This window comes from Triturus cristatus, chromosome 5_1, assembly GCF_964204655.1.
Source record: "Triturus cristatus chromosome 5_1, aTriCri1.1, whole genome shotgun sequence".
Classification (NCBI taxonomy): domain Eukaryota; kingdom Metazoa; phylum Chordata; class Amphibia; order Caudata; family Salamandridae; genus Triturus; species Triturus cristatus.
The window spans coordinates 86,477,498-86,549,586 of record NC_140587.1 but is presented as its reverse complement, the minus strand read 5'-3'; positions in this window follow the sequence as shown (position 1 = coordinate 86,549,586).

The window sequence follows — 72,089 nt, the reverse complement described above, 5'->3', positions numbered from 1 at the left end:
TGGAAAGTGAGAGGATGCGTTGCATGTCGTCTGCATATGATATGATGCTTAGTCCATGTGATCTGATGATGGGGGCTAGAGGGGCCATGTAGACGTTGAACAGTGTAGGGCTGATGGAGAATCCTTGCGGGACTCCTGGTGGTTAGCATGGGCTCCAAGATGAAAGGAGGGAAGTCTGACCCACTGTGTTCTGTCGGAGAGTAATGAGCAGATCCAATTGAGGGTTTTGTTTCGGATTCCTGCATGCAGTCTGCGGACTGGGGTGCGGTACAGGACTGTGTCAAAGCCGCCAGAGAGGTGCAGGAGGATGAGGGCCAGACTCTCACCTTTGTCGAGGAGGGAGTGGATGTCATCAGTTGCGGCAATAAGGGCGGTTTCTGTGCTGTGGTTTTTGCAGAAGCCTGATTTCGAGGGGTCGAGGATGTTGTTTTCATCGATGAATGATGTTTTTTAGCTTGGGGCCATGATGTCTGTTGCTCTGCGGTAGATGTGGTAGGGCAGGGGTATGACAGGGCCACTGAGTGGGTGATCCTCATGGTATTTCAGGTGTCTTCGATGCTGAGGGTGGTCCAGCTGTCCAGCGTCAGCTGAGTGGTGCTAAAGGCGGTGATTTTGGTTCCTCATGGAGGTTGTTGTTGTCGAAGTTGTCATAGATGGTCTTGATTTTGTGATGGAATAAGGTGCTGAGTTTGTCGCAGAGGTTCTGGGAAGGATGTATGTCAGTTGATTCGCTGTTGGGTTGGGCAAACTCTTGGTGCTGAAGAGTTCCTTTCTGTTGTGTTTGTGGGTGGAGACTCTGTCCTGGAGTGTCTTCTTCCTTGAATGTCTGATGAGTTTGTGGTGGGCAGTGGTGGCTGTTTTATAGTTGTCGAGGTCCGCAAGGTTTTTGGAGTTCCTCCATATATTTTGAGACGTCTGCAGGTTTGTCTGGATTCCCGGAGTTCTGTGGAGAACCAGATGGCCCTCTTGGCACAAGGGTTGGAGGATTTCTTGAGGGGGTACGGTAGTTGCACAGTCGGTGATCCATTTGTGTAGGGTGCGGGTGGCAGTTGTGGGGTCATTGTCTGAGGCGGTGGGCATGGAGTCGTTGAGGGTGGTGGTCAGTTGCTCGTCGGAGATTTTGCTCCAGTTTCTGCATTGGAGCTGGGTGGGCATCTGCGGGGGATCTTTGCTTTGTAGGTGGAGTGTATGCAGCGGTGGTTTGTCCAGGGGAGTTTGGAGGTGTGGCTGAAGGGGATGGAGTGTCTTGCTGAGAAGATAGGGTAGAGGGTGTGTCCTGCTGAGTGCGTAGGTTTTGGTACGTTCTGGTTGAGTCCGATGACGTGAAGGTTGTTCAAGAGGGAGATGGAGTTTAGGTCTTGGCGGTTGTCAAGGTGGAAGTTGAGGTCTCCCAGCAGTGTGTAGTCTGTGGAGGTGATGGCATGTGGTGTGATTAAGTCGGTGATAGGGTCAGAGAAGGATGCGTGGGGTCAGGGAGGGTGGTAGATGAGGGTGCCTCGTAGGGTGGTGGTCGAGTTGACCTGTATTTTGAAGTGGAGATGTTCCATAAGGTCCATGGGCCATCGGGTGAATGTGTTCAGGCGGAGATGGGCCTAGTGGGCGATGGCACCTCGGGGGCTAATGTAATTAGTACATGTATTTACATGGCGCTTATGACTCCTGATGAGGCATTGAAGCACTTTTTGCAGCGAGTATCACACTACTCCACAAAGCCAAGGCTAGTATTCCAAGAGTCTTATACTCTGTGCACTCCCCCATGCCCTATTGTGAGGGAGAAAATGAACCTTATACATGGACACATGACAGCCCACCCTGATGATCTCCCTCATCTTCTGTGCTCCCTCTCATCCTATCCCATGGGAGAAAAGGAATCACATAGATGAACACATGCCAGCCCCATCCCTTGACCTTCTTCCTCTTCCACTATTGATCCTCTTCTGATCCTATAGGAGAAAAGGAATCCTCAAACTGGAGATGTGTCAGCCTACCCCTTTGAACCTCATCCTCTCCCACACACCCTATCATCGAATCCTATGAGAAAAATTCTAATCAAATACATGGGTATATAAAATGCTATACCCCTGCCCCGCCTCCCACATTCCCCACCTCTTCTCACATTCCCGCCTCAGATATTACCCTGTCAACAAGTAGGAACATTTTAACATTTTATGTTCATTATGCCCCCTTTACAACACTATTCTGTATCTGAGTTAGAGAATTCATTGTGAATTAGTAGTGTGAATGTAGCACATATGGACATGCAACTCCAATGTAATAGCTCATTAGCAAGAAACCTAATGTAATAAAATGTGAACTATAACCAATAAAATCAATAATAATTAATTGGGGTGTCATTAGTTCTAGGATATAATTTGTGCCTATTAATTTGCATTTGTTGGAAAATAGCAATTTCAGTGGTGCTAGAGGCGAGGGAAATACCCTAGTCCCTCTAATATTCTGACCCAGATTTTATTTTAGCAAAATGATTCTTATCCCCTGCACTCGCACATGTCTATTATACAATTGACATGCGTATGTTTATACAACAGAAAACATAAATCTTTAAGATCTTTTCTTTGTCTTTAGTTCGAAACGCCAATTGGAATTAATGTTCCTTTAACAATAATTAGCATGTTCACCGCATGCAATAAAGTTGGGTTTAAGATGCTGTCCATAATTCTTTTTCTATACTGAAAGCGACTATGCAATGCCAAAATTAGTGGAGTTCACACTGTGTTCCAAATTGTGAACCGGAAGCCACGATTTGGCAACTGAACCTTCCATTTCCATCATTACAACACATATTGAAGAAAGCAGCCATAAAGCACTCATTAATGGAGGGTAAAACAGGATTGAGAAAGCAACTCCATGTGTGGATGGTCTTACAATCGTATACCAAACTGCAACTGGACACATACTTGGGACAGACGTACCCCTCATATTTGGAAACATAGTTCAATACCATCAAACGTAGACCAACCAAGCTCGCGATACAAAGGCCCAATGGTATGTAGTCTTTGTGGTGCACCAAAGCAGGACTTCATCATTTGATATGCATCTGCCCAATTTTAAAGCCACACCGTCTCCTACTACTGAAAATATTCAATGCAAGGGGCATTCGTACCTGTAGATCAGCAATACTAAAATGTCTCGATCTGAATGATCCACAGCTCAACTGCAACCTAGTAAAATTTTTTATTCTGTATGAAAAACAACTAAAGCACAGCCTGAGGGAAGGCATACAATAGCACTTTAGACATCAAGTATCACAAAATGGACCATTTATCGCTTTGCTTTGATTTTATTGTGTCACAGCAACTTTTACTAATTACAAGTACCTGAGGGGAAAGTACAATAGCCCCTTCTGAGACTGTTTCTTACTTTTAATATGTATTAATGAACTGCGTAACAATTGCACTGTTGAAAATCAAAATGTTTACTGTGTACATTTTTAAACCAAACACAACTACTTTTATGAGTACATTGTTATGGTTGTAACTAACTAAAACAATAAAGAATATTTTGATTGATTGATTAATTCACTAGCCACCAGGGAGTAATTGATTTTGCCATGTTTGGGAGAGGCCCCTTGGGCAAGGGTCACTCCCCTTTATTAGGAGACATGAATTTTGGCACTTTATGCCCCCCTTGGGGACAAAACCGCCATATTTTTAGGCCGATCTGTCCCCAATGGGGGCAGAAGCCACTACCCACCAGGAGTAATTGATTCAGCCATGTTGGAGAGCAGCCCCTTGGGCATGGGTCACTCCCCTTTATAGTGGGGCATGTAGTTTGGCCGTTTCTGCCCCTGTTCGGGTCTGATCGGCTATATATTTAGGCCCATAGGCAGAAAGCCGATGGTTACCAGAGACTTTATTTATTTAATTATCGGGGTGACCACTTTGGCAAGCGTCGCTCCCGTTTTTTTCGGAATGTATTTTAGCCTTTTTTGCCCCCCTTAGGGGCAGATCGGCCATATTTGTATGCCCATCTCAGAAAACCACTAGACAATAGGGAATGTTTCTCTGTGTGTGTTAACTGGAGTTCAGCTGATGGTCTGCGTGTACTTTGCTGGCAGTGTTTGTAGATTGGCACTTTCCTGGCAGTGTGTGTTGACTAGTGCTTGGCAGGCAATGCGTGTGGACTGGTGCTTGGATGGTTGTGTGTGTGGACTGGTGATTGGCTGGCTGTGTGCTTGGAGTGGCACTTGGCTGGTGTTGTGCATGGATTGGCGCTTGGGTGGTGGTGAGCATGTACTGGCACTTGGCTGGCAGTGTTTGTGAGCTGATGCTGGCTAGCAGTGTTTGTAGCTGGCGTTTGGCTGACCGTGCTTGGCTAGCTTTTGAATGGTAATCGGCAGACTTCATAGTGCTTTATAATGTTAAATCTGTTCTATTTCATGTCACAATTTGTGATTGTAATATTTTATTTCTCCTTTTTATTATAGTGCAAAGCTTTTGTTTTCTTTTGCTGCGACTCCTGCTTGCATTTTCAGCACGGGTAGATCTGCAGTTTGTGCAGTTGCATGTGTTTGGTAAGAAAACAATTTTTTGTACTGTATACTCCATATGAACATCATTGCCCTGCATTAATGCATTTTTTGTAAATACTGTAATGATAGCAGCATATTTAGCTTCTGTATGATTGTGTGTGAACTTCTCCTTGGATTTTTCTTCAATATGTATTTTGTTGTCTTGTGTGTAATTTTCTTTTGTTTTTCCTTTCTAGTAGGATATCATTGGTGCTTGCTGTGTCTGTGCAGAGTAGGTGCTAGTGAGTCTAGCTGTCTCTAGCAAGAGAGTGGTATCATTTTACAGTGTATAGGTCTTTGTGAGTTTTGTATTGATTGAATTTACGTAGCAATTGCTATAGGCCAGTAGTTTTACTTTTTGTTTGATAAATCCACTCTTTGGTTGTTACTTAGTTTACTAAGTGTTGGTTATTGTTGAGTTATTTGTCAAGTTACTTTTGTGAGTATGGATTATGACTAACCCCAGTATTAACAATCAACAGGTCGTTAGTATGCTTTTCAATTCTTCCTCTGACCATGATTCTGAGACTGAGTCTGCATCTGAGGCAGAGGAGGAAGTCCAGGATTCTGGCATGTGAATTTTTTGTCTGAAAGGAATCATCTGATGATGAATCCACTCTCAGTGTGGAGAGAGTGCCTCTTTTAGAGGAGGACACTGATGTGCTGATAGTGCAGCAAGAGGCATCTGGATTGCAGTCTGGGGCTGAAAGGTTTTCCATTGGAAGAGACGAACTCTGGGTTGCCCCAAACATGGTGCAGTCAGTGTTGCCTGCCTTTACTGGCGTCACAGGGTGTAGAGTGAATACTGAACACGTTTTGCCTATACATTTGTTTCATTTGTATGTGGATGAGGTATTTTTGGATGAGATTGTTGACCAGACACATTTATGTGCAGAACAGTGTTTGAGAGACAACTGTGCCAAGCTTAAGCCCCACTCTAGTGCTACCCGGTGGCCTACCATAAATCTGGATGAGTTGAAGACTTTTTTGGGTTTCACTTTTTTGATGGGTATGATAAGAAAGCCTTTGCTGTCTTTATATTCGTCTACTAGTCCCTTGATGGCAACAGCTATATGTCCTGCCACCATGAGTCATGATCAGTATTTGCTTTTTCTTCAGATTCTGCATTTTGCTGATAATGCTTCAGTATTGCCACAAGATCACCTTGATTGTGAATGTGGTTTTAAGATTTTGCCTATCCTTGATCTCCATGACGAAGCAGGTCAACGCCATCTCCTCCTCCTGCTTCAACACCCTCTGCATGCTTTGCAGGATCTTCAAGTGGATCCCCACCGAAACGAGAAGGACCAGCACCGAAAACACCCCACCCTCCGCCGAACACCTGCACTTCCAGATCCACACCGACCCGAAGACCACCCTCAGAGGCACCCTGATCTACCGACCTCCGGGACCACGCACTCAATTCAGCGAGGACATCGCCGACTTCGTCAGCCCGCACGCCCTCCCCTCCGCTGACTACATCCTCCTGGGGGACTTCAACTTCCAGACTGCCTCAGCACGCCTGATCCTCAACGTCCCTCGCCACATCACACCCCACCTGAACGACCTGCACTGGCTCCCTGTCAACAAGAGGATAACCTTCAAACTCCTCACCTACACACACAAGGCACTCCACAACACCGGACCAACGTACCTCAGCCTCTACACCCCCACCCGCCAGCTCCACTCCGCAGACCACGCCCTCGCCACCGTCCCCCGCATCTGAAGAGTGACCGCTGGCGGCATATCATTCTCCCACCTCGCCGCCAAGACATGGAACACCCTCCCCATCCACCTACGGCAGACCGAAGACCTTCTGACCTTCAGAAGACTTCTCAAGACCTGGCTCTTCGAACAGTAGCCGCCCCCCCCCCCCCAGTGCCTTGAGACCCTCACGGGTAAGTAGTGCGCTTTACAAATGCTATGATTGATTGATTTGTGGATCGATTTTCAGACATCTATGTCCCAGGGAAAAGAAAAAGCTCTGGGTGAGTCTTTGGTCCTGTTCAAGGGCTGCTTGGTTTTTAAGCAGCACATTCCTACAAAAAGGGCATGTTATGGAATTAAGATGTATGTGCTGTCTGAGAATATATGTTTTGAATGCCAGGTTATACAAAGGTAGGGATTCCGCCATTGACCCCCCTGTTTGTCCATCCAATTTCTGAGTTAATGATAAAATTGTGTGGGTACTTGGCAGAGGACGTTTTTTAAAAAAGGGCACCATTTATACATAGATAACTTCTACACTAGTGTGCAATTGTTCAGGGAATTGTTGAATGTGGACATGGTTGCTTGTGACACAATTCGGTCCAACCATAAATGTTACCCCAAACAGCTTGTCTTTAAAAATCTTCAGAGGGGACAGTTCAGTGCCTCGCAAAGTGATGAACTTATAGCTGTGAAATTTTCAGACAAGAGAGATGTATACATGTGGTCACCATTCATGATGAAATTACTTCACCTATGACTGTTTATTTTCAGGTTGCTGAAGAGCGTACACCTGTGTTCATTTTAGACTACAATAAGCACATGGATGTTGTAGACGGAGCAGACCAGAGGTTAGAACCTTATACTGCTATTCGTAAGGCTTACATTTGGTATTATAAGTCAAAGATGACATTTGTTCAGTTTCAGCAGTCTGTGATTTGCAGCCTTGTTGTAGTGGAACAGGCAAGTATTCCTGGAGTTGGAGTGGTGGAGGATGTGGCTAGATTGAAAGATCGCCACTTTCCTGATCACCTTTCTCCCATGTCAAACAAAGACTTTCCCAGTAGGAGATGTAGAGTCTGTATTCTAAGAGGTGTGCCAAGGGAGTGTTGTATGTACTAGCCTGAGTATCCTTCTAAACCTGGGTGTTTATGTGCCCACGTGTTTTAAATTTTACCACATGAATCAGAGATATTGAAAGCAACTGTGAGCATAAGAGTAAACAAACTAGTTTTTTTGTTATATATTTTTTGATCAGATTTCACGGTTGTCATTATTGTGAAGTATTTGTTACAGCTTGTGTGTTTGTAATTATAGTTTTGTATCTACTTGCAATTGGTTTGTGTTTCCCTTTTGTTTTTTTTTGAGGACTGGCACTTGGCTGGTGGTGTGCATGGACTGGAGTTTGGCTGGCAGGTGGGTAGATTGGCACTTGGCTGGCACTGTGCTTAGACTGGCGCTTGGATGGCGGTGTGTGTGAGCTGGCGCTCGGTTGGCAGTGTGCATAGACTAGCATTTTGACTGGCAGTGTAAGTGGACTGGAGTTTGACTGGCGGTGTGCGTGAACTGGTGCTTGGCTGGCAGTGTGTGTGTGATGGCATTTGGCCTGTGGTGTTTAAGTAGTGACTCGCTGTTAGTCACTACACACACTGCTAGCTAAACATCAGTCTACACACTCTATTTGACACCAACAGGTGTAATTGCTGTGTCAGTCATCTGGGCATATGAAAGTGTTGGGCTCTTGAATTGCGCTGTCTGTTGATGCAGTGTGCTGGGCCCATTGCTGGCGGTGTGAATGGCCATATGTGTCAAGGATGAATGGTGTGTGAATAGCCTGTCAAATGGTTGGTGCCTTGACATGGCTTTACAGCTCACAGTCTGTGAGCCGTTGGTTTAGGTTTTTGACCTTTTAATTATTAACAATGTATTTCATTTGTGTGGAATCTCTTGGTATTAAAATTTACATTTTGAACCTTTCATTCACCCTTGTGCCAAATCCAACCAGTATGTGTGTGTAATTGTGGAATATATGGTTGTGAAGTAATATTTGTATTTTCTGTCTTTCAATGCCAGGGTGTACATTGACCATAGCAAACATCCACCAGCTCTAGCTATTTCTATAAACTAGAAGCCCATCAAGTTTCTTATGAACAGAGCCCTGAAATCCTCAAACTGTGACTAAAATCACACATTTTCCTTGAATTTCTGTGCCATAGTCTTCCACAATCAGAATGAAACCACAAATTCCTACCATCCAGCATTGCCCCTGGTCTACAGATAAAAATACTACTCAGTTGGCATCTAGGGAAACCTATCAAAGCCAGACCATTCTGAAAACCAGATACCCGTGGAAGTCCAGGGTTGTGTGGCTTGTGTGGATCCCCCCAATGTTTTACCTGCAAACCTTAAATTTAGCTAAACAAATCACATTTTCCTCACATTTCTGTGTGGGATCACCATGCCGGCACACAATTTCCTACCACATAGAGTCTACTGATAAAAATGATACCTCACTTGTGTGGGTGGGCCAAGTGCCTACGACAGGGAAGGGCCAGAAACATGTAGAGAATGAGGGAAATCAAAGCAGGTTGAGTAGGACTGAATTTTTTTAATAAGGTTTTAGACTGACTCTGCTTTGGGCACCCACACAAGTGAGGTATCATTGTTATTGGTAGACTGAGGTAAACGATGGGTGGAAGTCAGGCCACCACATTGTTGTTGGGAGGTCTCCTGACCGCTGCAATAGCATTCAGCGGTCTGACCTACCCCTATTGTAAACAGGGCCATTGACACAAATGGCTGTTTTGTCAACTCAATTATATTTATTTTTAATTTCAACTTTCTATAGGAAAACCTGGTCTGCCTCAGTTCTGCTTCATGGCTGGAAAAAAGCAGGTGCAAGTCCTGCATTAGCTTACCATGAGAGAATGTCACCCATCCCTACCCATAGAGAAGAGTGGTTTGGAGAGGAGTCAGTAAATGAAGTTTGAATTGTAAGTGGTGAGATCAAAAAACAAACAAAGCAGAACATTGTGTTTTGCATTATTTAAAAAAAAATGTATTCAATTCCCAGAATTATTTTAATTGCTTTTGATCTGAGGTTAATGCTGTTGAAATATTTAATATGTGTGGTCATCAGAAAATACTGGGAGCCTGATTCACAAAGATAAACGTACACTTTTGTGTAAGTTTACTTTTTATTTGATATTCATAAACTTTGAAATAATAGTAGGTTGTGACTGCAGAGAACCCACAGTCAGGGCAGAGAACTTCACAAATAAAAAAGATAGGACATGCATACCTATGCATATATACATTTAGAAATATCGCAATACATTTTTTAACTGCATTTAATTTTAAATATTAAAGTAAAGTGAAACCTATATATACCCAACAGTAAATTTAAAAAATAATAAACACATATATAAAAAAACACCATAACATTTATTATTAACAAGAAAACAACAATAATAATAATAATAATAGTAAAAATTTGTATTTTAAAATTATAATTGTAAACATAATTTAAAGTAATATAATAAATTTAGAAAATAGATAACAAATATAGGACAATATTAAAAATTATATAAATCCACTCTAAACAATATCAGGGAAACTGTTGAAGTTTGGAGGGGTTTGATTTACTAACCCTACTCCAATTTAAGCAACAGTAGGGACGGTGTTGGACTTTGGCAGGGTTCGGTTTAGTATTACCACTCTACCCTAAGCAACAGTAGGAAAGCTCTAAGACATCAGAGGAGTTGGATTTACTATTCCCACTCCAAACTAAGCAGCGATAGGAGAAAGTGTTGGAGTTTAGATGGGTTACTTTATGATTTCTACTTCAGCCTAAGCAACAGTGGGGAAAATGCTGGACTTTGGAGGGGTTCAATTCACAATTCCCATCCCAGTCTAAGCAAAAGTATGGAAAGTGTTGAGCTTTGGAGGTCTTAGATTTACTTTTCCCAATGCAGTCTACGCAACAGTATCAAAAGGGTTGGACTTCAGAGGTGTTGAATTTAGTATTAACACTTAAAATTAAGCAACAATAGGGAAAGTGTTGGACGTCTGATGGGTTACTTTAGTATTTCCACCCCACCCTAAGCAACAGTGAAAAAACTGTTAAACTTTGCAGGGGTTCAATTAATTGTTCCCACTCCAGTTTAAGCAACAATATGGAAAGTGCTGGGCTTCGGAGGGGCTAGATTTCCTATCCTGACTCCAGTCTAAGCAACAGTAGGGAAAGTGTAGGACTTCAGAGGAGTTACATTTACTAGTTCTACTCTGGTCTAAACAACAGTGGGGAAAGCATTGGACTTCTGAGGGGCATGATTTTCTATTCTCACCTCAGTCAAACAGTATGGAAAGTGCTGGACTTCAGGAAGGTTTCATTTGCTATTCCCACTCCAATGTATGCAAACGTGGCATAGTATTGAACTTTGTGAGGATTGCATTTACCATCCAAACAGACATACAATATAATTATAAAAAATTACAAAATATTAAAAACGTGCATTCGAATTTATGACAGTGGAAATTTTAAGACCATTCTGGATGGAATATCTATTAGGAAATAGGTTACGTTTCAAAATCATAAAGGATTTGCCAAAAATCCATTTTCAATTTGCAACCACTTTTTGCGAATCAATCTCATCATTTATGTGAGCTACTCTTTAATATTTATCACAATATGTGCTGAAGAACACAGAAAGGTGAGTGATGTGGAGTCACTTTGTAATACTAAAGCAGACTTTTGTTGCTGGTGCCTTCCACACTGTTACGAGAGTGGAACAATTACACTCAATAAAAGTAATTCAATACCGTCATATTTTGATATATTGAATTAACAACAAAGAGTACAGATTGCATATGTTCAGAAAGCTACAATGGGCTCTCATTTGCTGTGGTCCTAATTTGATCTGATTGCAGGGATTGCCTGTGTAAGTGGAGGTAAGTCTTTTATATTTGACAACCAGAAAAGCAGACGAGAAAGGAGTGAGCAATTCCTTTGAGCAAGGAGTTCAGACTGTAATTGGCGATAAGGGTTGGGATGCTGCATCTCCAGTTTGAAAGCATAATTTTCCATTTTCTAATAGCTTGTCAATTTTGGCATGGATTAGTGGGCCATTAGAACCTCAAGAGAATCTTCTCACTCTACTTTCTAGGCAATTGCATTTTAGTTTAGATTCCTTTTTTACCATATGCATTTACTTCTACCTTCTTGAGTTGGGTGTTATAAAGTTAATGGCTGTGTATCTCTAAATCTGGTATCTCATATAGGTACTTTAAAGAAGAACTTCATGCCATTTTGTTTGTAAATAAAAACATCTTCAAAGTTTACTGTCTGGTGAATATAAGCACCAAGATGGGCTCTTAGAGCCTAGACAGACCCTTAACTCAGTGTTCCCTGTTAATTTATTGACTCGCCCACCTCTGCCACAGTACTGAGTTTAACAGTTAGTCGAGTTACCCCTCTCTGAAGAGAGCATGTGCTCAGCTCATCCATTCAGTGTACGTGTAAAGATTCCTTTGCAGTACCCCTGCAGGTATGTCAGTAGATTCTGCTGCTCAAAGTCTGAGACCTGCAACTGAGGGAATCGAATGGAGCTCATAGCAAGCTCACAGTGCTGTGGCCTTAGTAGGCTGTAGTGCTGGAAGTAGTTTCAGACTGGTGATGCTGCCATCAATAGTACATCACTGAATTCATAGAGCTTTTAAAAAAAGCAACCACCACACAACGAGCAATTGTCACAAATGAGCCATGCCCATTCTGCAGGAGAGTGGCAAGGATGTAGTATGTAGCTGATGTTGCATTTAGGAGCCCACTGTCACAAATATATTATTGAAGCCTGGTGTGATGTCATAGCACACTGACTTTTACAGGCAACTCATTTCCATTGAAATGATGATAAACTTGCACAGAGATACAATTTTACTGATAAAACTATATAGCGCACAAACAATGTATCGAAAATCGTTTTCAGTGAATATTGCCAGTTATGCATCAGCAAGTAAAGTGTCTTGTTTTTTTGGACCCTATTTGTCCCGTACGCACGTCCGCTTCACTCCACACATTTGACCGTGAAGTATCTGATGCCCATTGAAAGTCTATTATAAGCTAAGGGATCTAGCATGAATTCCTCCATGGATTGATAGGGCAACAATGCTTGTGAATTAGATCCTTATTTTGAGTTTGGCGGTCTCCCTATGGCACCTCCGCTGCAGTGGTCCCAGAAAGTTCACCAAGCTTGCGGTAAACTTGCCAGATTCTGATATAAATCCAGGGCTGGCATTGTGGCAGCGCTGGTAGTGCAACAAAGGGAATGTTTGGCTCATTGGAGAGCCTAAAAAGTATACAGCACCTCCAGACAATCCGGACAAGGTGTGGCATGCACCATGTCATCATGCAACACAGTGTACTCATGACCATGCACTTTGGGGGTGCACCTCATGTGCCCCCCATATGCACCATCTTAGGCAGATTTGCCGGGGGCCTGGTTGGCAGTCCCTTTAAATGCCTTTCCGCCAAGCATTTCATGGTGGGGTCCCTGTAATAAAATGCTTGGTGGAAAGGCAGGTTTCAATCTGCTCGGCTGTGCCTACATTTCCTTCACTGCAATTCCTGCCTGCTTTCCTCACCACTGTGGTATCCTGGATCCTGGCAGTGGTGGCAGTTTTGTGGCAGTCCTACCACCATCATAATTGGGTGGGAGGTTGGACCACCATCCAAGGAGCGCCGTACGTGTAATTAGGTACTAAATATGTATATAAGTCTGTGTGCATTAAAAATGAAAAAGCCAGACAAAAGCTTATCTCATTCGACTATGCAGCATGGTAGATAACTAAAATATAAATGTGAAAGGGGTTAAAATACAAGCAGCTGTCTACAAACAGCGATAAAAGTAAAATGTAGCAGATATTGGTCAATTTCCTTAAATTTTACTGACCTCTATTTTTATTCTGAAACTTCTAGACACTTTTAAATCTGCAGCATTTAAGAGAGGATCCAGATGCAATGACATTTGACTTGCATTGTAGGAAGCTGGAGATGTCTGAACTAATGGCACTGATATTGGTACCTCCCAACTGTTGATGATGGTGATAACCAGATGCAACTAAAGTTTGAAGCATCAAAGGCAGATTTGGAGATGTAGTTGCAATGTTAGGATTGATTTCAGTAATTACACCTGAGATGGGAGTATGATGAGATTGACAGGCCTAAAAATTACCTTGCAACACCTGCCTCCTTCATCTCATCCGACCATAATTTGTCAACAAATCAAAGCTCTGAGGTTGGAACAAATGACAGGAAAATAGAGAACCGGTGCATTATTGCATTTAATCCTCCTTCCATGAAGCATGCAGCAATGCCACCAGCCTTTTGTCAATATCTAAGTTGAATGTGATTACTGAGAGACCACCATCAGTAACCTTATTTGATCAGTTAGATGTTTACACTGAGTTGCATGAGTTCTCTAAATGAAATATGGTTCTCATGTTCCCTTGTCTGACAAAAGTTTGAGTACTTGGAGGGCCTTCAGTGTGTAGTTTGTGTGATGCAAGGAAATGTAGTAATTCATATTAACCTCCTGTGAAGATTCTGAATCCTAGAACAAAATTCCATACCCCAGATTTACCACAAAGTATTTTGCATTGCAGTGCTACACTGAATGATGGCTTTGGCTTGTGCTGGAGATATATGTTCTCTTTCAATACTGATGCAACAATCCTGCTGCATTGGGGCATTCATTGCACAGCAAATCATTTGTATGCCAATTTCAAAGGCAGTACGATTGTGGACCGCTACCTTCACTTGACTCCACTACAACCCAACCTTGCCTCAAAATCATTCCATTTATAGCCCCAGGATCCAACTTGTTGTCCATCTCCCACTTCCAAATGCTGATTGCTTTCCAACTTCTTTCAGTACTTGTCTTCCTCCCTGAGGAACCCTCATGATCCAGGTATATATATGAAAGCTCCCATGTGTGACTGCAAACCTGACAGCCTCTTTACATACTTCTTGTGCTAAGACCAGACCATTATGGAGAACTGTGCCCTTTGCCACTGTTTCAAAACATGTTGTAGCAAACCGAAACATCTACTCAGTTGCACCCAGACCAAAATGCCACACAGGAAGATACTATGAAAAGTGCCCAGCTTCTGGTGAAGTGCCCATGCAGAGCATCAAGAGAAGGATGCATGCACTCTCTGAACCTCCTCCTTTAGAGCTGTAGTGATCATGGCTACATTGAGCGCTCTTTGACACTACGTTGGCCATGAACAGAGGGTAGACACAGAAAAGTCCTCATAACAACCATCACTGTGGTCGACTGAGAGTCAATGACTCTTTTCGGAACAAGAGAAAACTAAAGCAGCTAAACCTCAAGAGAAGAAGAGCTGGTAACGTTTTTTTGGCATTATAGAGAGACAGAGGGACCTAAAGAGTGAGAGAAACTTACCTGGAGTTCAGGACAAGAAGCTTGTGAGGAAAGTGAGGCAGCAGAGCTTCTATTTAGTGCTCTGTGTCCTTTTGGTTCATTTTTGTTATCAGATCCTGCACACATTGAACCACATTTGCAAACACAGACACCCAAACGCTAGTCATCATGTCCGGGTTGTGCTCATTGGCAAAACCCAAGACGCCCTCTTGGCTCGTGGCGTGGCACACCACTTGACAAATTACTTAAACTCAATTATTCTGATAAAACAAAATAGCATCACACAGTTGTAAAAAGTGTACAGACCCATTTCTGTACAAATATCAAGCACTTAACTTTCTACTGTACATAATGATGCATAACATCAGGAACATCAGGAATGCTTCCAGACAGTGTGCACTCCAATAAATAAAAAAAATCCAAAAAGAGCAATAGACTTGCCAAGTGTTAATATGTATTTCTCAAAGCACAGCGTTACACCTTCCAACGGGCCCTACTGCTTACAGACCCCAACTTTCCCACCAAATAATTTTCAACAGAGCAGGGAGAGCTACCAAAATTACAATAGGGGACTTGCCTAATTCAATTGTTTAATCATAAAATATCAAACAGGTCATCAAAATGGATTGCTCTACATTGAATCCATAGACATACGAGAGCCGTAATGTAGACCCTTCAACAGATTTTTATTCTTCAAATGCAACATTCAGCACAGTCAATGCATTTTGTCCGTCAAATAGGACTTCATCAGGGCTGCGAAATAGATATATAAAAAGCCAAATTATAAAAAAACACATAACATACATAAAACCAAATACAATTCTCAAGGCTCCCACCCTTCTCATATCATTACACTATGTTAACTACTTTCATAAATAGACTAGGCTTTGGGAATAACCACATTTGTTTCCAGTGTAATACAGGAGAACCTATGTATAAACCTCACTTTGTAGTATGTTTAAGAGTACTAAAATAATAGAACTCACATAGCAGTAAATGCTATTCACTAAGCTTTGTGATGAGACCTCGGCCTTTCCCACAATTCTATGTGGAGATATCCACCCCAATTACAGAGGTCTCCACAAAGATACGCCTACATTTTAGAAGTACCTGCGATCGGGATAGGGGTCATGGGAAAATGGGGAATACTTACTATAAAATAAGAGGTTGTTGGCTAGAGGTAAGGAGGGTTTGATGAGGGGTTTAGAGACGGTTGAAAACAGACCAACAGAAAAGTATACTCATTGCCATTAACAACTGCAATTCTAAAATGATTTCAGCTCTAAACTAAGGAGGCAATCTAGTTGTAAAAGGTACTCTAGTTCAGATTTGGAGAGCTCATCGCTTGGGCCCTAACAGCTCTTCTTCTTCTAGCACAAGGCCTAGGGGCATCATCATTTTCTTCCTGCAGTTAACAGAACTGATGGATGCTCTTTCAGCAGCTAAATAAATCAGAGAATTGCACTGGTGAGTTAAAGTATTATTTCCCAAGATGTCTTCAACACCACAGCTCTTAGAGGCAAACAGCACCTTGCATTTTGCCTGCAACTCTAATCTATGCATGCTATGTATGGTTTATTACATACCCGCTTTTTAAAGGTGATGTATAAAGATAGATACCTGGCAAACTCTGAGATTCTATCTGACAGCATAGATCTGAAGATATGGAACTGGATTCTTCTGTTACATCATCATTTATTGCTCTTTTAACTGCTTACAAAATGTCTAACTATATTTCACGAGTTTCTTCTTTCCTGGTTTTAGGTGATCGCATGGCTATTCATAACCTTTTTTTATTTATATTTTAGACAGGATTGTTATGTAGTCCCTGTTTCTATTTCCACCATATCATACTCCTCATATTGACTGTCTTCCGGGTCCTTTTTGACCTACACATCTATCATTATTGGTAAGTTTGGAGATTGTAATAAAATTATTATGTTGTTTTTTTCTCCTGTGTTTCTACTATTCATTATTCAGCTGTATGTCGCTCACTTTCCTTGTATTTTCTCATGCTTTTTTAAAAATGATCTGTAATTCTGGCAAACATATATAGATATATATAACCTACTGATGTTCACCAGTTGGTAGTTATAAATAGGACCTAGTTTCCGTAGGAAAAGCATTTTTTAATTTGACAAAAGCTTTGGCGCAGTTCGATGTATCTTCGCAAAATTTTCTAAAGTAATGACCTGCTCACATCAACTGCTGTGTTGAAAGTTTCTGGGTGATTTGTCAAGCGGTGACAAGAAAAAAAGGGGAGTCCCAAAAAGTGTTTTCTCCATGTTAATTTCCATAGGAAACTTTACACACGGCTACAGCCCGAACTGCTGAACGGAATGACATCAAATTTGGCAAAAAGGTAGCTCTAGGTGTAAATACGTTCAGTAGTTCCTAAGAAATTTAAATATTTACAGATATCCATATATCCCCGTGAAGGATCCACAAACCTACCCGATCTCAAGCAAGAGATCTGATTGGCTGCCAACACTTCAAACCAGGAAGTGTTGGCAGCCATCTTGTGACTCAGGAGAACGAGTCACAAGAAAAAACTTGAAATAAAAAGAAAAGGGAGCAGCGTAGAAACACCCTGACCCCCTAGGCCTTCTCAGTGGTTCCCACAGGGACCCAGAGGGCCCAAAAAAACATTTTTTTAAAGAAAATTGATGAAATTCCCGTTAGGTGCGCGAATCCCACCAAACTTTTTTTTTTTTTAAACGAAGCTTGGGCCCCCACTCCCTTGGGAACTGCCACCTTCCCAGGACAATATTGATTAAATGTGGAGGCAAGTGGCCCCCTCAACGCCTCAAAGATCTACCACCTCCCTAGGTCTAACTTAAAAAATATGATGTTGGGGTTGGAGCCGCCCCACACTGCACGGTGGACCAACACCTCCCCGGGGCGATACTGATTAAATGGGGGGGCATGTGACCCCCCAACCCCAGGGACCGCCACCTCCCCGGGGCTTTAATTCTTTAAAAAAACTTTGGGGGTCCTACCCCCACACGGGCTCCCAGGGACAGTCACCTACCCAGGGCTACACTCAATAAAAGCGAGGGGCCATGCAGCCTCCCGCAGCCCAGGGGACCGGTAGCTCCCTGGGGCTAACTTAAAAAATATAGTGTGGGGGGTCTCAATCTCCCCACACTGCCCCCGGGACCACCACCTTCCCGCGGCTTTAAAGATGTTGGAGGGGGGCCACACAGCTCCCCTTCAGGAGCCCTCCATGGTCATGGGGACCGCCACCCCCAGCAATGTCCCAGGGTGCCCACCCCCAGGAAATTGCAATTTGCTAGGGGGCAGGACTCCCACCATGCCATAGCAAACTCTGCTTCAGTTATTGGAAGCGAGAGGAGAAAAGAAGCTCTCGCTTCCATGAAGCGAAGCAGAATTGCTTTTGGGAAAAGGGAGCTACATGGTAGCAGCTCCCATTGCCCAAAAGCAATGTCGGCTCCCGCAGGTCCCCAACGTTGTGGCCATGCCCCTGGGGGTGGGGTCCCTATGCCCGAAAATGACCCTGGAGAGGGGCCATTTGACCCCCCTCCCTTTGTTTTATTTTTCTATAAAAGTGGCCAGGCCCCGGATGATGGGGTCCTCGGGACCAAAACTGACCCCGGGAAGGAGGGCCACGGGGCCCTCTTCATTAAAAAAATATAAAATATATTCAAATAATGGCCCAATCCCCAGGGGATGGGGTCGAAGGCCAAACCCCTTTTTACACCACTTTGCAAACGTACCTATTGACACACTGGAGGTGGGGTGATGAGGTACCATTGTGTCCTGAGGACCTCAGGACTAAAGTGCACTTCATCCCCCAAGCAGCAGTGCACCAGGAGGCGCATTTGCAGAGTTGTGTAAAAAGGGGGCATGTCTTATGACTATCTCTCAGCAATCAGGCTTACTGGAGGTAACAGGAGGGCTAGATGGACCCCAGGTACCCTCAAAAGGCGAAGGGCGTCATCCCCCAATCAAGAGCATGCCAGGAGGCGTGTTTGCAGACTGGTGGAAAAAGGGGGCGTGGCCTGCGACCACCTCTCAGCAGTCCCACTGTGTGGGGATTACTGTAGGGAACAAGTAGGTCAGTTGGCCCCTAAGTATCCCCAGCAGTGAAGGGAACTTAATTTCCCAACCCAGAGTGCGCCAGGAAGTGAGCTTGCAGAGTGGTGGGCAAAGGGAGCGTGGCCTGCTATCAGAACTAAGCAATCCTGCTGTTTGGGACATACTGGAGGAAATAGGAGGGGTAGTTGGCCGCTAAGGACGTCCTTGAGGCCAACTACCCCTCCTGTTACCTCTAGTAAGTCCCACACAGTGGGATTGCTAGAGGTCTTCAGAGGCCACACCCCCTTCCTCCACCACTGTGAAAATGCGCCTCCTGGCACACTACTGGTTGTGGGATGAAGTCCACTTTACTCGTGAGGAACTTTGGGGCCCAAGAAGCCCTCCGGGTACCTCCTGCAAGTCCTTCGCAGCAGAATTCCTGAGCACTGGTTGGAGTCTCAGCCCCCTTTCTCCACCACTCTGCAATCGAGACTACTAGTTAAACAAGCATTTGTAATGTAATAGGTCTTGCATTTGCGAGAGTTAACACTATTGGCGTTGTAAATGTAAACATTTTTTACAAATGTTTTTTGAGTGGAGTGCATGTACATTGTGTATAGTGGAAATATGCGGTATGTCGTGCAGTGAAATGATGTGGATAGAAAGTATGTGGTATTTAGTGTATAGGAATTATGTGGAGTGGGATTACATGTTATGGACATTAATTCTGTGGTATGGTAGTCTCTGTTGTGGAGGTGTAACCTCAGATTTAGTCTTCCCAGTTTACATAGAAGCTAAACTACAAACTCAATGAGACAAAAAAAAGAAGCAACCTCAGAGGAGCACTTCTGGACCTAGTCAGAGGTATGAGCAGGGCCACTGGATTTATGCAACTGTTCAGTTGTGCCGATTTTCTCATAATTCTATATTTTCTGCATTTGCCACATAATCCATCATCTGATGCATAATCTGCAGATTTGAACAAAAGAAACCTTGTTTCTAGCTCAAACGGCTCCAACATTACAAAAAAATGCAGCAACCCCTGTTACAGCATGGCAGAAGTCCCTTTGGAAAGCTGGAATGTTCACCTGCTACTTATTGATAAATGTGGGTGTTACATTGGCACTAATGAACAAACCTCTCATGCTTCTTTCTGCCCCTCACTTTCCTCTTTCTGCATCTCTATTGCTTCTTTTTGCACGTTTCTTCCTCTTCCTGCGCTTCTCTTGCCTCTTTCTGTACTACTCTTGCTTCTTTCTGCACCTTCCCTCCTCTTTCTTCAATTCTCTTGCCTCTTTCTGCATTTCTCTTGCTTCTTTCTGCACCTCTCCTGCTTCTTTCTGCACTTGCCTTGCCTCTGTCTGCACATCTCTTGCCTCTTTCTGCACCTCACTTGCTTCTTTCTGCAACTTTCTTGCTTCTTTTTTTACTTCTCTTCCTTCTTTCTGCACTTCTCTTGCTTCTTCCTGCATCTTTCTTCCTATTTCTGTACCTTTCTTCTTCTTATTGCACCTTTCTTCCTCTTTCAGCACCTTTCTTACTCTTTTTACACTTTTCTTGCCTCTTTCTGAACCTTTCTTCCTCTTTCTACACTTCACTCGCCTCCTTCTGTACCTCTCTTGCCTCTTTCTGCACCTCTCTTGCCTCTTTCTGCACCTCTCTTGCTTTTTTTGCACTTTTCTTGCTTCTTTCTCCACCTCTCTTGCTTTTGTTACCTATCTTGCCTCTTTTTGAACATTTATTTTCTAGTTCTGCACCTCTCTTGCCTCTTTCATTACTTCTCTTGCCTCTTTCTACAACTCTCTTGCTCCTCTCTGTACCTCTTTTGCTTCTTTTTGCCCCTCTCTATCTTCTTTCTGTACCTCTCTTGCTTCTTTCTCCACCTCTCTTACCTCTTTCTGTACCTCTCTTGCCTCTTTCTGCACCTCCCTTTCCTCTTTCTGTACCTCTTCTTTCTGAACATCTACTTCCACTATCTGCACCTTTCTTCCTCTTTCTGCACCACTCTTGCATCATTCTGCACCTCTCTTGCTTCTTTTCCGCACATCTCTTGCTTCTTTTCCGTACAACTCTTGCCTCTTTCTGTACCTCCCTTCCCACTTTCTGCACCTCATTCTCTTCTTTCTGCACATCTCTTGCTTCTTTCTGCTCCTCTCTTGCTTCTTTTTGCACTTCCCTTGCTTATTTCATCAATTTCCTTCCTCTTTTTGCACCTTTCTTCCTCTTTCTGCACCACTCTTGCATCATTCTGCACCTCTCTTGCTTCTTTTTTGCACCTCTCTTGCCTCTTTCTGCACATCACTCACTTCTTTCGGTACCTCTCTTGCCTTTTTCATCACTTCTTTTGCTTCTATTTGCACCCCTCTTGCTTCTTTCTGTACCCTTCTTCTTTTTTCTGCAATTCTCTTGCCTCTTTCTGCATTTCTCTTACTTCTTTCTGCACCTTTCTTCACTCTTTCTACACCTCTATTGCCTCTTTCTGCACCTCAATCTATTCTTCTTACACCACTCTTGCTTCTTTTTACATACATATTGCCTCATTCTGCACCTCTCTTGCTTCTTGCTGCACTTCTTTCTCTTCTTCCTGCACCTCTCTTGCTTCTTTCTGCACTTCTCGTGCTTCTTTCTGTATCTTCCTTCTTCATTCTGCACCTTTCTTCCTCTTTCAGCACCTTTCTTCCTCTTTCTGTACCCCACTCTCTTTTTTCTGCATATCTCTCGCTGCTTTTTGTACTTCTGTTGCCTCTTTCTGTACTTCCCTTGCTTCTTTCTTCACCTTTTTTCCTCTTTCTGCACCTTTCTTTCTCTTACTGCACCACTCTTGCTTTATTCTGTACCTCTCTTGCTTCTTTTCTGCACCTCTCTTGCCTCTTTCTGCACCCCAATTGCCTATTTCTGCATCTCACTCACTTTTTGTACCTTTCCTCCCTATTTCATCACTTGCTTCTATTTGCACTCCTCTTGCTTCTTTCTGTACCCTTCTTCTTTTTTTGCACTTCTCTTGCCTCTACCTGCACCTCTGTTCCTTATTTCTGCACCTCTCTTGCCTCTTTCTGCACCTCAATCTCTACTTCCTGTACCACTCTTGCTTCTTTTTACACTTCTATTGTCTCTTTCTGTAACTCTCTTGCTTCTTGCTGCACTTCCCTCTCCTCTTCCTGCACCTGTCTTGCTTCTTTCTGTGCTTCTCTTACTTCTTTCTGTATCTTCCATCCACTTTGTGCACCTTTCTTACTCTTTGTGTGCCTTTCTTCATCTTTCTGCACTTCTCTTGCCTAATTCTGCACCTTTCTTGCCTCTTTATGTACCTCTCTTTTAAACATATCACTTGCTTCTTTTTGCACCTCTCTTGCTTCATTCTGCACTCTCTTTTTTTCTGTCTGCACTTCTCTTACATCATTCTATACCTCTCTTATCTCATTTTGCACCTCTCTTCTTTCTTTCTGCACTTCTCTTGCTTCTTTCTTTAACTTCCTTCCTCTTTCTGCAAGTTTCTTACTCTTTTAGCACCTTTCTCCCTCTTTTTGCACTTCTCTTGCCTAATTCTGAACCTCTCTTGCCTCTTTCTGTACCTCTCTTGACTCTTTATACACATCTCTTGCTTTTGTCTGCTCCTCTCTATCATCTTTCTCCACCTCTCTTTCTTCTGTCTTGACTTATCTTGCTTCTTTCTGTATCTTCCTTCCTCTTTCAGCACCTTTCTTCCTTTTTCAGCACCTTTTTTCCTCTTTCTGCACTTCTCTTGCCTCTTCCTGTACCTCGCTTGCCTCTTTCTGTACCTCTCTTGCCTCTTTATATACATCTCTTGCTTCTTTCTGTATCTCTCTTGCTTCTTGCTGCACTTCTCTCTCTTCTTCCCGCACCTGTCTTGCTCCTTACTGCACTTCTCTTGCTTCTTTCTGTATCGTCCTTCCTCTTTCTGCACCCTTCTTCCTCTTTCAGCACCTTTCTTCCTCTTTCTGCACCCCACTCTCTTTTTCTGCATATCTCTTACTTCTTTCTTCTCTTATGTTGCCACTTTCTGCACTTCCCTTGCTTCTTTCTTTTCCTTTCTTACTCTTTCTGCACCTTTTTTATTCTTTCGGCACCACTCTTGCTTCAGTCTGTACCTCTCTTGCTTTTTTCCACACCTCTCCTGCCTCTTTCTGTACCTCTCTTGCCTTTTTCATCACTTCTTTTGCTACTTTCTACACCTCTCTTGCTTCTATTTGCACTCCTCTTTCTTCTTTCTGTACCCTTCATCTTTTTTCTGCACTTCTCTTGCCTCTTTCTGCATTTCTCTTGCTTCTTTCTGTACCTCTCTTCCTTCTTTCTGCACATCTCTTGCCTCTTTTTGCACCTCAATCTCTTCTTCCTGTACCACTCTTGCTTCTTTTTATACTTCTGCACCTCTCCTACTTCTTGCTGCACTTCTCTCTCTTCTTCCTGCACCTGTCTTGCTTCTTTCTGTACTTCTCTTGCTTCTTTCGGTATCTCCCGTTCTCTTTCTGGACCTCTCTTACCTCTTTATACACATCTCTTGCTTCTTTCTGCACCTCTCTTGCTTCTTTCTGCACCTCTCTTCCTTCTGTCTGCACTTCTCCTGCTACTTCCCATACCTCTCTTATCTCTTTCTGCACCTCTCTTGTCTCTTTCGGCACTTCTATTGACTCTTTCTGCACCTCACTCTCTTCTTTCTGTACCTCTCCTGCTTATTTCTGCACCTTTCATCCTCTTTTTGTACCTTTCTGTCTCTTTCAGCAGCTTTCTTCCTCTCTCTGGACCTTTCTTCTTCTTTCTACACTCCTCTTGCCTCTCTATACATCTCTCTTACCTCTCTATGCATCCCTCTTGCCTCTTTCTGTACCTCTCTTGCTTATTTCTGTTCCCCTCTTGCTTCTTTAAGCACTTCTCTTACCTCTTTCTGCAACTCTCTTACATCTTTCTGCACCTCACGCTCTGTTTCCTGCACCTCTCCTGCTTCTTTATGTACCTCTCTTGCTTCTTTATGCACTTCTCTTGCTTCTCTTGCTTCTTTCTGCACTTATTTAGCTTTTTTCTGTGCCTTTCTTCCCCTTTCTGCACCTTTCTTCCTGTTAGAAATGGGATTTCTGGTTGGCTAGAGCTTGCGTCTAAGCCAGGCAGAAACCACCACTCTAGTAAGGGCAAGGGAGTTACACACTGAAGGTAACCCCTGCTCACACCCTTGGTAGCTTGGCACGAGCAGTCAGGCAGAGGCAGTCAGAGGCATTGCGTAAAGCGTTTGCGCAACACACACACACACACACTAGCAACACACTAGGCACAGTACTAAAGGAACTCCACACAAGGTTATATAAAAAATAGACTTTGTCTTGTCATAAACACATTCGAAACATAATCACTGAAACAGCAATATTCACAGGGGACTTATATACCGGACCAGGCCAATCAGGCCATGGTCAGAACCATCAGAATGCAAATATAAAACACAACCAGTAACCACTGGTACCATAATGACTTAAGCATTATCATATTAGCATAAACCCACATTAGGCCCAAACCTCATCAGCCTAAACACATTATGCAATAACCTCATACGCATAACCACATTACGCTAATAGGTACTATCCCAAAACATCATAGCATGACATTAGGCATTAGCATAAACACATTATGCAACACTCATGGTGCAGCAATCACATTTGGCAATAATCAGATAAGGCATAAACACATTACGCAATCCTTGTAGCGCATTGTGCCCTATCCACTACCAAAAAAGACCTCAAGCCAACTGGCCTCTCACAGGGGGGTCCCAATGCCCTCTGTCCGCAATGTCAGGGTTTGGCTGCCGATGCAGCAATATCAACAGTGCGCAATGGTGCAGGCCTAAACGCTGCAGCTGCCCACTAATTGCTGGGCAACTGTGAAAGTCTCTTTAGGCATGGGCACTCTGGTGCCCTCTAAACAAATATGCCCAAATATGCCCAATTGTTGCAGCCGCCTGCGCTCTCGAAGGGCAGCTGGGAATAAAAAAAGTAAAGGGGCCCCAAAAACAAAGTTCCTCCTGAAGCCCCTCTCTGGGGCTCTTTAAACGAAATGTGCACAGAGGCCAGCTGCGGCGACGCCACTGAGGAAACTAGCCCCAGCACTGGGGAAGAACTGGTCCCCAACGTTGCAGCTGCCGTCTGTCAAGCGGGGCAGCTGAAGAAAAATGAGCCCTGGCACACATTGCCCTGAGAGCCCCACTCCAGGACTCTAACTTGCCAACTGCCCCCAACAGGAAAAACGGCATTGGGCTCAGGGGGAGGCCCACCCTAGGGCTCTCTCCATAAGGGTAGCCCAACAATGTTGCAGCGGCCCACAACTGCGGCGCCGCTGTGTAGACAAAGGGACACTGGCTCTTCACCACTACGGCCTGGGAGGGATCCACCCCAGAAAATGAGAGGCTCAGCCGAACTCACAGGAGCTGCTTGTGAAGACTCTGTTCCTCTCGGCGCTGGTCCTCAGTGTGCACAGAGGTGGAGTTGGCTCCCGCTCTCCTCTTGGCACCGTCCAGTGCAGTGTGGGCTCCTGCCTGGATTCTCCTCACTCTTCACCCGGGCCCCCTCCTGGGACCCGGGTCTTGGATGTGGAGCCCGTGAGGCTTCGGACTTCTGGTTTCTAGTTGCAGGCTCTGCCCCAGGTCAGGCAGACGTGCCTGACTTCCTGGTCACGCTGCTGCGTCTGCAATCCCCTCTGCGGCCGGTCAATTTGAACTCGGATCGGGCTGTGGCGGTGAAACGCGGGTGGGCTCCCGCTTCAATTATAACTCATTAGAGGGGTGGGTACTCACCAATGACTCCAAACACGGGGTGGGCACCCGCCATCAAAAATCCAAAAAGCGGGGTAGACTCCCACTGGTTAGATGAGAATGCGGGGGAATCCCTATGCCGGGGATTCCCTCCTCCACGGGCAGCTCAGCGCTACGGAGCTCTCGTGCTCCTTCTCTTGGGGAATTTTAAAATATAGCACTCCCCAGGCGCAAGGTGCACTTAAGCCCCTGGAAAATAAAAAAGAACAGAGCTCACAGGGCGCCAGATGCCCTCCAGGGTACAGGGGGCATAGCTGGCCTAGGGAGGCCAGCACACAGGGCCCTCCAGCAGAGAGGTAAGCCCTCCTGGCGGTTCCTCCTGGGCCCCAGCAGCAGCACACCACCAAGCCAGTCAGGAACAGCACAAGCACCCCTTTAATGAGGTCACAGCCCCAATATTTATACTAGCATTTCCTTTGTCTGCCCTGGCACAGGGCTTGGGGGGAACCAGTTCCAACTGGTTCTGGGGGGTATTGAAGCACTTTGCTTACAGTGCTCACACCCTCCTTTTAGAGATGGGTCTCTGCCATCAGACACACCACAGGGGGGCGGAGCCAGCATTGTACAGGCCAGGCACTGCCCTATTCAAAGACCAGGGATTACTCGTCCCACTACTCCCAGCACAGATGTCCCATTAAGCCTAGTGCTGACTCACCCTGTCCCTCCCGGAGCCACACACACCTTCCAGCCCCTGTCACTCACAAGCCAGACATGCAATTCATATCAGGCAGGCAGACACATAGCACACAGAAATGCCAACTTCTAAAAGTGGCATTTCTAAGATAGTTATAATAAATCTGAGCACACCATTGCGTAGCATTTATTATCACTATACCAAACATACCAAACTTGGCCACGCTGCGCCTCTCATATCAGGGATTATCACTGAAACACTTATCAAGGAATCCCCAATGCATTCCGATGGGAGGGCAGCCCCACAGAAGTAAGAAACTAAACCGGCTGTTTGTCACTACCAGGACATGTCACACACTTAAGATGCATGTCCTAACTTTTACCTACAATGCACCCTGCCCATAGGGTTAGCTAGGGCCTACCTTAGGGGTGACTGACATGGAGAAAAAGAGGAGTCACGGATATGGCACACACATTAGGTGCCATGTCACAGCGGCAGTCACACTGCGCACATAGGCCCTGCAATGGTAGAGGACTGAGATAGATTTCAGAGGCTACTTTGGTGGGTGTCGCAATCAGCGCTGCAAGCCCACCAGAAGCATTTAATACACCAGCCCTGGGTATATGGGATACCACTTTACAAGGGGCTGACAGGTAAATTAAATAGACCAAACAGGTGTAGACCAATCTTACCATTTTTACCACAGAGAGCGCACGCACTTTACACTGGACAGCAGTGTTAAAGTGCCCAGAGGCCTAAAACCACCAACACCATGTCAGGAAAAAAAGGCTAGGAAAAAGGCAAAAAGTTTAGGGATGACCCTGCTTCTTTTTGTACTTCTCTTGCCTCTTTTTGCAGCTCTTTTGCTTCTTTCAGCAGTTCCCTTGCCACTTTCTGCACTTCTCTTGTGTCTTTTTTGCACCTATCTTGCTTTTTTCAGCATGTCTTTTTCTTCTTTCTGCATCTCACTCTGTTGTTTCTGTACCGCTCTTCCCTCTTTCTTCACTTCCCCTGCCTCTTTATATATCTCTCTTGCCTCTTTCTGTACCTCTCTCTGCGTTCTGTACCTCCCTGGCTTCTTTCTGCTATTATACCTCTTCTTTTTGTACCTCTCTTGCTTCTTTCTGCACTACTCTTGCCTCTTCATGCACTCCTCTTGCCTCTTTTTGTACCTTTATTGCTTCTTACCTTTATTGCTTCTTTATGCTCCTTTCTTGCTTCTTTTTGCACCTCTCTCTCTTCTTTCGGTATCTCTCTTGCTTCTTTGTGCACCTCTCTTGCTTCTTTCTGTACTTATCAATTTTCTTTCTGCACTTTTGTTCCTCTTTTGGCAACTTTCTTCCTCTTTCTATACCTTTCTTGCCTCTTTCAGCACCTCTCTTGCCTCTCTTTGCACCTCTCTTGCCTCTTTATGTACCTCACTTTCTTCTTTCTGCACATCTCTTGCTTCTTTCTGCACCTCTATTGATTCCTGTTGCACCTCTCTTGCTTCATTCCTCACTGATCAGCATTCTTTCTGTACCTTTCTTCCTCTTTCTGTACCTTTCCTCCTTTTCCAACACCTTTGTTTTTGTTTCAGCCCTTTCTTCCTCTTTCTACACTTCTCTTTCTTCTTTCAGCACCTCTCTTACCTCTTTCTGCACCTCTCTTTCCTCTTTTTGCACCTCTCTTGCTTCTTTCTGCACCTCACTCTCTTTTTTTTGTACCTGTCTTGTTTCTTTCTACACCTCTCTTGCCTCTTTCTGTACCTCTTGCTTCTTTCTGCACCTCACTTGATTCTTTCTGTATCTCTCCTGCTTCTTTCTCTACCTCTCTTGCCTCTTTCTGTACCTTGCTTGCCTCTTTCTGCACATATCTTCCTTCCTTCAAAACCTTTTATCTGTTCTTTAGCTACCTTGTTCACCTATTTATGTACCTCTCTTGCTCTTTCTGCACCGCTCTTGCCTCCTCTGTACCTCACTCTCTTCTTTCTGCACCTCTCTTGCTTGTTTTTGTATCTCCCTTGCTTCTTTTTCCACTTCTCTTGCCTCTTTCTGCACCTTTCTTGCTTCTTTTTGCATTTTTCTTTCACTTTACGCACCTTTCTTCCTCTTTCTGCACCTCTCTTGGCTCTTTCTGCACCTCTCTTGCCTCATTCTACACCTCAGTTGCCTCTTTCTGCACCTCACTCTCTTCTTTCTGCACCTCTCTTGATTCTTTCTGTACCTCGCTTGCTTCTTTCTGCACTTCTCATGCTTCTTTCTGCACCTTTCTCTCGCTTTCTGTACCTTTCTTCCTCTTTCTGTACCATTCTTCTTCTTTCTGCATCTCACTTGCTTATTTCTGCACCTCTCTTGCTTCTTTCTAAACTTGTATTGCTTCTTTCTGCACATGTCTTCCTCTTTCTATACCCTTCTTCCTCTTTCTGCTGTACTCTTGCTTATTTCTGTATGTCATTTGCTTCTTTCTGATATTTTCTTGCTTCTTTCTTTACCTTTCCTCCTCTTTCTGCAGTTCACTTGCCTCTTTCTGCATTTCTCTTGCTTTTTACTGCTCCTCTGTATTCACTTTCTGCATGTCTCTTGCCTCTATCTGCATCTCTTTTGCCTATTTCTGCACCTCTGTTGCTTCTTTCAGCACCTCTCCTGCTTTCTGTACCTCTCTTACCTCTTACTGCACCTCACTCTTCTGAACCTCTCTTGCTTCTTTCTGCACTTCTCTTGTGCCTCTTTCTTCACATTTGTTTCTTCTTTCAGTACTTTTCGTCCTCTTTCTGCACATTTATTCCTCTTTCTGCTCCTCTCTTGCTTCTTTCTGCACCTCTCTTGCTTCTGTCGGCACCTCGCGTGCTTTTTTCTGCAACTCTCTTGCCTTTTTCTGCACCTCACTTGCCTCTTTCATCACTTTTCTTGCTTCTTTCTGCATGTCTCTTGCTTCCTCTTTTTGCACTTCTCTTGCTTCTTTCTGCACCTTTCTTCCTGAAATTCTCGTGGCTCTTTACTGGGACGTTATTGTTAGTAATTAACATTTAAAAAACCTTAGAAATCTACTGAAAAAAAACCTGGTTTCAGGGACGTTATAGTTAGGAATAAGCATTTTAAAAAACCTTGGAAAGTCACTGAAAAGAACACAGGTTTGAGGGACGTTATAGTTAGACATTAACATTTAAAAAAACTTGGATATTAACTGAAAAAAACACAGGTTACAGGAACGTAATAGTTAGGTTGACATTTCACTTGTATATAACCTGAGAAATTCAGGCGTTATAGTTAGTTGAGCTAACTATTACTCGTGCCCCCACAATGCGCTACTGATGACGTTACATATTACATCACTCATGACATGATCAGTGAAATCACTGATGACATCACTGATGACATCTCAAACGACATCACTCATGACATTACTTATGACATCATCTACATAATCTCTGATGCACCTACTCACACCCCAATACAACCTATCATACACCTACTTCAAATTTCAGACTACCATTCTTGAAACCATTGGCACATCAATACCAGTATGTACATACCCACTCACTGATTCAAAGTTCTACAAACACATCTACTCACTCACCCATACTGGCACTCATACAGCCAGTCACTCAAAAATACAGTTGCTGAGATATCCTCTCATAGACACATACAGCAACTCATATACCGTTAGTCACCCATAGACATACACACACTTACTCACTCACCCAAGCACTCAATCACACAGCCACTTACTCACCCTTTGAGAAACACACACTAAATACTCATACAGATACTAACAAATACTTACTCTCCTTATAGTTGCTGACACAAGCACGTACTCACACATACAGCCACTCTCACAATCACTTACTTACCCATTCAGTCACTTGTGTACTCCAACACTTATACTGCCTTTCACATATGCAGTTACTCACTCATATACCACTGCGACATCCATTCACTCACTGACACAGCCATATGCATACTCACTCACTCATACTGTCCCTCACAGACACACTCATGAACCCATACTCCCAGGTATTCATCCACTCATACATCCATGCATGGAGTCACACACACCCTCATCCACCTAATCAGACACTCAGGGACCCACACAGGTACTCATACAGGTACTCATACACCTTGAATACTTGGGGTCCCTGGGGGCCAACTAGCCTACCAGGAACCTCCAGTATGTGCCAGGGGGCTGCATTGCAGAGAGGTGTAATGAGGCCACACCCCTATTACACCTCTCTGCAACGCAGCTCCGTGGCGCTTACTGGAGGTACCTGGTGGGCTAGTTGGCCACCAGGGGACCTCAAGATTCAAGGGGATTTAAAATCCCAACTTAAAACGCACTACGGAGCGTGTTTGCACAGTGGTGAAGGTAGGGGTCGGGGCCTGAGGTGATATGTGTGCAAACACGCCCTGTGGCGCATTTTAAGTTGGGGAATTCATTCCTCTTCAATCCAGAGGTCCCCTAGGGGCCAACTAGCTCACCAGGTACCTCCACTAAGCACCATGGAGCAGCGTTGCTGAGTGTTATAAAAAAGGGCGTGGCCTCTGAACACCTCTCTGTGCAGCCTCCCTCCCAGGCTGGATTAGGCCTAGGGGACTCCATCACCAAGGGCCCAGACTTTTTGTTTATTATTGTGTTTTGTTTTTAAAAAGTAAGATGGGGCAGTGTGGCCCCACTTCTCTGGACCATTTCCGGCCCTTGGGACCTCATCCCCCAGGGCCCCGCCTTTTCACAAAAAAAATTAAAGAGAGGGGGCTGAGTGGTACCCCTCTCGAACCATTTGCGATCTCGGGCCATCCCCATTTATTTCTTTTTTGTTAAAACAACATGGGAGGCCCCCTCCCAGGCCTCTTTCGGCCACGGAGACCCCATCCACCAGGGGCAAGGCACTTGCAGTCCCTGACGGTCCCCCAACTCCTGCGGGAGCCAGCACTAGGTCTCAAAGCAAAGTTTATGTTTCCCTGCTCACTTCACAGAGGGCAGGGATACAGACTCTTGCTCTGATTTCAGCAGGCAAGAGCATTTTGTGCTGACAGCACAGCACTTGTTTGCTATGGCTTGGCAGGGGCACCGCTCCCGCAAAGTCACAGCAACATGTAATGCTCTGAGGGTGGGCAACTTGGGACATTGCTGGAGCCTGCCCTGAAGGGTGGCAGTCCCCATGGCCATGGAGGGCTCCTGGAGGGGGACCGCTCGTTCCCCTTCTTTGTGAATTAATCCCTGGGGAGATGGTGATCTTCGGGGCTGGGGGTTCTCAATGGACCCCCTTAATTATTGTATTTGTGCCCCGGGGAGGTGGCGGTCCCTGGGGCAGTGGGGAGGCTTTAGAGTCCCTCCTTGCATTATTGTGTAACTTTGCCTCAGGTACGACCACATCAATATTTCCACATGCCCTGGGGACCATCCCACCCAGGGGCCTATTTTAAAAAAAACATGGGCTCATTTAAAATAAAAGTGGCAAGAGTTGCAAATCCAAAGCGAGTCCCAATGACTTTTTGGGCACTGGGGATCCATGTGGGACCACATCAAGAGGCCTAAGGGGTCAGGGTGTTTCTACCCTGCCCTCTTTTCTTTTAAAAAAAATGTTTTTCTTGTGACTCAGTTCTGTTGAGTAATAAGATGGCTGCCAACTCTTTCTGATTTGAAGTGTTGGGGGCCAATAAGATCTCAGCACAAGATCAGGAGGGGTCGAGATCCACTGTGTCCCAATCTATACAATTGAGAATATCTTTAAATTTCTCAGCAACTACTGAATGGGTTTACTCCAATTAACATAAAGAGTGCTTTCTGGACCAAGAGCTACCTTTCTGCATTTCAGCAGTTCAGGCTGTAACCATGACTAACTTTTATTGTGGAAATTAACATGGAGAAAAACCGTGTTGGTACCCCCTATTTTTATTGGCCGCTTGACGGATCACCACAACAATTTCAAGATAGCAGCCGAAGTGACTGACGAATGAGTTCTGAAAATTTCAAGAGAATTCGTCAAATGATGCCAAAGTAATTGGCAAATGAAGCATAGAAAAAGAAGGTCTTTCTTCTGACATCTTCATTACATTTTTTGGAATCCAGACCTGATTTCTGGTGTGTCGCTGAAGTAGTATTTTTCTCTGCCAGAAATGACGGAATGTTGGTTCTTGTGACCTTGGTTCTGATGCATCTTATCATAAAGATGATGCAAGTTTGGGGAGTCAATGTAGTTCGATCAGGATTGCAGTGATCTGCTCAACCTTAATCTAGCTTTCTGGGGATGTGCTGCCACAGCTAGAATGCTTTTGAGGGTAACCAATATGGTGAAACTTCACTCCATTAATAAAACAATTGAATAGCCTGGCTCTGTAAACTTGAACACCGTAAGAAAGCTTTCAGGTCAGGAGAAGAGAATCCCCAAAGGTATCAGAGAAGATGTTTTTTGATATCTAAGAAGGCACTGCAGTTGGTGTATGTCATCATGTAGCTTTGGGCATAAATTGGTTGTCTCCTTTTGAGTTGCAGTATTTTGGAGGTATCTAGGGAGCAGTTTTAGGGAATTACACCTTGGACTAGCCATGGTGTAGTGCTGCATTTTTGCTTCTGATTAAAAAGATGACATCAAGGAGCTTTGTACCACATACCAGTTGTAATCAGTGTTTTAGAATTTTTATTATATAGTGCAAACTTAGCCCGGCTTGACATGCGAACCAAACATTCTACTTTTTTGCAGGCATGGGGAGAAAGTGTATCAAGATCAGGTAGAGAGAACAGTCTTTGTGAAGATAAAAGTAGATGGTGGCTCTCAGAACCGCTGAATGGCTGCTTTGTTTATGAACGGGTGGAATGTTTCAGAGTAAGAAACTTGTGCTGGAGGTAATAGGTGAACCCTATATGAGTGATGGAGTTTGGTCAGTGAGAAAGTCATATGTTTGGTGCAAAGGAATAGCCTAGGAATGAATAGAAAATACATATGAACTTGAATCACCCTGGTTTTTTGGGTGATTTGAGAAGTGATTTACCCTTGTAATTATTCATAGTTTTATGGGTTGGGTGTGCGGAGTATATTAAGTTTAATTTATTTTAGTAAAGCTCTATGGCAGAGGCCAATCCCTGCAGGTCAGTATATTGTTTTCAGTGAAGAGGGCCATGCAAGCCAGCACACCACTTCAGGGCAGTTCTATATTGTGTGTTTTTTTAGCTTTAGTCTAGTGGGGTAAGGCAGGCCTGCATGGTAGTTTATGAAATGTTTTACCTACTTGGTGGCTGTTGCACTGGCCCTTATCATTCATAGTTTGTTTACCATGGCAGCATACATAATTCATTATGTCCACCGATACAGAACATATATTGTAGATTCAGAATTTTTGGTGACTGCCCTGGGACAAAGTAGGAAGGGAGTGTGTAGTAAGTAAATACTTGTCTGTACCAATTTCCTTACCTGCTGTGCACCGCCATCTAAATGTGTTTCTAAGTAGGAGTGAAATGTGAGGCTGTGACACATAAATATTGTTGTGTACTCATTTACTTGCCTGGCACATGCTACCCACTTGGCATGTCCTATATCCTGTCAAAATCTGACTCTTAAATACTTGGCCCTTTTCTTATTGACAGACTACAACACATAATTATATTGTGAGTCACACTTGGTAAACAGAAGAGACTGAGATGGAACTGAATGCCTACCAGCAGCAGCCAGGTAAGTAAAACATATTTATTTTAATTTTTAACTGCACTGCTTTATTAATTCCTGTCTTTCCCAAAGATGGTCCATGGCAACAGAATGCATAAATTGCTATTAGAGGTCCTTTCTGGCAGGGCATTTTTTATTTAAACACACAGCGTGAGTTGCTGCTCGCGAAATGGTGAAATAATAACCTGGGAGCCCATATTTCACCTCCCTGACAACTAGCAAACAAAACTGCCTGGGAACATAGCAGTCAGTGCTAATCCAATGTTACATTGTTCACGTATCCTTTCTCCATCACTCCGCGAGACACTGCAGCCCTAAGACATGATAAGAGCTCCTCTCTGCACTCTGATACACTCCAGAATACACTAAAATGCAGTTAAAGAACCTCAGTGCCTTGTAACTGGGTATGAAGCACTATGCAAAAGCAACTATAATGTTGCATAGGCCAAAAAAATGACCGGAAAAAGGTATGATAAATTAATCGTTTCAAGTCCAGTGCACATGGGCACAAGCATCGTTGTACATCACAGACCTACTCCAATTTTCTTCATTTGTGTAAACCAATAACAGTGCTCATCTGAAGTTGTAGGCACCCCTCTCCTGGCATGTGAGAATACACTGGGTAAGTTGAGGCTCTAAACCATGATGCTTACTGAAGATTGACATAATTCAGGGATAGTATATGAAAATTAGGTCACCTTTGTACTTTAAATAAATTTATTGCATACATAAGATAATTTGTAGTGAGAGTCTGTTGGACTGTTTTCAGTGCAAGGTCAAACCTTTTGCTGCCATCCCTCCTATTCTTTGCTGAATTTGTGTTGGCTCTAGGACTCTTTACCACTGCTAATCAGTGCTAAAGTGATTGTGCTCTCTCCTTTAAACATTGTAAAGCTGGCTTACACCTGTCTGGCATATTTAATTCACTTATAAGTCTGTTGTAGAGTGGAATGTCATATACACAGGGCCTGTAAATTAAATGCTATTAGTGGACCTGCAGCACTTATTGTGCTACCTACTTAAACTGAAAATTCAACTTGGCAATTCCACTCTCTTGAAAAGCCTTTAAGTCCCTTTTTATTGCTTTTAAGTCACCCCTAAGGTAGGCCCTTAGTAGTCCATAAGGCAGGGTGCATTGGAATTGAAAGGTTGGTCACAAACTTTTGTCAAAGATCTTTTTATTCAACATGTCAATCAAATAACACAGATTACACAGGAGAGTGGACAGGACCACGTATATATACATGCTGCTAGTATGAGTCCAGTTTCTCATGTTGAGAAGTCCTGTCACCTCCCAATGTCACAAAGCATGCCTGTTTTATTAAATCAAGCACTAGGGGCAACACCCCAAACTATAACAGTAAACAAACCCCCATTCTAGCCCTCCCTCTCCCCTTCCCCGGTGGTGTTGGTGGTATCTCTGAAAACAACTGGCAGGCCCTCAGATGTGTCCTAGAGGAAAGGCAGTGCTAGCTTATCAACTATTCCCCAATGGGGCACTACTGTTTCATGTGAAGCTGTATGGGGTCGCCCTCCAGACCTTTTCAGAACTGAAATAAGTGTGTGGCTCATAGTGAAGGTGGGCAGACCGCCGATGGCAGGCCATGAGACAGAAAGGTTACCAGTGGGCCCATTTATACTCGAAATTCTTGTATTTGTTTCTAAAAAGATCGGCCAACATTTCCATGGTGAGAATTCTCTATAGCCAGGAGTGCCACAGCGATACAACAGATGCATCCTTCTTCTTCCAGGCTGCTGTTATTGTTAGTTTGGCCCCCCCTAAGGATGGCCACATTATAGCCTTATCTGATTTTGTCTAATGTTCAAGATCAGGATCCCTGATGCCCAGAAGATCCCCCTCTATAGTTGTCGGAATGGGGTAACCCAGTATGTCTTTGATATGTGAAAGGATTTCCTCCCAAAAAGCGTATGTGGCAAAAGTCCCATTGCAGCCCGCAGCCTCGCCAACAAAGGTCGGAAGTGTCTGGCAAGATCTTTTTGAGTTTAGTGGGATATAGATTCCACTCAAAAAGTGCCTTATAGTGGGCTTTCAAGGCCACGGAATGGTTGTGCCGGGCTAGGTGCCCCCATATGTGTTTCCCCTCTTCCTCAGCAATATCTCTTCCGATCACTTGTTCCCAGAAAAGCATGTAACGTGCCCGTGGGGCGTGTTGTGTTGATGATAACATGGCGTATAGTGACGAGATTGCCCCTTTCATGGTGCCCCCCTCCGTACCAGCTGCTCTATCGATGTACGTTCTCTAGTGGCGGTGTCTCTCACCTGCGGCATGGATATCCAGTGTTTGATTTAGAGGTAATGGTAGTGCTCACTTTTTGGGACCTGGAACTCCCTTTGACAGCTCTCAAACGTGAGCACGTCCATATTGTGGAACATGTCTGACACCATCAGGCATCCCCCTACTTGCCATCAGTCAAAAGGCCCTTCATGTAGTGCTGGAGGGAAATCAGGGTTGAATTGGATAGGATTTTTCGTGATCTCATCCAAAACATTGAGTGTGGTTTGTGTCGGGGTGCTGAGATATGCATTTGCTGGCATATTATTGTTCCGCTTCCAAAGGACATTCCAGATTGTTCTGCCCACTATCGCCCTGTCCATGTGAAGCCAATGTTTATCGGACTCCCTCATGGACCATTCCACAACCACCCTTAACTATGCTGCCTGGTAATAGAATGCGAAGTCCGGTAAAGCCACCCCCAGTATTTTTTTGAGCGCCCTAGCACGTGAAAGGGAAGTCATGCTCTTCCACCCTGCCACATAAATTTAGTCATGAGAGAGCATAATCTAGGCAATGGATCACAGTCTAAATCAACTGGGAGTGCCTAAAATAGGTAGAGGAATGTTAGTAATACTGTAATTTGGATGGCATTTATCCGTCCCAGCCAGGAGATGTACAAAGGCCTCCACTGCTTAAAGTCTTGTTGGAGTTGCAACACCAATGGGTAATTGGCCGTGTACAGGTTTTCAATTTGTGGGGTGAGTTGGATGCCTGGGTATAACGGGGAACATTTAGCCCTTTTTAGAGAGGTCTGGCCTAGCAGGGGTTCGATACTAAGGGCAAATAGGTAAGGGGAGAGTGGCCATCCCTGTTGCGTACCTCTGCTAAGGGCAAATGGAAGTGAAGGGTATCCATTGACCTGGACATGGGAGTGTGGGTGTGTATATTTGGCCTTGACCATATTAAGGAATCTATCTCCAAAGCCGAACTTCTGCATGGTAAGGAAGAGAAACGAACAATCCACTCTGTCAAAGGCTTTTTCAGCATCAAGAAGTTTAAATTTGAAGACATTTTCAATCAGGTGTATGGTCCTTTGTATTTTATCATGCGTTTGCCTTCCCTTAATGAAGCCTGATTGATCAGGGTGGATTAGTGTGGGCATTAGATCTTCTATGCTAGCGGCCAAGATTGCAGAATAGATTTTTGCATCTAAATTCAGCAGGGCAATGGGCCTATAAGAGGCACAACTTTTTTTTTTTTCCTGGCTTAGGGATAACGTTGAACAGCCCGGTGAGGTGGGGAATCAGCTCTGATGCGTAAATCTTATAAAAGTGCGCTGTCAGGCCATCAGGACCTGGAGCTTTGTGTAGCATAAGGTTTGCGATAGCCTGTCCAACCTCTTCGGCACTGATTGGCCATTTTCAACTGATGGGATGCAGGGAAGATCTAATGAGTCTAAATAGTGCTGTTGCAGGGCTGTATCTGGAGGTGTGCCTGAGTAGAGCTCCCCATAAAACCTACCAAAGATACTGGCTTTTGTTTCATCTGAGTGGGTGATACAACCATCCCCTTCCTTGATAGCCCCTATGTATTAATGCTCTCTTTTTTCCCTCAGCTGCCTCGCTAGATGGGACCCCACTTTGTCTCTTTGGGCATATTATATCTGCCGAAGTTTTGATAGGGTATATTCAGCTCTATTATTGTAAATAGATTTAATTTTACCTTTCAGTGTGCTAAGCTGTAGCTGCAGTAATCGGGATGGTGCTGCCTTGTGGGTTTTTTCCACTTCTCTAGTTCCCCCTCAAGATCTACCCTTTAAGGTCCTTACACCTCTGATTGTTGAGAGCAGCAATAAGTTGAATGCATTTACCACATAGGACTGTTTTAAACACATCCCAGTTGTTCTGGGGGAAGTGGCCTGTGGGTGGTTTAGCTCAAAGTATTCAGAGATGGAGGACCTCAGCTCATCTCGAAGGCTTTTGTCCTGGGTGATCAAGATCAGAAAGTACCATCAGGTGTACGAGGATTAGTACTACCCCATGCTAGGTAATGGTCACTAGGCTATGATCTGATATCAAAATTGGGAGTATCCGAGCCGTCCGTAAGGGCCCCAGCAGTGATTGACTTATGAACATATAATCTATCTTGGAATAGGACTGATGCTTATGTGAAAAGAAGGTGTGATCTTTGGTGGTAGGATGTAGTGTGCGCCATGTATCACGTAGGCCCAGAGTCTGTATTTTCTGTTTAATCCCTTTAGTGAAATTGTTGATAGCCGCCATATGAGAATGAGAACTGTCTAGTTGAGCCTGCCAGGTCAGGTTAAAATCTCCCAGAAGTACTATGGGGCCTTCCATGAACTTGCTAAGTAAGTTCAGCAGGGAGGTCATGAATAACGCTTACCCAGAGTTGGGGGCGTAGATAGAGATAAAAGTGCAGTCTGCCCCTCAGTTTCCCCTTTACCATAATTACTCTCCCATCCCGGTCAGCCTTTATGGCCTCGGGTTGGAACTTTGCCGAACTGCGAAAGAGGAGAGCAACTCTCTTTTGCTTGGTGTTGGCAGACGATCTGTAAATTAAGAGTAAACTTTTGTGGCGGAACCGCAGCTCTTCAGTCTTTTTTCAGATGTGTTTCCTGCAGTGCCACTACCTAAAAATGGTGATCATTAAGGTATTTCCAGATTTTTTGCCACTTGAGCAGCGAGTTTAGACCTGTAACATTTCATGATGCTATGGAAACCATTGGGAAAAATGACCAACCTGCCCGTCTCATCTGTCCCCCCTTCCTGATCTCTGCTCATTCTCTAGAGCCTCCCCTTCTGGGTCCTCCCGTGTCCTGAGCAGTTCCAAAAAAAATGCCTGCGTGCCCCCCTCCACCACCACCAAGATCTCTCCCCCCTTAAAATAATAACCCCAAAACCCCCCTGAAACTCTTCGCTGGAGAGACAACGTGCTCCCAGCACGACTCCTCTTAAAGAATAGTAGTATGATTCCGGGCAGTATGGACAGGGTCCGGGCCACCGACTGCCACTTGCTGTGTGCAAAGAGAACCCTTGGGAAGCACCAAGAATAGTACTAGTCTGGTGCATAAAGCCATTACCCAGGAGTGGGCACTAGCCCTTTCTGCTACATTGTGTCCCTTATAACTAGCATCCCGGAGTAGTGCTGCCCCAAAATCAAACCGAGTGCCTCCTTATGAACAGGTCAATCACTTCATTAGCGTCCTCATTTTTGGATTGCCTTGTCTTTCGAGACTGTGCGTCAGGGCCGGACAGGTCTCTGTGTCACTCCTGGTCCTTTCGGGGAGCCTCAGCCACTTTTGTCCTCAGGGATCAGGAGACCCAGAATGCGAAGGCCCTCAAATCTGATATGTGATGGGATTTATTATTATGTTCGAAAGCGAGTCCAAAGGGGAAAGTCCAATGGTAATGCACAGGGTCTCAGGGTCTCGGCGAAGAGGCCCTCGACAAAGACCTCCAGATCAGGCTCCTTCCTCCAGGTCTCATATCCGAATTTTCACTCTTCAGGACCTATTTTCCAAGTCCTCTGCCTTCAGAAGTACTTGATGGAGTTGTGTCTGGAGAGCCTGCTGCGTCTCCTGTAACTTAGAGGGGCTAGCGTCCAATTCCTGAGCCTGTTCTTCCACTTCCAAAACTCTGGACCTTACGGCATCAACGTCATGCTGCAGTGTTGTCATACGCTCAGTGAGGTAAGCCTTTAATTGGTCTATGGAAGACCGTAAGTCTTGCTAAATTTCCAGGCAAAGTTCTGCTTTAAAGTATCTAAAGGAAGCCACAAGGTCTTCTCTGGTGAGTGCCATCTTGCATGTCTGTTCCCCTTCAACGTGAGATTGGCCCTTCTCTGTTGATGCAAAGTAGCTAGAGACCTTGCTTTCATATTTTTTGGTGGCATAAGGGCAATGAAATGTGTCTTCCTCAGCCAGGCCGCCCCTCTGGATGATGGCCTCTTGGGTGCTGTCATGGTACGTGCGTTATGTGCCGAAATGGAGCCTGGCCTGTACTAGGGATCCTGCTGTGGGGACCATTTTAGGGTCAGGTACCTGGAGTGTTGCTATGTCATCCAGCCTGGGTTGTCGGTGTCCTAGCTCCTATTGTCAGGGTACACGCAGCCAGTAGTGCAGCACTGCCAGAATTGCCCCATCATGCAGCGTTCATCTAAATGCCTGGGTCTGTATAGCCACCTCAGAAAGCCTCCCTTGGTCGGACGCCATCTTAAGGTCAGGCCGGGCTCTCCTTTGCAATCTCATCTAAGGCGCATCTTTACAAGCCTCACCAGAGCAGCTCACTGTATTTGGATTGCTCTCTAGGACCGCCCGCACTCAGTAAGTGTTCACCGCCGCTGGGCCCCCCTCACCTCTGGGTCGAGTCATGGTTGCAGTAATGGTGCACTCTCCCGAATAGCCACGTCTTGGCCTACAGCTCCGATCTGCCACCAGGAGTGGTGTTAAGGCAGCGTTGAGCCTCAGCCGGCTCCTCAGGGGCATAACACAGGCCCCCGCATCCCCCGCAGTGCGGGGGGCCCCCATGCTCCATGGGGCCCCCTCACCACTGCACTTTGGCTGGGGAGCTCCTGATAGAGTCCGGAGGGTGCCCCTCCACGTACCTTGCAGGGGGGCCCCCTCAATTATCGTTACGCTACTGCGGCTCCTCCTGGCCTCCCAGCGGAATCGGACGTGCAGATTCAGATATCTCCGCTCGTGTCCCGAGTCTCACCGTGTTTGCTTTCAGTCAGGGCGCCGTCTCCTTTCCCTAGGCCACGGTCCTCAGCGCCATCTTGGTTCCGCCTCGCGCTCTCAGCGCCACAGCGGTCTTGTCTCTTTACTGCACCAGCCTCATGGAATCGGGGGCTCCTGGGGCTTCTTTCCGGCATGACTCCCAGCTGGACCGGCCCAGGCGTGATATGGTCCTCTACATGCGGTTTTTGCAGCGTGTGGCAGTCTCTGGGCTCCGGAGCTGATGCGGATCACGTCCACTCCTGACACGTACTTTTAAGTTTCACATGTGCTGGTAGTGAAAAGCTCTTAAATAATCCCACCCCCCTTATATAGATCCGAAAAAAAAACTGTTGTCAAAAGATTTTCATATTTGATTTGTGTTTTTGGATCCTTAGAGAAGTAATTTATCTTCGGTAGACATTGCTGGTCCGGGCTGAATTTTTCTGGACGACATTTTTAAAAATGGCAGATATGTTGCAGTGGTGATGTAATATTTCAGGAACCATGAGACCTATATACTTCATTATCAGGTAAAAACATAGGTTTTTGGGGTCAGGTAGTCTTAGAGATAGAAAATAACTCCTAAGAGCACCCCTTCCACCTTTTTGCAAAATGGCAGCTATAATGGAGAACGAAGAGACATATATAGAAATGAAACAAATAATAATGTTTTTTTGATCCCTTTATGTATACACCAAACAATGTTTATGATCTGGATATGAAAAAAATAATTTTTATACTTCACTTCATTTTGTTTTAGCAATCACTCATGGTACATTTGCAGAATGCTGAACATTTGAGAAGAGCATATCGACAGGGACATATTTTTGTACATGCACGTCTAAGTTCTGTTGGTAGAGGCATCAGAAATGTCATAGGTTTTAACACCATATCAATATCTTGCCACCAAATTCACATGAATCTTTCTCTACATATGCATGATCAAAAGCATTACCAAATCTTCTGATTAAGTAAAACACTCTTTTAATGTGTCCATGCATAGAAAATGACGTTGGTGAAGGTCACTTAGAGGGACTGATCTCTTGAACTCTCTGTACCGAATATCATCTAATTTGTGAGTCACGCACAAGGTATTTTTCTACGTCTTTAAAGTCAAATTCTTCTTCTGTCTCAGCAAATCCTTTTAGAAACTTCACAGGTTCAGCAGTTAAAGCTCCAAGTTCCAACTATGCCCATAGTTTCATCACCCATAAGAATATTTGCCTCAATAAGAACCCTGGGCATCCCTGGGTCAAGTTTCCTCTACAAAATATGAAGTAGGATTGAGTGTCTTTTCTCACCTGTTCCATAACGTATCCATAACTTTGATAATCCTTGACTTATAAACATTGCAACAAATCTAAGTAGCACAACAATAACATCTGTGTCGTTTCGTTGACAGTACAATGACTGGATTGGAAACATTTCGAACAGCACACTAAACATGTGGCACAACACCAAGGTCAGATTCCTCCAATTTGCTGTTAAGTACCTGAACAATGTGGTCCATACCATTTGAATATATCTCTGCAGGCACCAACACCTTATTGAAAATCATTCCAGTTGCAATAATTGGAAATTCAGTGTTCAGTGAGACATCAGGAATGTTTTGGTGAGTGAACATCTCCAAGTTCATCTTGTTAGATGTTGATGACTAGAATGCATCAAGTTGCACATGTATAGGTGTTGAATCTTTGATGCATTAACGATAATGGGGTGACCCTGTGTCCCCCAGAACCTGGGTATTTTTGATATATAAAAAAGGGGTTTTCTTGGGAAGATACAATTACTTTGATCAATGCATATAATACAATTTAGATTTCAATTACTTTTTCACAAAAGGAGAGAAAAGAAGAATACACCACAAAGGCAAAGAAAGTTGTCAGAGATTAAATAATTTACTAAATTGTTATTTATAACAAATAGTAAATATGGCTGTCAAAAGATTTTTTCAGTGATAAAATAGTGACTATAGAGCAGGGCAAGTGACATGTAGTGATACGTGTGGTCAATAGTGCTATACAGGTATGACAAACATGAGTGACACAAATGTAGTGGATTCAAAAGCTTATTCCTTTCTGTCCATTGATTTACACATGAAAACAAGACCCAAGTCTGATTTTAAGTTTGGGTCAAAAAGACCGTATGGACTAGTGTGACAATAACGTTGACGTTCCGACCCTTAAGGATAGCGCAGCTTAATACGCGTCAGAGGCAGGTCTTCTTCAGGACTGTGACAAGGGGGATGTTGGACGGCTAGTGGGATTAATTGGAAACAAATAGGTCAGGTGTGCTCCAATAGTCCAAAGGACTATCATGTGTTTTGCAGCAGCAAAGGTGATGCTTACCGCAAAGTCCGAACGGATCGGAAATGATGTCTATTATCCTATTGGTTGATTAAATAGAGATCCGGGTACTAAAATGAAGAGGGGACAAAAGATAATTTGGATGTTTAAGATTAAATCCTTGAAGGAGCATTAAAATTATGAAAGCTTACAAGGGGTGGTGTATGTACACCTTCCTTCTGATATAAATTGTAAATGACCTTACCAAAGGCTCTGCTGAAAAGTCAGGGTGTCCAATTCAATGTGATGGAATCCAATGGGCGGAAACCAACACCAGGAGGTTGTGGTTCTCCAAGGAAGGAAGTGGAATTTATCTAAAATGTGGCATGGTTATAAGAAATTCAAACTATACGCAACTATTTCAAAAAACAAACAAGACATGTGCACAATGGCATGCATATAAATAATGTGCAGCGTTATGTAAACCTGAAGTAAGGAAGACTCTGTCGAGGCACAGGGAGTCCACCAGCCGGTTGGAGTGGTGTGGTGCCAAGTCTGATTAGTTAAAGGTTCCGCCAAAGCGATCAAATAACTGTTGGCCTGAAAGAGCGATCTATTTAGTACTATGCCTGGCTGTGCGAGTACAGCATGGCACACTCGCCAGAGGGACTGTCTCTTACCTTGGAAGACACGTTGTGTGTTCCGTCTACCTCTGCATTCATCAAGTGAGGCCGTGCTGGAAACTGTCAGTATTTGACAGCTCTCTTACGTCAGCCGAATTGTTCATCCAGGTTTACGTGGCAGTGCAGCAGCTAATTCAAGCTTGCGTGAACGAAAATGTGAAAGCTGACTCATTGGCTCAGGTGTGAGCGTCAAAGTCCGTAGTGGACTAGTCGGTCTTGGAATCGAACTAATGTCATGGGGATAATGTTTCATTGAGGGAGCATTCATTATTCATTTGAAACACGGGCCCAAATAAAAATGCATATAAATCAGCCCAATTTATACAGAGTAGTGTTACACATATTACATATCAAAAGCACGTGAATGCCATGACAAAGGTTGTTTCCTGTACATGGACATTGTTATATTTGTTCCAATTTATTTCCATCTAGCGTGGACAATTATTCCCTTGAGAAAGCATCCATTTTGCATTTGGAACATAGAACCATATAAACATTCATATAAACAAGCCTGATTTCAACATGCACACCGTGGGGTAACATATCTTACATATCGAAGGCACATATCAGTTTAATGCATTGACTAAGGGTTCCTGTACGTGGACATTGTTGCATAGTCACAGATGGCAATATAAATATGGGACGAAATTGGCATTATGGTACTACCTTATGTTTCCCGGTCCCCTGTTAGCATGACATGGTGTATGCAGCCTCACGTAAACATGGTGGTATACATATTATATATAGACAGTATATATCAGGTGTGTAGATTGTATCAGGTGAAATCCCACACGGAGAAGCTGTTATATTAGATACAATGTCTATATGCCTAACATGTACATTGTCACGGATTGTGTCATACATTTAAGAAAATATCGGCATTGTGGTACATCCTTTTATCCTGCAGTCCCATGCTAACATGACATGCTGTATGGAACAGTACAACCACCGCAGACTATGCAGGCAGTGTATCTTACAAGCAATATGCATCTGTATACTTTGTCCAGAGACTTATTTATAGCCTAACCATCTGGCAGTGTATTACTTCTTGTTAGTTGAGTCCATGATTGACCGAGTCCAGAGTATGGATCCACCTGCATTCTTTGAAATTAAGGACGGAGAGTATGTTGCCTCCCCTTGGGTGTGGGGCGATTTTCTCCAAAACCCACCACCGGAGTTTGTCCGCTGTATGGCCTACTGCAGAGTAGTGGTCCACTAGTGGAGCTCCCTGCACCATGCATCTGATCCTGCTGCAATGTTGCAGGATCCTGGTTTTGACTTTTTGAGTGATTTGCCCTACATATACTTTCTGGCAGGGGCATCTGATGACGTAGATCACGTTCTGGCTGTTGCAGTTAGTGTGCTGTGTTAGGTAGTACGTGCGGCCATGATGGGTGAATGTGGTACCTACCAAGGCGAGGTAGCACACTTTGCAATTACTGCATTTATGATAGCCTAACACTGGTGGTATATTCAGTTGTTGTCTGATGCCAGGCGTCTCTGGAGTTTCAAGACAAGAGCTCACTACGTAGTCATTGATATTCTTGGCATGTTTGAAGACAAACATTGAGTCTTCTTTTATGTCGATTTCTGTTCCCATGAGATTCCAGTATTTCTTAATTACTTTTTTGATGTCATGACTTCTTGTGATAAAAGTTGTTACGCATACCAATTTGTTCATATTCTAATCCTTTGGTTGGACTTCGAGGAGGGATTCTCGAGGGCGGAACCATGCCATCTTCTTTGATCTGTTGAGCAACCCTTTCGGGTATCCTCTGTCCCTCAATTTTGTGATAAGAATGTCTGTTTCCTTAAAGTAGTCTTCCCATCTGGAGCAATTACACCATACCCTTAAATTAAAAATTGTCTTTATGGCAAACTATCCCTCAGGTTTCTGGGGTAATGGGAGTCATATTTCAAGAGGGTGTTTCTGTCTAATGGGGTTCTGTATAGGTTTGTTACAATTCTTGCATCTTCAATCTCCAGTGTGAGGTCCAAAATGCAGATGGTCTCATTGCTGTATGACATTGTTAACTGTATGTCTGGCAATCATCCGTTCAGCCATGTTTTGAACTGTATCAGGTGGTGTTCTGTGCCTGTCCATATCATCAGCACGTCATCAATATATCGCCCTCCAAATTGCGATGTTGTCAAGGAAGGGATTCAAATGGTCGTAGATGTTGATGTCTTCAAAGTGGTCCATGAATAAATTGGCGAGACTGGTTTGAGAACCCAGCCCCCATCGCAACACCCTTGCATTGGTAGTAGAAGGTATCCTGGAAAATAAAGTAATTTGCCGTCATTGCTATCCACAGTAATTCTAAAAGAAAGTCAGTCGGAATAAAGCGAGGTGTAGGGCGTTTGTAAAGCACCTTGCTGATACATCAATCGCCGCATCCTGTGGTTATACTTATGTATTGTGAGGAGACGTCCAACGTCACTAATTACTGGGACATTTTATCAAATGGTTGGTTCTCCACCAGTTGAATAGTATGCATGGTATCCCGGATGAATGAACAGGTATCCAAAACACATGGCTGTAGAAAACTGTCTATGAATTGATTGAGTGGCTCTAGGACATAGCCACCCTGAGACGATTGGTCTTCCTGGTGGATGCTGCAAGTCTTTATGAATCTTCAGGATGGTTTATATCGTAGGTATCCTCGGACAAGTTTCATTCAGGAAGTTGTGCTCAGGTTCTGTGAGAAAACTTTCGGACAGGTCCTTATCAGAGAGGTCTTTGATGAAGTTTGGATATATCCTGAGTAGGGTCATTATTAATTCTTTGGTAACCATCCACACAGCTCAATTGTTGGTTGATTTCCATGACATAGTCAAGAGTATTTTGGATAAGCACCGCCCCCCTTTATCCGCTGTCTTTATCACAATAAACGGGTTGCTGCTAAGCGATTGCAATGCCTGTCTCTCTTCCTTTCAGATGTTGTGTTTGATGTACTTCTTGGTGTTAAGAAGATCCATTACCTCCTTCATCACAATTTTTCATAAGCTAGGATTTTTTCAATCATCAGATAAGTAGCTGGGGTGAATGTGGAGGCATAGACGTTTCGACCCTTGGGGATAGCGCAGCTTAATATGCGTCAGAGGCGGGTCTTCTTCAGGACTGTGAAAAGGCCGTTGTTGGACAACATCTGGAATTAATTGGAAACAAAGAGGTCAGGTGTCTTCCAATAGTCCAAAGGACCATCGTGTGTTTTGCAGTAGCAAAGGTGATGCTTACTGCAAAGTCCGAACGGATCCGAAATGATGTCTATGTTCCTATTGGTTTATTAAATAGAGATCAGGGGACTAAAATGACAAGGGTAAAAAAGATCATTTGGATGTTTAAGATTAAATCCTTGAAGGAACATTAAAAATAGGAAATCTCACAGGGGTGGCGTATGTACACCTTCCTTCTGATATAAATTGTAAATGGCCTTACCATAGGCCATGCTGAAAAGTCAGGGTGTCCATCTCGATGTGTTTAAATTCAGTGGTCGGAGACCTACACTAGGAGGTTGTGGTCTACAAAGCAAGGAAATGAAATTTATCTAAAATGCTTCATGGTTATAAGAAATTCAGACTATGCTCAACTATTTCAAAAAACAAACAAGACATGTGCGCAATGGTATGCAATAAAAAATGTGCAGCGTTATGCATACCTGCGATGAGGAAGAATCTGTCAACACACGGGGGCTCCACCAGCCGGTTGGAGTCATGCGGTGCAAAGTCTGTTTAGTTAAAGGTGCCGCCAAAAGCAGGCAGACCTACCGCTGGTAATACCACCAACCACGGACGTGGAATTTACATAAGCTGACCCCATCATCAACATTTCAGAGTACAATTCACAAGAGTTGAGCATTACATCCTGTCTAAGGGTCTTTAATTTATTCCCATGACTCCTCCTAACACATTCAACATCAAACTGGAGCTACAACAGTTTTCCGTATAATTTGTTTCAAATACTTTTTTGTGAAAAACAATCAGTGGTCTCAACGCTCTGCAGCTCTGCAGCAACCAAGTTTCAACCTCCACATTCACCCCAGCTACATATGTGATGAGTGACTGACTTTCTTTTAGAAATGCTACGCATATCAATGACGAAAAATTACTTTATTTTCCAGGACACCTTCTACTACCAAAGCAAGGGTGTTGCAATGGGGGCTGGGTTTGCTCCCAGTCTCGCCAATTTATTCATGGACCACTTTGAAGATATCAACATTCACGACCATTTGAATCCCTTCCTTGACAACATCGCAATTTGGAAGCTATATATTGATGATGTGCTGATGACAAGGACAGGCACAGAACACCACCTGATACAATTCAAAACATGGCTGAATGGATGAGTGCCAGACATACAGTTCACAATGTCATACAGCAATGAGACCATCTGCTTTTTGGACCTCAAACTGGAAATTGAAGATGCAAGAATTGTAATGAACCTATACAGAAAACCATCAGACCGAAACACCCTCTTGAAATATGACGCCCATCACCCCTGATACCTGAAGGGATAATTCGCCATACGGCCAATTTTTAAGGCTACAACGTAATTGCTCCAGATGGGGAGACTACTTTAACGAAACAGACATCCTTATCACGAAATTGAGGGACGGAGGATACCTGAAAGGGTTGCTAGACAGAGCGAGGATGAGGGCATGGAACTGCCCTAGAGAATCCCTCCTCGAACTCCAACCAAAGGATAAGAATATGGACAAATTGGTATGCATAACAACTTTTAGCAGAAGAAGGCATGAAATCAAAAAAGTAATTAAGAAATACTGCAATCTCATGGGAACAGAAATCAACATAAAAGAAGAACCCATGTTTGCATTTAAACGTGCCAAGAATATCAAGGACTATGTAGTGATCTATTTTCTTGAAACTCCAAAAACGTCTGGCATCAGACAACAACTGAATCTACCACCAGTTTTAGGCCATCATAAATGCAGTAATTGCAAAGTGTGCAACCTCGCCTTGGTAGGCACCACATTCACCCATCAGGGCCGTACGTACTACCTAACACAGCACACTAACTGCAACTGCCAGAAAGAGATCTATGCCATCAGATGCCCCTGCCAAAAAGTATATATAAGGCAAATTACTCAAAAAGTCAAAACCAGGATCCTGCAACCTGGCAGGACTACTATTCTGCAGAAGGCCATACAGCGGCGATCTCCGGTGATGGGTTTTGGAGAAAATCACCTCACACCCAAGGGGTGGCAACATACTCAAAGAGGGCAGGTGGATCCATACCCTGGACTTGGTCAATCAGGGACTCAATGAACAAGAAGTAATACACTGCCAGATGGTTAGGCCATAAGTGAGACTCTGGACAAAATATAAAGATGCTTATCGCTTGTAAGATACACTTCCTGCAAAGTCTGCGGTGGTCGTACTGTTCCATACAGCATGTCATGTTAGCATGGGACTGCAGGAAAAAAGGATGTACCGCAATGTCGATATTTTCTCAAATGTATGACACAATCCGTGACTATGTACACGCTAGGCATATAGACATTGTATCTGATATAGCAGCTTCTCCTCATAGGATTTTACCTGATACAATGTACACACCTGATATATACTGTCTATATGTAATATGTATACCACCACAATGTACATGTTACTGTGAGGCTGCATACACCTTGTCATGCTAGCAGGGGACCGTGAAACGTAAGGAAGTACCATAATGCCAATTCCGTCCCATATTTATGTTAGCATCTGTGACTATGGAACAATGTCCACATACAGGAACCATTACTCAATACATTACCCTGATATGTGCCTTTGATATGTAAGATATGTAAAACCACTGTGTACATGTTTAAATTATGCTTTTTTTGTATGAATGTTTATATGGTTTCGTGTTCCAAATGCACTATGAATGCTTTCTCAAGGGAATAATTGTACACGCAAGATAGAAATAAGGTTTAACTAATATAACAATGTTCATGTACAAGAAACTACCTGAGTCAAGGCATTCACATGCTTTTGATATGTAATATGTGTAACACAACTCTGTATTAATTGGGCTAGTTCATACTCATTTTTTATTTGGGCCCGTGTTTCAAATGCATAATGGATGCTCCCTCAATGAAACATTATCCCCATGACAGGAGTCCGATTCCAACACCGACTAGTCCACTACGGATTTTGACTCTCAGACCTGATCCAATGAGTCAGCTTTCACATTACTCGTTCACGCAAGCTTGAATTAGCTGCTGCATTGCCAGAGACATGTGGATGAATGAGCCGGCCGATGTAAGAGAGCTGTCAAATACTGACAGTTTCCAGCGCAGCCTCACTTGACAATGCAGAGGTGAACGGAACACACAACGCGTCTCCCGACTGGCTGGCTGTTGGAGCCCCCGTGCCTCGACAGATTCTTCCTCATCGCAGGTATGCATAACGCTGCACATTATTTATATGCATAGCATTCCTCATATGTCTTCTTCGTTTTTTTAAATAGTTGCGGATAGTTTGAATTTCTTATAACCATGCTGCATTTTAGATAAATTCCACTTCCTTCCTTTGTAGACCACAACCTCCTGGTGTAGGTCTCCACCCACTGAATTCCATCACATCGAGTTGGACACCCTGACTTTTCAGCAGGGCCTAGGGTAAGTCCATTTACAATTTATATCAGAAGGAAGGTGTACATACGCCACCCCTGTGAGTTTTCCTATGTTTAATGCTCCTTCAAGGATTTAATCTTAAACATCCAAATTCTCTTTTGTCCCCTCTTCATTTTAGTACCCGGATCTCTATTTAATCAACCAATAGGATCATAGACATCATTTCCGATCTGTTTGGACTTTGTGGTAAGCATCACCAATGCTACTGCAAAACAAGCAATATTCCTTTGGACTTTTGGAACAGAACACACCTGACCTCTTTGTTTCCAATTAATCCCACAGGCTGTACAACAACCCCCTTGTCACAGTGCTGAAGAAGACCCGCCTCTGAGGTGTATTAAGCTGCGATATCCTCAAGGGTCTAAACGTCGACATTATTGTCACACTAGTCCATAATGTCTACTTGACCCACAGTTAAAATCAGACTTGGGTCTTGTATTCATCTTTAAAAAAATGGACAGAAAGAAATAAGCTTTTGAATCCACTACATTTGTGTCACTCATATTTGTCATACCTGTATAACACTATTGACCACATGTATCACTACATTTCACTTGCCCTGCACTAATGTATCGCCAAAAAATCTTTTGATAGCCATAATTATTATATGTTATAAATAAGAATTTAGTAAATAAGTTAAGCTCTGACAAATTTCTTTGCCTTTGTGGTGTGTTCTCCTTTTCTCTCCTTTTGTGAAAAATCGCTTGTCGACCACTCGGAATTAAAATCCAAATTGTATTATATGCATTGATCAAATTAATTGTATCTTCCCAACAGAACTGAATTTTTGATGCAGGCAAAGTCAATTGTTCCATTTGTAGACATTCGTATGATTCGCTCACATTTTTCGACAGATAGTTCAAGATAACTTTCAAAGACAATGTGACAGTTCTTGCAAGGTGCACACCGACTTTAATATCTGTAGACATGTCTGAATGACCTCCCTGAAGATTTGCATGGATGAAATCTTGGCCGTTCACAGTTGTGACATATAGTCCACAACAATAGCAGTTTTCAAAGAGGACACTTTTTTAATTGGAAATTCTTCAGGTAAAAGGTTTCTTTTGAGCTTTTGTATGAAGTTGCAGCATCTCCTTCAAAAAATGCATTTGTTCATACAACAGAGTGTCCTTTATAAATTCACCCATTTCTTTAGCTACATTCGTCACTATATGTGCTCTCAAAAGGTTTTTTTTTTGTAACCTGTTTTGCAGTGGCTGTTTGGACAAAACTCTTACTATGGCAATTAAATCGTGGAAGTTTAGCTTTAGTGATTATGTCAAACAGCCTTTTCTCTTTTAATACAATTCTTTCCTGCTTCAGTCCTGAATATTGTTTTGATCCATGTTCCACGACATCTAGTAGATGCGTCTTTATATAGTTATCCACATATTGTTTGGTCACCAAGTTGAGTAGTCACACAGTCTCAGTAATTTCAAAGCAGTTTCCTTGCTGTTGCATTAAATGAAAAAGGCTGTCACCATGTTTATTAAAATGTTCCTCTCTCTTTTCCACAAGTTCATGGTGAGGAAAAATGTCATGATGGTCCATTAATGTTGAATTTGCCATCTCTCTGAAAACATTGTAAATACAAAGGAATTCATGGTAAACTAGCTACCATTGAGCAACATATTCACTTTTAAGTGTCTGAACTACAATTCCCTTTGAGCTTTTCTGTGATCTCTGTCTGTTCCAGTTTCATATCTGGAGCCACAGCATTGAACCCTCTCTGTCTTTCACCACAAAATGTCTTTGGCTGAATTTTCTGTACAGGTTTGGTTTTTCCACCTTTATCCTCTTAATTCTGACTAAATACAAGGAACCATATTTCAGGTAGTTCTTGCAATCTAATTTGTGAAACACAGTAATCAGTGACTCGACAGTCTTCACATGCAACTCTCAATCACCTTCTCGATCAGCCTGTGTCAAGTTTTTCACTAGAGCTATCATGTGTAAAACATTTCCCCAGCACCTGCAAAGTTGTAAGATTCAAATTCAAATTTAAAAAACCTTTATTCAATCCTAAGAACAATGGACCATAAAAGTACAACAAAATAATGCTCATAACTGTAAACACACAAAGGAGTTTAAAATAGTTATATAAAAGGAGTATTTAAAATGACTAAAAAAGACTTTTGAGGTAAGAGACTAACATTACGCATAGCTATTAACATACAAGTAAAATTTAAATTAGCAAACGTTAAAAAAGTGTTTAGCGAGGTACACAGGGAGCAATTCAGGATTCAAAAGTGATATATTGGAGAGTACATCAGACATTAGAAAAAAAGGAACCTAAGATGCGAAAACAGAATCAGATTGCAGTGCGCTGTTATAGAATTAGGGATAAAAGCTGGAATTAAAGAACCCAGTGGGGGGGATAGAGAGAAGTCAAAAACCTCAGTTCATACTATACCCCATTAAGTAAACCCTACGCATCTACTGGGTTTAGTGCACTGTGCCATGCTGCACATAATGCTCTGCCGGACAAGCCCAACATAGTGTGTATAGTCCAGACAGAAAAGATAATTTCAGGGGAGCGTAAGGATTGTAAATTAAGGAGAGCGGGACTGCAGTGACAAGGGCCTAGCATCCTTAATAGCGGAATCAGAAAGTACTGTCATGCTAAACTGTGCAAATTGCAGAAAAACATAAAATGCAGCAAAGATTGTACAGTGTGATTACCGCAGAGGCAACAGAAGACGGTGTTCCCTCTGGATCTAAAAAAGTTTTTAATAAAGGAGACCAGTAGATTGACCCAGCTCTGAAGCGGAAAAGTAAAGATCACTTCTATCTCGACAATCCAAGGCCAAATACAGCAAGGAGTCGACAGTATAAAGGAGACCACAGTATTGCAGCACCAAGCATTTGGATAGCTCAGATTTCAGACTGATATTTGCTTGGTGAGCCTTAAATAATGATTTCACCTCAGACTTGGCATTATTGGGAATACGGGTTCAGATTACCACCAGGGTATGACGAGGGAGCCGAAAGTATCTCGTAGATAGCTCAACCATGGTATGGAGAAAGCCTTGTCCAACATCATGCAGTCGGATATGATATTCTTACAGAGTTAGGTGGCTTCAACCAAATGCTAACCTATAATAAAAGCGGCACCATCTGAACCGTATCCTCAATAAAACCCTGGTGTAAGTCGAAGTGCATGATGAGAGTTGGGGTGGATGGGGGTGCACTTAAAAGCTTTCGGAGAAAGCGGTTTTCCTCTGCCTGAATGGAGCTGCACTTGCTAAAACCCCAAACTCCCTCTCTGTAAGTGGCCACGCTGATGCATTGGGAGTTAAACACTTTCAAAGGTGGTGATAGTGTCCCCCTAATTTGTGGTCTGAAGAGGTTGCTAACTGTGCCCGCAGTTTTGCTTAACTTGGTACAGACCTGAGCACAATGGGGATTCCATGACCGTGAGGAACTATAATTTAATCCCAGGCAGACAAAGTTCTCAACGGACGTCAAAACATGCCCGTTAAATACTAATTTTGTTTAGTCTTAGTTTACCTGGACACAGGACATGATGTGCAACTTAGAATAATTAGTGTTAAGGTTCAGCTTATGCATAAAGGAAACAAAACATTCCACCTGGTGTCTCAGGGCTTTTGGGGTAAGGGCCTACAATACTGCATTGTCCGCATATAGCAGAGCGGGAACTGGAGAGCCTGCGATTCTAGGTATATCTGTGTAGGAAAAGGCTAAGTGAGCTGTTAAACCGTTAAAATATAAAATAAATAGAAGAGATGCCAACATGCAGCCCTGCCGCACCCTATTCTTTAAGGAGAATTCAGAAGATAACATGCCAATCGGAGTTAAACGGATATGGACAGTGAGATCTGAGTTCAGACAGTATAAAAAATTCAGTGGGGGGGATCCACGCTTTGATACAGCAACATTAGTCAAAGTTTGGTTCTGTTCACTGAATCAAAGGCAGTGGATAAATCCATAAAAGCTAAATAGATGGGGGAGCACTTTGCCTTAGTATATTTGGAGATTCAGATATTGTTCGTTCGTACCTAATTTAGGCTGACACCCAAATTGGAAATGGGAGAGTATGTACTTATCAGCTGTACATTCAACCAAGTGGTCGTAAAGGACTCTACCAATTATTTTTTTCATCATGCTATCAATGAGCGAAATTGGTTGATAACACTTGGGCGATGATCGATCTCCCTTTTTAGGTCTCGCCTAGCGCTTTGCCAGGCATGCAGTATACACTATAGTGTGGAAGCCTCGTGGAAGCTCCGCCCACTCTCCGGCTCATCTTCTTCATTGGCTTAGGTTATAAATGCTGCCTTCCAATTGGTTTTAAGCTTGCTAGTCTCTCCCCATGACAGCCATGTCAGTCATTTGTATCCTTTCATGGCTACTGGCCCCTTCACTGCACAGACTACTTTCTTCCTCTGCCCCGCTCCCCCCTCCCGCAGTCGGATGCCTTCTCACCACCCCCCTCGTGCCTCCTTGCTCTGGAACTAGCAGCAACGCCCATGCAATCCCTGCCTTTCAATTTCCAGGCAGTGCGTGTCTTCGGCATTGCTGTGTTATAGCATGCTTTACAGTGCCCCGAGGGCACAAGCAGGGACCAACTACAGTGTTCCTAGCATCCACGTGCACGCAATCACTGCCTTTCAATTTCCAGGCAATGCTGTCTTCGGCATTGCTGCATTATAGTATGCACTTTACAGTGCTCCAGGGGCACAAGCAGGGACCAACTACAGTGCTCCTGTACTAGCACACAGTCTATGTTCCCCTGGGGCACAAGCAGGCATCTACTTCTGTGTGCCTTTCTTGTTAAAGCTGAAATGGGAAAAAAGCGAGGTCGGCAGACGTGGACACCAGTAAAGTTTATAAGGTAGGTAAAGTCAGGTTTATAAGGTAGGTGAAGTCACAGAAGGAGGTTAGCATTGGGATTTTATACTGGAATGGGTCTCACTTGTTCCTTGTGCAGTTTCCTCTGCTCACACTGACTGACATCGCTTCGTTCAGGGTTAAGGCTTAGCTTCTGCCAGGGATCGTAGGACCTTGCCTTGTAGAGCTTAGGTGCGATGGAAGTTTGGTTGTGGCACATAGAAGCCTTCCCTTTCTGCTGCACGTGCCCCCCCTGTCTAATCCTCTGGGGCCCGTCGCCCCATCTAGAAGGCACCCACAGAGCAGCCCTACCCTCTCTCCAGCAGCCAGGATCACGGGTTGGTCTGCAGAAAAGGACAGCTGGGTGATGCGAAGTGTGAAAAGACAAGGCCTTGATGGGAGATTGATTAACAACGTACAGGACATTTCAAAATGGCACATCGCCGAGGGAGGTTGCGACACTCATGCCTTGAGGCCCAGTTCCGCAGTAATGCCATGTGGTGTGATGTTGTGCAGCCCCCTTCCTTCCTCAAGCTGTCTATAAAGAACACTTTCTCTGTTGGAGTAACGTGTGGGAGGAAGACCCGCTGCCCTCTGGCACAATGTGCCCACTGGTACCGTGTGCTCAGATCTGAAAGTACATTCACTCAATGGCCGGGGTAGTGTGACATCACACGCACTTTGACCTTCATGACCTCACCGGAGATGATAGCAGATGGCATTTCACCCTGAATCTTCTCAGGAATTGATGTCACCTGACCTTTGTCCTGATGATTTTACTATAATTAACATCACTGAAGTTCCATTATAGCTGCATCGTTAATATGACCACATAACACAGACAAACATCTATTTGAAATACCACTGCTTGTTAGGGTGCTCGTGGTATGCCAGGGGAACATTGTGTGTTTCTCCCTGTATTACATGACAAATTTCTTTGAAAGAGAACATTGTGCCACAAAACACAGAGCATACATAATTTGTATCACACACTGATTTAGAAGTCTGGTGTAGACCTCAGTGTGAAATACATTGATAAATCGTAGAGGAGGAAGAACGATACAACATATTAGTTATATAGATGATTATTGATACAGATCATTTACTGAATATGAATTGTTACTGACCTAAATTATTTTAATAGTTAATACACTTTGGTTTATGTATATATATTAATTCTTGAAATTCACTTATCGCCACTATATCACTTTTTTATTCATGCATTGTTGTGCTATTAATATGTGAATACATTAACAACAATTGTAACTAAGTGTTTTGACAATTGTGCCTTAAACAGAAATAATATGCACTGTCATGTGTGAATGGACATTGGAATTCTCTATGTCTATCATCAGGTCTGTGGTTGCTGTCACAACCGTGTGGAAATAGGTGCATATAACCTTGTATTTCAGATTGTACCTGACATAGTGACCAAGGCGGTACACCGTCGAAACATGTCTAGGTTGTTGTTTGGATTAAAAATTCTTTGCCATCATATCACGGAGTCGGTGCCTGTCTGTTCGCTGCCGTCAGGATTGGATTACTATATATATATATATATATATATATATGCGCGCTCATTCCCAGTCACTTCAGGAACTCGGGAAAGCACTCACGGGACTCTCCTGCAGCTATTTAGTCATTTATTGCATAGCGAGCATAGAAAACATGACGCGTTTCGGCTATGCCTTAGTCTGATGTTTTACAAATTTCGCGCCAAAGAAGCAGCATATTTAAAAGAGGCGTTACGTGGGTCACATGACATCACATTACATAGACATCGTAGAAGGACAAACACGTTAGAAGAATCACTTTAGGCAAATCATCGCCATTTTGGAATGTGATTTCTAAAACAATCTTATAACAATTTCATAACATTGCATATTACGCCGTATATCGGCTTTCAAAATCAATCCTCAATTAGAAATAAAGTTATAAAACTTAACGCATAACGCCATATATAGGCATGTGATATCCCTCAAAAATAACAAGTATGAAGCCGTGTATCGGCACACTCATGTGACAATGGTGTGCCGATACACGGCTTTATACTTGTTATTTTTGAGGGATATCACATGCCTATATATGGCGTTATGCGTTAAGTTTTATAACTTTATTTCTAATTGAGGATTGATTTTGAAAGCCGATATACGGCGTAATATGCAATATTATGAAATTGTTATAAGATTGTTTTAGAAATCACATTCCAAAATGGCGATGATTTGCCTAAAGTGGTTCTTCTAACGTGTTTGTCCTTCTACGATGTCTATGTAATGTGATGTCATGTGATCCACGTAACGCCTCTTTTAAATATGCTGCTTCTTTGGCGCGAAATTTGTAAAACATCAGACTAAGGCATAGCCGAAACGCGTCATGTTTTCTATGCTCGCTATGCAATAAACAACTAAATAACTGCAGGAGAGTCCCGTGAGTGCTTTCCCGAGTTCCTGAAGTGACTGGGAATGAGCGCGCATTTATGAACGCGAATGCACCTTCGCGTTTTAAAGCACCCGTCTTTTGAGTGCGCTGGTCTGGAGGTGCAGTGGGAGCGTTGATTGGATTTACCAGCGACACCGTCGAGGTGTAAAGGGGAAGAAGAAATTTTGATCGATCGCAAGGACGAGATTGTTGAGTCCAGGAAACGTTCGTGACGTATTTACGGCAAACGACAAGCGACGACCGGTAAGCGAGTTACCAACGTTTACTCGTTTCCTTTCCCTAAAACCATTTGGGCAGACGAGGGACCCTGCAGTTTGGTCTCAGGAAATAATTTCCTATGCGAGAATGTTTAACATATCTGAACGCCGCGAAGCTGCACACACAGCGGAATCGAGCAAAGGCATGCTAGTAATATTGGTCAAATTCGCTTGGAGCGATAGAGACAAAGCTCTACTTGAAATTGAGAAAATGGAGATGGAGATCGAAAAGGAGGAGGACAAAAAGAAGATAGAAGAACTGAAAGAACAAATGAAAAAACGACTTGTTAAATATGAAGCCAAAATTAAATCAAGGAAACAAGAAAAGTTTGAACGTGACGAGCGTGATTATGCCCTAGGAAGAGTCCTAACGTTTGCCAAAAAATTCGAGGGTCCACGTAAAGAGTTAAGAGCTAAAGGCAATGAACCGGATACCATCAGAATTGAAACATCAGAATCAGACCTTACGGGGGGGTGAATCTTCCGATGATACTACTGGACAAGCAAGACCTACTGCGACTCCTTTTCAGGAGGAGTTCCGGATAATGAGGCAGACATGGCTGAGAGGGGGCAAGAGCAGACCACCAGAGGGGGAAAAAGAAAAAGAAAGACAAGGCGGGGCGGCTGGAGACGAAGGACGAAAAGCTCCTACCAGAGCCTCTCGCAACAGAAGGGGGAAGAAATGGAACTAGACAATCTTTCCATCATTAATCTAACACCTAGAACCCTCACACCTGTAGAACAACAAGTTCTTAGTTTGGGTTTAACTTTCTGCCCCTCGAATAGAATGGAATACACACAGACTCGTATCGATCTTTTGAAGTTAATAAGAAAATTCAAGCTCCATAAATATTTTAAGTTGAAGCCTAGCGCCTTGAAATCAAGAAAATCTTCAAGTCGACCTGGAGTGATTGATATCTTAACAGGTGAAGATTTAGCTGCCCTCGAAACAATGGAATCATTACATACGGACAATACAGATCGAAGTCAGGAAGATAACATCTCGGAAACTGATCTAATACAAAGAACTACGCGTTTGGGATTTAATCAAGTGAGAGACACAAGTGTTTTTAAACCTACTTCACAATTCCTACCGCAGCTACCCATGGATGCCATTGACGTGTTTGCTGAGGCAGTTAACAAAGACCTTCTGGCCTTAAGAGGAAAGTTACAACATTCAAATATCAAGCAAAATATAACCAAAGAGCAAAGCGTAGCGATTAGCAACTTGGGTAATGACCACATGGTGATCTGTAAATCATCGGACAAAGGGGGTAATGTGGTTTTACAAACAAGGGAAAATTATGAAATGGAGGCGATTAGGCAACTATCTGATGCGGAGAACTATCAAAAGATTTCCAAGGATACTTACCTGGATAGTATCAGAAGGTATCATGACATGATTAAAACATGGCTTGATAAATCAATGCTATGCATGGAGGAGTATCTGTTCCTCCGTTGTCTGAATCCAGTAGTCCCTACGTTTTACCACATACCCAAAATTCATAAGAATAAGGATCCTCCCCCAGGAAGACCCATTGTTTCCTTCCAGGGGGGCCTAACAGAACATTTATCTATTTTTGTTGACTCTTTTCTTTTTCCATTGGTCCAAACCTTACCTGCGTATATTAAGGACTCACAAGATTTCTTGAAGCACATTGAAAAACAACAATGGAACCCTGAGTTTAAACTCATTGTGCTTGATATTACTAGCCTATATACCAGGATAAGACATGAACACGGCTTGGAGGCGATAGCCCATTTTCTCAAGAAGAAGCCCCTGAAATTCATGGAACATAATACTATGATTCTTCAATTCACTGAATTTTGCTTAAAAAACAACATTTTTGTTTTTGGTGATGACTTTTACCACCAAAGATCTGGCACTGCGATGGGCACCTGCTTCTCCCCCAGTTACGCGAATTTGTTCGTGGGCTGGTGGGAGGAGCAGGTGTCCAGAACACCTGGATTGATTGATTCCAACAGGGTCATAAGTTGGTACAGATATATCGACGATCTCTGTATTATCTGGGATGGCTCCTTCGAATCAGCCTCTTCTTTTATTGACAGTTTGAATAAGAACACTGTTAATTTAGAATTTAGTGGGGAGGTGAGTTCTGAAACTGTCAATTTCCTTGATTTAAAGATCAGAGTAATCAACAACCAACTGTCGGTATCCCTGTATCGGAAACCCACAGCTGGGAATTCGACTCTTCATGCTAGGAGTAATCACCTTCCTGGATTAGTTAGAAACATGCCTTATTGTGAGTTCTTACGGCTGAAGAGAAACAGTACTAGAGTAGATGATTTCGAAGATGCAAGAGAGGGTATCAGTAGATTTATTGCAAGAGGATACGGTAAATCATTTCTTGAGACTACTCTGCAAAAAGTCAGGAATATACCGAGAACCACCCTGTTGGATGGGGATCCAAATAGGGGCACTCAGCAAAAGAAAGAGGGCAGAAAGAAAAACAAGATGGATGAGTCAGGTACTAACAAATTCAGGATGGTTACAACTTATTCGAACGATGCCAACCAAGTAAAGAAGATTCTGAGAAAAAATTGGCATATCCTGAAAACGGATCATATCATTGGTCCGGATATCCCTCCTGCCCCTTTAGTAACTTTCAGAAAAGCCAGATCTTTAAGGGACAGTTTGGTACAAAGTCACTTATCTACTAGACCCAAGGTGATGGGAACCCTAAGGGACCTTAGAGGTTTCTTCCCTTGTGGTAAGTGTAAAGCTTGCGTTGGCAGCAAGAGAACACTGACCTACATGGTCACTGGTCTAAAGAATCCTCGACCCATCAAAAAGTTCCTCACTTGTAATACTAACTATGTGGTTTATTGCCTGGAATGCCCATGTGGCTTACGCTACGTGGGCAGTACGATCCACTGTGCTAAGATTCGCATTTTAGAACATATGAGAGCGATAGCCAAGAATGATGTCACCTATCCTGTGGCGAGGCATTTCGCTGAGAAGCATAATGGCAATAGGGAACTGCTGCGCTATTATGTTTTAGATCAGGTCCCCGCTAACATCAGGGGGGGGATAGAATTAAACAACTTCGCAGGCTTGAATCGCGATATATCATCGATTTGGGAACTAAGAATCCGAAGGGTATGAACGTGGGGGAGGAGCTGTCAGTTTATCTTGGAGATTGAAATGCAGTAAGAATTCTTACACTATTGGAAAGACTAGTAATTAGAGAATAGTAATCTATAACATGATATGAATATAAGGTTTTTTGTGATTGAATTTGTGAGATTGGTTATACACGTTAGCTTTTGGACATTTTGTCCCAATTTTTAAATGGCAATATTGCAATAGAGGCCTTGATTTGTGGATCACTAGACTTATCAATGTCAGCAACAATGATGAGGTCTTGGCCGATACACGTCGTTATTTTTCTTAAGTTTTACTTGAATGTAGGACAATAGATATGTGACATAATGTTATTTTGACATATTTAATGTAATTTAACATGTCAAGAAATTTAGAACGACCCTTATGTTGCTTTGAGATCTCTCATGTGACAATGGTATGCCGATACACGGCTTTATACTTGTTATTTTTGAGGGATATCACATGCCTATATATGGCGTTATGCGTTAAGTTTTATAACTTTCTTTCTAATTGAGGATTGATTTTGAAAGCCGATATACGGCGTAATATGCAATATTATGAAATTGTTATAAGATTGTTTTAGAAATCACATTCCAAAATGGCGATGATTTGCCTAAAGTGATTCTTCTAACGTGTTTGTCCTTCTATGATGTCTATGTAATGTGATGTCATGTGACCCACGTAACGCCTCTTTTAAATATGCTGCTTCTTTGGCGCGAAATTTGTAAAACATCAGACTAAGGCATAGCCGAAACGCGTCATGTTTTCTATGCTCGCTATGCAATAAATGACTAATTAACTGCAGGAGAGTCCCGTGAGTGCTTTCCCGAGTTCCAGAAGTGACTGGGAATGAGCGCGCATTTATGAACGCGAATGCACCTTCGCGTTTTAAAGCACCCGTCTTTTGAGTGCGCTGGTCTGGAGGTGCAGTGGGAGCGTTGATATATATATATATATATATATATATACATATATATATATATCCTCAAGCACTCTTCCACTCCGCGATTCTGCCACCAGCCACAGTAAAGAGAGCACGGACCACAATCCTTTAAATACCGATAGGTTTTATTGTCCTTTGGGTTACATCCACAACACAGCAGCCATTACGCGTTTCATCCCTGCATGGGGACTTGATCACATGACGATTTATATATATATATATATATAAATATATATATATATATTTTTTTCCACTGAATAAACCATAGGTTTCAGGCCTGATATAGTTAGGGATTCGCATTTAAAAAACCTTAGAAATTCACTGAAAAAACAATAGGTTTTAGGGGTGTTATAGTTAGCTGGACATTTCACTCGAACAAAACCATTGAAATTCCTCTGATATAGTTAGTTGTACTAACTACATCTCGCGCACCCGCAATCTACTGCTGATGATGTCACATATTGCATCATTCATGACATGGTCAGTGACATCACTGATGACATCTCAAATGACATCACTGAGGACATCACTGATGACATCATCCAGTGAATGTGGTTTGGTTCGTTATTTAAATATGTATTATATATATATAGCAATTTGCATTGAATAATGAGTGGATATATACATATAAATATCTGGATGGAGGATTTAGTAGCAGTGTGATTGACTGTTTACTTGACTAATTTATAGTGTCTCACTAAATATATTGGATAGTGACTAAACTGTGTGAATATCTGTATCACTTTGTCAGTTGTTGTGTAAACTGCTGCACCAGTTGGTTACTAGCTACGTGAAAGTCTATATTATTTATTGATTAGTTAACTGAGTATTTGTATGGGAGAGTGAATGTGTGTGTGGTTCAGTGGGGGGGTGTGACTGCCCAAAGATGTGTGAATAGTTGATTCAGTAGGTATCTGAAGTTAAAACTACATGTTATAACAGTTGTTTGGGTGAGTGAATATCTTTATGGGTGTGGTGATGAGCCAATATATGTCTCAATGGTACCTGTCCAACAAACTAGAAAAATAAAAGCCAGTGTATGTGTCAGTTGTTGTATATAAATAAGTATACATAAGACTCAGTGATTGTATGAGTGACTGAATGGATAACTGTATACTTGTAATAGTGTTTTTATAACACACTAAGTATAAGTTATTATCTATATGAATAGATGAAGTGGTGTTTTTATAAGTGTATAGCTAAGTAAAAGTAAGTATGATCCATTGTTTGCATAAGTGAGTAGGATGGCTTCATAAGTGATTAGGATGTGTGCTGGTGTGTAATGTCGATATAGCTGTATAAGTATATTTGATAGTCATTGACAGCATGTATGAGTGAATCTATAGGTAAGTGATTAGATGTGTGTATAGATCTAGGAATCACTGAGTGGGTGTTTAGAAACTTGTATTGGTGTGTCAATGGTTTTACATCTGGCACTCTGTATTTTACAGTGAATGATAAAGGTTATACTAGTGTATGATGAGGTGTATCTGATTGTCACGTGGATGATGTCATCAGTGATGTCATCAGTGATGTCATTTGAGATGTTATCAGGGATGTCACTGACCATGTCATGAATGATGTAATATGTGACATCATCAGCAGTGGATTGAGGGCGCGCGAGATGTAGTTAGTACAACTAACTATATCAGAGGAATTTCTTTTTTTGTGTTATAATTTTTTATTAGCATTTCATAAATACGGTACAATAAATATATGAAAACATTGCATATCTTAAAATACGTTATAGTAGAGAAAAAAATAATGAATATAATTGTAAATATAAAAGCAAATGTATCAAATCCATAGAATAGCAGAAAAAAGAAGGAAATTAAGGGCAAAACATATGATATCAAATAAAGGAAATACAAACATCATTAACTATTAAATAGTGAATATAAAATATTAAGACATTAAACCATTAATTTGACAACAAATCAATAAAAGCTGAAAATGATAGAATGTCAAACTAGTAAAACATAAGTTACTTATTCCATTAAAAGAATTCATTTGGAATATTATAAGGGAATGCATTATAAAGAATACAGAATCACACCAGTAGTAAGTATAAATATAATTGTAAAAGGTTGACTAATTGAAGACAATGAAGCATAGTCATAAGTTAGTGAACTATCAGTACCCAAAGATCAATACAATATAATGAACAAAATAATCTAAGAAGTAAGGTTAGCAACAGATATATCTTTTACCTGCAGGAAAGGATCCCATACCTGTAAAAACAATTCAGTTTGATCTTGAATGTTATAAATGACTCTCTCATGTGAGGCAATTTGGATCATTGATGTAAGCCAAGACTCTTGTGATGGCGGAGAGGAGGATTTCCATTGTCTTAGTATGCAAATTTTAGCAGTAGCTAATTCAGTGTGAACTAGACGACATTGCGGTTTGGAAAGGGTAGGGGAATCCTGTAAATCATGCAGTAAAATTGTTGCTGGCGAGAGTGGTAAATGTAAGGGGACGGTGTTACGCAGAAATCTACCTATATATAACCAGTAAAGTTTCACCATGGGACATTTACATATGATATGCACAATGTCACAACCAGAGGCGTTACATCTCCAACAATTAGTATGCGGTAATAGGCCTGCTTTATGTAATTTTACCGGAGACCATTGCCAGTCATGAATTATTTTAAATATACAAAATTTTAAGCGAGCCTCTCGGGCGCCTTTAACTAAGTTTTCCAGTAAGGTTGTCCATTGTTTATTTTCATAGGAAAGTCCTAGGCGTGATTGCCATCTGGAATGAAGGTCATGAGATAAAGGATTAGAAAATAATTGCATTGTGAGTGTTTTGTACAGACCAGAGATAACCCCTTTGTGCCTCCCCCAAGTATGAAGATAAAATGTTATTGGTGAAATTTGCAGTGTCCAGGGTTTCGAGCCTAAAGCCTTAAGAAGAGAGTTATATAGCTGTAAATAGTTATCCTTTTGTGATAGGGGAAGATTAAACTCCAATCTACACCCTGAATCTAATATCATGAAACATATAGTGACTCGCTTATACATACAAAAGAGCATGAGACGAAATTACAATTCTAGCATTGTCATAAACAAGTCGAGTGATCTAATAAAATACACAACCCTATTATGAACCCGCATAACAGAGAGAATACAACATAAAAAGACACTACACTTTGTCATATGTTACACATCCAATTTTAAACAGCTCTGGGGATTAAACACTTGTGAAATCTGAACCCATTTATCCCTACAAGTGGATATCCGTTTCTTTGGATTGTGTTTGTCCTATGCGTCGACGCGTTTCGATGGGCTAAATTTGTGCCGCTATCTTTATCAAGACCTGTAATCGATGTTTTTCTCTCATTAAATGTTGGATTTTAAATTCCAGCTAAGGGAGAAAAAGATTTGTTATTATATGTAGATTAGTTATCAACTAAACCTTATTCATAACTGTTTAAAATGAACTATACACTGTCCAGACTGGCCCTAATCTCAATATTATTATATCTGGATAACTACATGTTCAAGAGTTTTTAAGGTACTGTCACTTTCACTGCTGGCGCTTAATATACTACGTTACTCACGCTCCTATTTACACTCAATCTTAATATTCTTGCGATCTGTATTTATTTGATGTTCTCACCTGAGTATATTTTTCTCTTTTATCCTTATTAATGCAACCCACTATGGATGACTGGGCGATGCTTCTTGTGTATTGGGAATTAATGTTCCTCCTTCACTCTTCGCTGTTATTTAATCTCTAAGGCATATAGATTTAATCATATCCATTCTCTTTCATGTTAACTCAACTACACTGCTTTACTCGAAACCTGTAGGTTGTATAGTCCAGGTATTTTTACATTCTTACCGTTTTAGCTCATAAAATTCATCTACGGCTTGTCAAGGAAATAGTACACTATTCTTTATCTGTTCAATTGGCCCAGCTACTGTTGTCCGATTGTCGTGATCTGTAATACATGCATATTTAGGTCAAGTCCATACTATATCCTACCTACTTAACTCATCTTGTTTGCCCTTCAGTATGTGAACTCTGTTCCTACCTTTTATTAGCGTTTATACTGTGGCCCGCATGTCGTCCCTTTTCTTTCAATTTAAAGCAGGTACAAATGAGACCTGTTCGAGGACCGGCAATAAATGGAGCGTCCTCACTGTTTGTTAGTTACCCTGTTCTGAAATAAAAGGAAAGTTTTAAAATTAAAATAAAGAAATTTTTTAGAGTGTTCCCCCTGCCAAGTTATCCTAAAACCCCGATTTTCTATTAAATTACAGCGAAACCCGACTGATTTCGCTGTGAGTTTTTCCTACTTATAAGTCTTACCTAAAAGATACTGGCTATGTCGTCCATGCGGGGATAATTCCTCAATGCGGTTTGTGATTACCGCTGTTACCTCCCGATGTCCTCTATTTGTTTTAAGAGATTCGCTATCTGATTGGTTGCCTACATCATGTGACTTATCGTGGGCCAATGCTGTTGCCTCACTCATATAGCTTGTAGGGATTACATGTGAACTGCCTGCTCATCCGCAGATGCGAACGTGATGTGTTCTGATTTTCTAGTAGAACTCCGTTCATTGGTTATAATGTACCCAAATCCATCTAGTGATTTTGTTTTGCTCGTCTTTTTTTGGAAGCGGTTTAAACTCAAAACTTTACGAGTTTGTTCCAAAAATCGAGTTACAAAAAAAGGTTCTATTCGTTTCTGTGTCTATCGAATCTTTATTGATGCTTCACTGACATTGTCAATAAAATGAAACTGTGTCTACTCGCCCTCATAGTGTTGGACCGATTACAGTTATATACTTAGGGATTATGAGTGCTACAGTTTCCATTTGCAAGACAACATCCGCAACATTTTATTCGTCTGTAGGGGGAGAAAGCCAAGGTAGACTACACCTTGCCTCTAGTAGTTGATATTTGCAGCATTTTACACACACTCATATGTGGGGGAGAGGATACATACATCCTAGCCTCCCTATTCATACGCGTATCACTGTTTTCCCGGGGTCTTCCTACCAGAGATTCCGGTAGTATTAATCTTCTCCATTGTCATGGACAATCATATGTTAACCAGATTACAATATCACAGTACCGTTATTGAGGTTGGAACTGTCTGCGACCAAATATAGCATTAGCAATCTCCAATGTCTCTTATCTTGTAATAATGCTCATCCAGTCTTCCTTGGAATTAAGGCCTCTATCTACTGTATTCAAGTAACACATGAACCACTGTTCACGTTGTTTTCTTCGGGTATTGAGGTCCCCCCCTCTCCTGTTAGCTGTGATTTTTTCTAAGATGAACCATTTGAATTCATTACAATCGTGTTTGAACTTCCCATAGTGGTCTGTAAGTGGAGCCTTCTCTTTCATATTCCTGATTGCAGACCTATGTTCAGACAGGCGGGTACGGAGTTCTCTGCCTGTCTCACCTACATAGCCCAATCCACACGGGCAAATGAGGAGATAGACAACATTTCTGCTACGGCAGTTGTTTAGTGTTTTCGCCCATATGTTCTTCTGATTGTATGTGATACTTTTTGCTTCCATACACTGTGCACAAGTCGAACAAGTGCCACATTTATAGTTACCTTTAGCTTTTTCACCTGTCAGTGTAGTTTGAGTGTCATATGTCTGTTTGTAAGTCTTCACCAGGGAATTGCGGATTGTTTTATTGCGCCTAAATGAGAAAAGGGGTTTTTCTAATCTGTTTTCTGCTTCATAATTAAGGATCTTCCAATTTCTGTTGACTATGTTCTTTATTTTGTTACTTATATTGGAGAATTGTGAAACAAAAACAATTCTACCACTCGATATGTCTTTTTTCTTATTTTTGTTGGTCTCTAATAGACATTCTCGGTTGTAGAACCTCGCCCTTTTTAAGGAGTGCTTTATTAGCTTCCTTGGATATCCTCTTGCTTTTAATTTATTTGTTAGAATTTCAGCATGTCGATAGAAATCCTCCAATGTCGTGCAGTTACGTCTTAATCTTAAAAATTCTCCAAAGGGGATGTTATCTTTTTGGGAACGAGGATGATTGCTGTCATATGTAAGTAGGGTGTTTTTGTCAGTGGGCTTAGTAAAGAGCTCCATCTGTAGCCACATTTTTAATTTTGATATCCAAGAAATCTACATGCGAGTTGCTATAATGCGCTGTGAATTTAAGATTTTGATCACCTAAATTAATCCATTCTAGAAAAGATTCTAACTCATGGCTCCCACCATGCCAGATGAAAATAATATCATCTATGAAGCGGTGCCATCCATGGACATTCTCAAAGTATGGCGCCATCTCGTTGAAAATGTGTTTCTGTTCGAAATTGCCAACATAGAGGCATGCCAGACTGGGAGCACAGGTAGCCCCCATGCTGGTCCCTTTGACCTGGATGTACGCATCATCTTTGAATAAAAAAATGTTATTTTTAAGAACCATTTCTATACAAGAAACTATAAAGTTTTTACTAGCCCCTTCCAAGTTTTCTTTCTCAAGGGTGTCTGCAACCACCCTAATGGTGCCATTTTGGGGGATATTTGTATATAATGCTTCAATGTCTAGGGTGACCAAGAGTTGGGTCACCCCATTGAAGCTCTGCCCTTCAAAAATAGAGATGGCATGGGCTGTATCTTTAATATAAGATCTTTGTTTCTGTACTATAGGTTTTAAGAAATGGTCAACATATCTGCTTAAGGGTTCTAACATCGAGCCTATGCTACTAACAATAGGCCTCATCGGGGGGTTGTTGATATTCTTATGAATTTTTGGTAGACCATAGATAGCCGGTGTTATTGGATGCGCATTCAATAAAAAATGATACTCATTGTCGCAAATCCATCCCTCTTCTAATCCTTGTTTAAGAAGGGAAGCCACTTCCTTCTTTAATTCTTCTATGGCACTATGACGAATAGGGCGGTAATGGTCCCTCACCTCGAGGAGATTCCTCATTCTTCTTTCATAGTCACTGGAGTCAAAAATTACAACTCCCCCGCCTTTATCGGCGGGTTTGATGACAATCTCATCACACTCCTGCAATGATTTGAGTGCCTTTTTATGTTCAAAGGATAAATTGTGATTATTGTATTTTGGCATGGTGTTACTTATATTTTTAATCTCCATTTCTACAACCCTTTCAAAGATCTCCACATTATTATCTACTTGTCCTAAATTTGGGGTGAAAGTGGATTTGGGTTTGAAACCAGAAACATTTCTTGGTTGTATATACTCCTTATCTTGAAAGAACCTATTGAGTCTAATTTTCCTAAAGAACATCTTTAGATCACTTTCCAGCTCATATGTGTTATGGGGGGCTGTTGGTGCAAAGCTAAATCCCTTTTTTAAAATCTCTTCCTCATCTTTCGTTAAAATCTTATTTGACAAATTTATAATGGGTAATTCCTCTATCTCCAGTATTGTCTGCTCCTGGTTGTCAGATATTCCTGCCCTGCATTCTGAGGTTGATGGCTCCTCGGGGGTTCTTGACGATTGTAGTTCCTGTAGCCCCTTTGTCCCCGATTTTGGCTCCTGCCTAAAAAAGGTTCCCTATCGAATGCTGGTGTGGGTGTGCTGTTATTTTCACCTTCTTGTTCTTCCTCACTACTGGAGCCTGATGTCTCCGAAAAGATTACTCGTTTGTTGCCACCTCTTGAATATACAGGTCTTGTGTATTGGGGTTTTTCCCACCTTTGGTCTTGTCTATTTTTATAATAATCTTTCCCCAAGTATGGATATACTACTTCTTCATTATATCTTTCTATATGCTTTCTTAATTTCTTCGTTTTTTTATTAATTAGGTAATCTCGGTAGCTATTGGTTTCACTCTCTAGTTCTTCCATCTTTTTCTTTGCTTCTTCTAAGGCTGAACTTTGTCTCAGTTGCATCTCCAAATCTTCTATTTGTTTCCTTTCTATTTCTATTAGTTCTTGGGCTGTCTCTATAATGAGAATAAGCCAATCAGCTACAGCGATTAGCTATATGTGTCCAGGTTTCCATAAATTTGGGATTCTCTATGAAAAGTTCAGGCTCATTCCTTACTTGTAGACTGATAGGAATTACCCCAGCCTTCAAATATTCAATTAAAAATTCTGCATGTAATTCTGTGCGGATTAGTTTCTTTTTTGCATTCAGGATTTTAATCAATTGTTCATGACTTGTATTTTTCAGGGCATTAGTGTTGCCAGTGCGAGGATTTAGGCTAATAAGCTTGTTAAATTGATCCTCTGAAAATCCGAAGGTTTTTAATTTATCCATGTAAGATTTTACTTGGAACTTCTGGATGTCCAAAATCACTTGGATTAATTATATTTACCTAGGGAACCTAGGTCCTCTCCAACCCACAGGTTGTGCTTATAAGTGTTTGAAGATAGAGAGAGACCCCTTGCAAGATTCAAGGGAATAGGGTACTCTTCCAAGTAACAACTAGCAGTCCCTTGAACACAAATATATTAATGCAATCTAGATGTCCAAAGATAATCACATTGCACACAATCAAAGTTAAAAAAACGTTTACATTTATTTTGTAAAACACATGTATTTCATCACATTTAAAAACAACAATATGTATTGGTTCCTGTTTTCACTCTAATCTACACCCTGAATCTAATATCATGAAACATATAGTGACTCGCTTATACATACAAAAGAGCATGAGACGAAATGTTGCGGATGTTGTCTTGCAAATGGAAACTGTAGCACTCATAATCCCTAAGTATATAACTGTAATCGGTCCAACACTATGAGGGCAAGTAGACACAGTTTCATTTTATTCACAATGTCAGTGAAGCATCAATAAAGATTCGATAGACACAGAAACAAATAGAACCTTTTTTTGTAACTCGATTTTTGGAACAAACTCGTAAAGTTTTGAGTTTAAACCGCTTCCAAAAAAAGACGAGCAAAACAAAATCACTAGATGGATTTGGGTACATTATAACCAATGAACGGAGTTCTACTAGAAAATCAGAACACATCACGTTCGCATCTGCGTATGAGCAGGCAGTTAACATGTAATCCCTACAAGCTATATGAGTGAGGCAACAGCATTGGCCCACGATAAGTCACATGATGTAGGCAACCAATCAGATAGCGAATCTCTTAAAACAAATAGAGGACATCGGGAGGTAACAGCGGTAATCACAAACCGCATTGAGGAATTATCCCCGCATGGACGACATAGCCTGTATCTTTAAGGTAAGACTTATAAGTAGGAAAAACTCACCGCGAAATCAGTCGGGTTTTGCTGTAATTTAATAGAAAATCGGGGGTTTTAGAATAACTTGGCAGGGGGAACACTCTAAAAAATTTCTTTATTTTAAACTTTCCTTTTATTTCAGAACAGGGTAACTAACAAACAGTGAGGACGCTCCATTCATTGCTGGTCCTCGAACAGGTCTCATTTGTACCTGCTTTAAATTGAAAGAAAAGGGACGACATGCGGGCCACAGTATAAACGCTAATAAAAGGTAGGAACAGAGTTCACATACTGAAGGGCAAACAAGATGAGTTAAGTAGGTAGGATATATTATGGACTTGACCTAAATATGCATGTATTACAGATCACGACAATCGGACAACAGTAGCTGAGCCAATTGAACAGATAAAGAATAGTGTACTATTTCCTTGACAAGCCGTAGAAGAATTTTATGAGCTAAAACGGTAAGAATGTAAAAATACCTGGACTATACAACCTACAGGTTTCGAGTAAAGCAGTGTAGTTGAGTTAACATGAAAGAGAATGGATATGATTAAATCTATATGCCTTAGAGATTAAATAACAGCGAAGAGTGAAGGAGGAACATTAATTCCCAATACACAAGAAGCATCGCCCAGTCATCCATAGTGGGTTGCATTAATAAGGATAAAAGAGAAAAATATACTCAGGTGAGAACATCAAATAAATACAGATCACAAGAATATTAAGATTGAGTGTAAATAGGAGCGTGAGTAACGTAGTATATTAAGCGCCAGCAGTGAAAGTGACAGTACCTTAAAAACTCTTGAACATGTAGTTATCCAGATATAATAATATTGAGATTAGGGCCAGTCTGGACAGTGTATAGTTCATTTTAAACAGTTATGAATAAGGTTTAGTTGATAACTA